The 70,889-nt window shown below is 42.3% G+C and overlaps 24 non-coding genes across 24 annotated transcripts; 13 read left to right on the top strand and 11 right to left on the bottom strand.

The window, feature by feature from the left end:
• The first annotated feature begins 36,852 nt into the window (after nucleotides 1-36,852).
• On the top strand, nucleotides 36,853-36,926 carry trnat-cgu (transfer RNA threonine (anticodon CGU)). Its single transcript has one exon. It is a non-coding gene; the product is annotated as a tRNA-Thr (tRNA).
• Nucleotides 36,927-38,135: 1,209 nt separating this feature from the next.
• trnat-cgu (transfer RNA threonine (anticodon CGU)) lies at nucleotides 38,136-38,209 on the top strand. The gene has a single exon. It is a non-coding gene; the product is annotated as a tRNA-Thr (tRNA).
• A 164-nt stretch (nucleotides 38,210-38,373) lies between these two features.
• On the bottom strand, nucleotides 38,374-38,447 carry trnan-guu (transfer RNA asparagine (anticodon GUU)). The gene has a single exon. It is a non-coding gene; the product is annotated as a tRNA-Asn (tRNA).
• A 775-nt stretch (nucleotides 38,448-39,222) lies between these two features.
• Nucleotides 39,223-39,296, top strand: trnat-cgu (transfer RNA threonine (anticodon CGU)). The gene has a single exon. It is a non-coding gene; the product is annotated as a tRNA-Thr (tRNA).
• A 164-nt stretch (nucleotides 39,297-39,460) lies between these two features.
• On the bottom strand, nucleotides 39,461-39,534 carry trnan-guu (transfer RNA asparagine (anticodon GUU)). Its single transcript has one exon. It is a non-coding gene; the product is annotated as a tRNA-Asn (tRNA).
• A 968-nt stretch (nucleotides 39,535-40,502) lies between these two features.
• trnat-cgu (transfer RNA threonine (anticodon CGU)) lies at nucleotides 40,503-40,576 on the top strand. The gene has a single exon. It is a non-coding gene; the product is annotated as a tRNA-Thr (tRNA).
• A 164-nt stretch (nucleotides 40,577-40,740) lies between these two features.
• On the bottom strand, nucleotides 40,741-40,814 carry trnan-guu (transfer RNA asparagine (anticodon GUU)). The gene has a single exon. It is a non-coding gene; the product is annotated as a tRNA-Asn (tRNA).
• A 1,217-nt stretch (nucleotides 40,815-42,031) lies between these two features.
• On the top strand, nucleotides 42,032-42,105 carry trnat-cgu (transfer RNA threonine (anticodon CGU)). The gene has a single exon. It is a non-coding gene; the product is annotated as a tRNA-Thr (tRNA).
• Nucleotides 42,106-42,269: 164 nt separating this feature from the next.
• trnan-guu (transfer RNA asparagine (anticodon GUU)) lies at nucleotides 42,270-42,343 on the bottom strand. Its single transcript has one exon. It is a non-coding gene; the product is annotated as a tRNA-Asn (tRNA).
• Nucleotides 42,344-43,588: 1,245 nt separating this feature from the next.
• Nucleotides 43,589-43,662, top strand: trnat-cgu (transfer RNA threonine (anticodon CGU)). Its single transcript has one exon. It is a non-coding gene; the product is annotated as a tRNA-Thr (tRNA).
• Nucleotides 43,663-43,826: 164 nt separating this feature from the next.
• trnan-guu (transfer RNA asparagine (anticodon GUU)) lies at nucleotides 43,827-43,900 on the bottom strand. Its single transcript has one exon. It is a non-coding gene; the product is annotated as a tRNA-Asn (tRNA).
• Nucleotides 43,901-45,142: 1,242 nt separating this feature from the next.
• trnat-cgu (transfer RNA threonine (anticodon CGU)) lies at nucleotides 45,143-45,216 on the top strand. Its single transcript has one exon. It is a non-coding gene; the product is annotated as a tRNA-Thr (tRNA).
• A 164-nt stretch (nucleotides 45,217-45,380) lies between these two features.
• Nucleotides 45,381-45,454, bottom strand: trnan-guu (transfer RNA asparagine (anticodon GUU)). Its single transcript has one exon. It is a non-coding gene; the product is annotated as a tRNA-Asn (tRNA).
• Nucleotides 45,455-46,967: 1,513 nt separating this feature from the next.
• On the top strand, nucleotides 46,968-47,041 carry trnat-cgu (transfer RNA threonine (anticodon CGU)). The gene has a single exon. It is a non-coding gene; the product is annotated as a tRNA-Thr (tRNA).
• A 164-nt stretch (nucleotides 47,042-47,205) lies between these two features.
• Nucleotides 47,206-47,279, bottom strand: trnan-guu (transfer RNA asparagine (anticodon GUU)). Its single transcript has one exon. It is a non-coding gene; the product is annotated as a tRNA-Asn (tRNA).
• A 1,252-nt stretch (nucleotides 47,280-48,531) lies between these two features.
• trnat-cgu (transfer RNA threonine (anticodon CGU)) lies at nucleotides 48,532-48,605 on the top strand. The gene has a single exon. It is a non-coding gene; the product is annotated as a tRNA-Thr (tRNA).
• A 164-nt stretch (nucleotides 48,606-48,769) lies between these two features.
• Nucleotides 48,770-48,843, bottom strand: trnan-guu (transfer RNA asparagine (anticodon GUU)). The gene has a single exon. It is a non-coding gene; the product is annotated as a tRNA-Asn (tRNA).
• A 1,255-nt stretch (nucleotides 48,844-50,098) lies between these two features.
• trnat-cgu (transfer RNA threonine (anticodon CGU)) lies at nucleotides 50,099-50,172 on the top strand. Its single transcript has one exon. It is a non-coding gene; the product is annotated as a tRNA-Thr (tRNA).
• A 164-nt stretch (nucleotides 50,173-50,336) lies between these two features.
• Nucleotides 50,337-50,410, bottom strand: trnan-guu (transfer RNA asparagine (anticodon GUU)). The gene has a single exon. It is a non-coding gene; the product is annotated as a tRNA-Asn (tRNA).
• A 1,114-nt stretch (nucleotides 50,411-51,524) lies between these two features.
• On the top strand, nucleotides 51,525-51,598 carry trnat-cgu (transfer RNA threonine (anticodon CGU)). Its single transcript has one exon. It is a non-coding gene; the product is annotated as a tRNA-Thr (tRNA).
• Nucleotides 51,599-51,762: 164 nt separating this feature from the next.
• Nucleotides 51,763-51,836, bottom strand: trnan-guu (transfer RNA asparagine (anticodon GUU)). Its single transcript has one exon. It is a non-coding gene; the product is annotated as a tRNA-Asn (tRNA).
• Nucleotides 51,837-52,960: 1,124 nt separating this feature from the next.
• On the top strand, nucleotides 52,961-53,034 carry trnat-cgu (transfer RNA threonine (anticodon CGU)). Its single transcript has one exon. It is a non-coding gene; the product is annotated as a tRNA-Thr (tRNA).
• A 164-nt stretch (nucleotides 53,035-53,198) lies between these two features.
• Nucleotides 53,199-53,272, bottom strand: trnan-guu (transfer RNA asparagine (anticodon GUU)). Its single transcript has one exon. It is a non-coding gene; the product is annotated as a tRNA-Asn (tRNA).
• Nucleotides 53,273-58,827: 5,555 nt separating this feature from the next.
• On the top strand, nucleotides 58,828-58,901 carry trnat-ugu (transfer RNA threonine (anticodon UGU)). Its single transcript has one exon. It is a non-coding gene; the product is annotated as a tRNA-Thr (tRNA).
• The last annotated feature ends 11,988 nt before the right edge of the window (nucleotides 58,902-70,889 follow it).

Genomic DNA, 70,889 nt, shown 5'->3' with positions numbered 1-70,889 from the left:
TTCAGATCCATCGGAACTTTCTAGACCTTCCGATCACCTTTTAATAAGACATTATCGGTTTGATAGACACAGCATATCGTTATTGTGTCACCTGCTGAAGGATAAATTGAACAATAGATTTGCACGCAACCATCCTCTTACCGTGGAGACAATTATGTGCCGCGTTAGCCTATATGCTACAGGCTCCTTTCAAACTACAGTAGGGGACGTTGTGGGGGCGCCAAGCCACTATCAGCACCGCTATCACAGCTGGCACTGTGGAAAATCAATGATGTAGATTGACATATATACAACTGACATATACACAATTATATTACACTGTCATATTACAATGTGTACTATAAAGAGTATCTATGTATGAATCAGTGGCGTAGCCAGGAAAATGAGGGCGAGGCGTAATGAGGGATTCACGGTGGGGGTCTGGGGGTCCTCCACCAGAAAATGTAGAAAATTAAACACCTGAAATGAGCGATTCTGAGTCATATCGGAGTCGAACAACTTATATCAATATCTCCATGAAATATATATTTGCTTCACAACCACATATCACAATGGGACACATCAAGTGAACAATCACACATCAACCGACATTATACTGGCAAACTAGGGGCCAGATTGAATCAAATCTTTGACCGCTGCTAATACAAAACTACAGAACTGGACTCAGTTGCGGCTTCATTCTTCAGTTGATCATTTATTCTAATAATTAATGTAACCACTATGATGTTCATTTAGTAGTTTTGTATTAGCCAGTGGGTCAGTTTTTATTGAATACACCGCGCTACACATATTATTCTTATTCTTATTCTTATTATTCTTATTATTATTATATGTGTTTATATGTTTATTGGCAATCTTACAAAACAGAGCAATACAAAGTGCACATGACAAGTAAACGCTGATTTAAAGCGTCCCTGAATAAGAGACTTGCATTTTTCTGGTATTCATATATAACCGAAGATACCAGCATTGATCCACGGCTATAGATAACGCCTGGATAAGATTGTCTGCGAAGACATACAAAATTTAAAATACACAGCTGTCATCAAGAGCGGCTTTGTTTTTATTATTGTATTATTTTCTCCTACTCTTTTTTAGCCGCTACACAGTACAGGTTTGTAATTGTGTTTCAGCGGGTAGACTCATGCTTTCAATTTACAGCGTGGAGCTGTACCTTCAGGCGCTATCGTGGGGCTGGATAAAATTAAAACTTTGACCCACCCGCTAATAGCAAACTACACACCTGTACATCACAGCGGTTACATTTATGGTTAGAAGAAAGTGTCATCTTACTGAAAATGAAGCCGCAACTGAGTACAGTTGTGTAGTTTGCTATTAGCGGGCGGGTCACAGTTTTGATTTCTCTGCTTTATCGACGCATCGCTCTCCTCGCAGCACGTCCTGCTCTCGCGCCCTCGCTGTCACTCAGATTTCAGACACTGTGATTGGCTCGCGATTTCTCTCACGCGCCCGCCCACCCCAGAAACCCCGCCAGAAAATCCGGCTCCTCCCGCTCGCAGCTCCGCACATTTCAGATTTAATTCAGCGAGGAGCTGAGCTGCGAGATCCCCTCCTGTGACTCTTCTGGGACTTTTCGCGCTCGCAAACATTTTTGATTTAATCCTGCCCTTAGTCTTTTGCTGTTACAATGTACAAAGACAGAGTAGGTCTGTATTTTCGGGTGTAGCTCGCACAGTACACGTCTTATGTTTACCCTTTCAACTCTACTTTGTAGAGCCAGCGATTCTGCATTGTTCAGTATATAATATGTCACCATAATATACGATCTCACTGAGATAGAAGAGGACAAAATCGTGCCCCCGTGTTGCATCGTTAACATTAAACAGTAGTAATGCACTCGCGGTGGCACTCGATCTCAGATTGAAATGATTTTCAAATTAAAGCAATAACCCACCACTACAGATTCAGCAACGTCATTGCTGTTGTACCATTGTTCATATTCTTGTATTTATTTTAATAACTTGTATTTTCGTGTTTTGTGAATCACTTTTAATTCTATGTTTTAGTTTCACTTTCGGTTTGTCTAGCTTTTCTCAACGGCTTTCTTTCTGAAACGATCCCTCACTATAACAAATCTCAGTTTATACTATTTGTATTTGCTTGCAGAAGTGTCTGTGTGTTTAAACAGATACTTTCCATTGTAGTACTGTTGCAAGTGACTGATAGTTCTTAGTTTTTACGATGTGCATGCCAAAGATGGCGCCTGAATCTTGTTTTCTCAGTGAAAAATATGATATATGCTGCCACAAGTGGAGACAGTGCATCATTACAGTAAAAAAATTGACTTTTTGTCTAAAACATTTGTTCATTGCGCCCATATTTCTTCACGTAGGAACTTTTCTTATAGAATATTTGTAGAGAACAGTCCACAGATGCTGTATACCAAAGCACACATCAGCCAGTCAAATGGTCTATGAGGAGCTGAGGCTCAAGTGTTTTCAGCTTAATTGAAAATTGTGAGCACACCATGTGACTTATCATTTTTTTGATATATCCAAATCAAGTATTTACATAAGCACACTATGTAGAAAAAGTTTCATAACTCAACTCTTTACCATTCCTGATAAAACACTGTTTGAAAACGGTCCAATTTTTTGGACTACATTCAAGATGGCTGCCAAACCATGTGACGTTAGGCCACCATATTGTATTTAAGTGACCATACCATAGCCCCTACACTCATACCATAGTTTGGTGAGTTTTCACCAAGCAGTTCAAAAGTTATAGGCATTTGAAAATATTCTGGCGGAAGAAAAGAAAAATAAATAAATAAATAAATAATAATAATAATAATAATAATAATAATAATAATAATAATAATAATAATAATAATAATAAAAATCCTTACAACAACAATAGGCTTCCAGGCATCCTGGACCTGGAAGCGTAATAATAAATATATCTGCAAGCAGCAATGCAGGGGGCCAAATACACATCTACACAGTACTAACACAGTCTAATACATTCTAATGTACTTCAAACCTGCTATTTATGACACGTTATGCAATTTAAGCATTGCTTTAAGCATCTCGTTTCATCAATCGTATTGCCTTTAACAAATCTGATGGAGGATCTAGCCAAGGGCATGTGTACAGAATTCCACATCAATCGTACCTGCGGTTTCACAGAAGAAGACGTTTGAAAATTGTCCAAAATCTGTCACTTAAACCAATCTGGCAACCAGCCAGTGACAAATGACTTCCATATTACATATGGCAATGCTCTACACAGCTGTGTATCACTGTATGAAGTGTATTGTTTGTATAAGCTTTTGAAAATAACTGCAGAAACATTTTCATAATAATACTAATGAAATATATTCGTTGCAGACAACTATTGAGGCTTCCAGGTGATTCCAGTCAATAAATGTATGGTTTCACACCCCTAATAATATAAATCAGATGAAAGCAAATTTTGACAAAATCGGAAGAGTTTTCATGTTGAAGTTCCCCCTCTTGTGGTCACATATGTTGAAGTACAAGCCAGTATTAATCTCAAAAAGTCAACTACCCTGATTTGATTTCAATATATCATTTTTAATTAAATTAGTTTAATAATATAAATAGCTCTGGTATCATAATAAATGAGTAAACACTTTATTCTACAAGTCTCATTTGTGTACTTGTATAGCATAGAACTGCTGCAGCTTTTCAATTCGCAGTAATCATCCGAACCTCATTTAGTAGCTTAATTTCTGTTTCATTTGGTTGTCACATTGATTACCGATGTGCACGTTATATATAATTATGGCTTGTAAATTCAATGTTTTATACACTGTAAAAAATTAATCATGGGTCTTGTAATTTTCACTAAATGTTTTTACGTAATTATTAAAAATAATGTGTACATTTTATTAATGAAATTGTGGTTTAGTGTTTGATACAAAATATTGAGAAGATTTCACTAATAGAACCAAGAGATACATTTTCCTCTTTTATTTAAGGACATTTCTGCAATTTTAAGGCTTAAGAGAATTAGTTCAATTTTAGTTGTCTCATGTCGATGCCTATTCTGACGAGCTGATGAGTTGAAACAGGTGTCTTAAATTAACGAAATCCAATATTCCACAAAAAGTGTGACAGGTAAAATGTCTTTCTCTCTAGAGATCAGTATGGATTGAAAGGTTTGTTTGATGTTGGCTTGAGAAAGAATAGCCAAAAGAGAGATAGATAGATAGATAGATAGATAGATAGATAGATAGAATTAGATAAGTGCTGATTGGCTCGCAAATAGAACCGTATAGTACGAAGTTTGAGTTCAACTTTGTAGACAGAACCTTTTTGTTTTCTAAATAAAAAGTCCAAAAATGTACACAACTTAAAAAAAAGTCACATAATGTAAATAAGTTGTCACAGAATAAGAATATGTGAATAACTCAATTTTGTCAAAAATGTCAGATAGAACCTTATAATTCCAAGGGGATGAACCTGAACAATACTTTTTTACAATTAAATTGTCTAAAACAACTGTGAAAATATTTAACACAAATAAGACTTTTGTCAGCCACTATATTAAGAAAGGTAACACTTTATTTAGGTGGTCCACTTTAGAAATTCTACTGAGTATAAGTAACTTTGCAACTACGTGTTAACGTAATCTATTAACCCTAACCTAACAGTTTACTTGCAGTCTACTAATACTCTAATGAGAGTAGTTACTTACAGTTAGTAGAATGTCTAAAGTGGACCATCGAAATAGTGTAACCAAAAAAAAAAAATGTAGGTTATATCTTTCAGTCCTCAAACCCAAAAGGCGTGATGTAAGGCAGAGTGTAATTTCATTTATATGTAACAGAGAGCAGCTAGTAAGAGCTGTGTGAGTAAACCTCACTCCACTTGGCCTCAAGAGGTGCCCCAGTGACTGATGCTAGAGGCTATGATCTTTAGCGTCCTTGTTAGTGCACCCACCTCCAATGCCGGTGAAGCTGGTTCGAATTCTGCTTGGAGCGGTGCAAGTAGGACCAGTTACATTTACAGATTGGGATCAACATCAGTGTTAAGGTGCAAAGCTTCAGTTGAAGCAACCCTTCGGATCCCAGTGAATCAGGCACCCCAGTGAGCGCTTCCAGTAACAGTTTAGACTCTCAGCAGGAGACAGGCCCGGGAAATAAAGTCACTGACACAATGTCAGTTTGTTTATCTTTGTTTATTGAAAGTTTCACACAGCCTTTTATACATCTACAAGCAATATTTCATAGGTGGTTCGGGGCAGTCCCGAACCTGAATGAAATTTTCTTTGCATATGTCCCAGGGCAGTTCCGAGACACAGGAAGAAATAATTGATAAGGTATTCTTTATAATTGGGAAAACAACTTTACCCCAACAATCAGAATAAGTAAACTGAAAATTAGAATTAATGTGGGGGCTGTTTTACATTCTGAATGCACTATATTCCTCATGTAAACATGGTTAATTTGCAGTTTTCCCCCCTACACTGGTGTCACCAAATGTATTTTTTTTCTTTACCCTGAATACACCCTCTGTCATTGGTGAAACTATATTTGAGCTTGTTATTTTGACAGTGTGTGCCGTCCACTGAAACATATTTTTTTGTTTTAGTGTTTACAAAGAAATTTAGAATTTTAAGCTGTTATAAGAAAAATGTTTCAAAATGTTTGTTTACAACCGTACACAAATAAACTTTATAATTATGGACAGATATATAATGATAGAGAGACAGACAAGATAAAAATACTTATTTAATGGTTGTTTTACAGTGCGACAATACAGATGTACAGCAAGATCTCCTGCCGCAAATAATGAAAATTGCCATCTGCAAGAGGGATGATCAGGAGGACGTCAGCATCATCTTGGAGGGGGTGCAAGTCATGGCTGGCTTGGAAAATCTGTCTAGAGCCTGTGCTGTTTTTCTTGGACTGACGTATGCACTAAACCTCACCTACTCGAAAGAACTGAGGCACACATTTGAGGCCTTTCAGAAGCTCTTCTTAGAACTGGATGTGTGCAAGTTTTCCCCCAAATTACTAACACTTAAAAACAAACTCATGTCTTAGATTGAGAGACAAAGCATTATTACCAAGTTCTGGTGGAAAAAAAACTGCACTGATTGAGCGTTTGATACTGTTCTACATGATTGTTGTTCATACAATCTTTTAGCTAGTATAAATGGTTTTATACATTTTGCTACAAGTTGTTATTTGTATGCACATGTTTTTGTGTAACAAAATGATGTTTCTCAATGACATGGGAAATGTAAACTTTTTTTTTTCATGTCTTAAAACTGCTGCTTACATTTTATATATATTTGTTATTTATGGTTACAGTCCAAAAAGACAATAAAAGCATGTTTGTCAACAAAAACTGCATTTTGTATTCATTATTATCTTAACCTGAAAAAGGCAGTACATTTTATAATTAAGTCATTTTAATTAATACAAATGAGTAAATTTTACTTGATTAATTTGTGAGAAAACATACAATAAAAAAGATTAAATTAAATTCATTGTGTGCCATAGACTAAATAATTTAGGAAATTTTACTTAATTTATTCGCGTAGATTTCGCAAAAAAACTAAACCTTAAAAAATATGTGTAATAATGTTACCATAATTTTTTAAAGTAGATTGCATGTAACATTTTTTACAGTGTACAATTCCAGCTTGTAAAAGCAATGTTTTTCATAAAGCGGGAAATATGTCCAATTACTAATATCAAGCGCCTCAATGAGCAGGTCCGTTTATTCGATTGTAGCTCGCACAGTAAACGTCTTATGTTCGCCCTTTCAATTATATTGAATAGAGCCAGCGATTCTGCACAGTTCAGTATACATGTCACCATAAGTTACGATTTCACTGAGAGAGAAGAGCACAAAATCGCCCCCTGTGTTGCATCGTTAACTATTTAACCAGGAACTGATGCATGGATCCAGCCAATCTCAGTTTGAAATGATGTTCAGTTGAAAGCAATAATCCACCACTACAGATTCAGCAACATCACCGCTCTTGTACCACTGTTGATTTTCATGTATTTTATGTATTTTACATAATGTGTATTTATGTTTCATGTGAATCACATTTAATCCAATTTTTTAGTTTCACATTTGTTTTCTCTTGCTTCTCTTCAAGGTTTCTCTACAGCTGAAATAATCCCTAATTTAAACACATCTCAATTTACACTATTTGTATTTGCATACAGAAGTGTCTGTGTGTTTAAAATAATAGTTTCCACTCTAATACTGTTGCAAGTGTCTGATAGTGTTTTGTTGTTACGATGTACATGCCCAAGATGGCCGCTTCATTTTTTTAAATCTCAGTGCTGTTTGTGGTATATGCTGCTACCAGTGGTGACAGTGTTTTATTGCAGGCTTAAAATTGAACAAAATGTACAGTAAGTCAAAATATTTTGTTCATTACTGCTATGTTTCTTCATGTAGGAATTGTCTTTTAGGATATGTGTAGAACACAGTCCAAAGATACTGTATACCAAAGCACACATCAGCCAGTATAAGGGTTTATGAGAAATCGAGGCATAATCCAAGATTGTTGCCACACTGTGTGACTTATCAATGTTTGGTAATACACATTTCAAGTACTAACATCAGAGTAGTAATGATGGTACTTTATGTCAAAGTGACAGGTGGCCCCGCCCCTACCCAGAAGCCCCATGGGCTGGGAAACCCGCCTTACCCAGAAGCCTCACGGGCCATGAAGCCCCTCCTTACCCAGAAGCCCAATGGGCCAGGAAGCTCCTCCTTACCCTGTACCCTTTGATCCTCTCCAGTCAGCCATCTTGTAAGAATACAGGTTTTACCCTTTGACCCTCTCCTGTCAGCCATCTTGTTTGGATGACCGTGATCTTGTTAGGATGGCAGCCATCTTGTTTGGATGACCTCCATCTTGTTAGGATGACAGGCATTTTGGAAAGGGCACAGGTCATCTTGACAAGTGTTCGCCGCCATCTCACCCTGATGGTGTATGTGTGTGTGTGTGTGTGTGTGTGTGTATGTAATGTTTAAGAGTTTAAACTTATTATTATTTGTGTTAGGTTATGTTTTATGATTAGGTTTGGTACGATAAGTTGTTACCAAAATAAAATACATTAAAATAAGAAGAGAACAACAACATAAAGTTTTAATAAAAAAGTATTTTAAACTGTGTTTAGTGATGTGCATGTGATGATTTTAGGTTATATATTTTATGATTGTTTTTGGGGTGGTATAAAATAAAATAAATTAAATTAGAAAAAGAGAACAAAATAAAGTTTTGATCAAAAAAGTACTTACCCAGAGTGGAATTCCAACCCACACAGACATACATCTATTAGATCTTAAGTCCAATGCCTTAACCACTCAGCCACCTGGGTGTTACTATTTGGTATAAGTTACTAAGTTGAAGGGTGTATTCATTAATCACGAGAAAATGAACCATGAAGAGAGATTAAAAGAGATCTATTATACGCCTAAAGAAGCCGGTCGTTTTGGAGGACTCGATACACTGCTGAGAAGTGCCAGAGCAAAGGGTGACCGTATAAAAAGAGAACATGTTTCACAATGGTTATCGGATCAATATACATACACAGTGCACAGACCAGCGCGGGTGAGGTTTAAGAGGAACTTGACACTGGTACAAGACATTGACTGGCAATGGCAGGCAGACCTGGTGGAAATGGGTCAGTTTTCAAAGTTCAACAACGGTATGAAATACATTCTAACCTGTATAGATGTGTTGTCCAAATACGCCTGGGCAGTACCATTAAAAAACAAAACGGGTCAGCAAGTGTGTGCCGCCTTTAAAAGAATATTCACCCAAGGGCGCGTTCCAAAGAAACTGCAGACAGATCAGGGGAAAGAATTCCTCAACCATGGTTTTCAAAGTCTTCTCAAGCAATACCAAATTGTACATTTTGTGACAAATAGTAAAGTGAAAGCCAGTGTGGTAGAGAGATTCAATAGGACTATAAAATCGAAAATGTGGAAGTACTTTAGAGCTGTTTCACAGTTACAATCACACATTCCATAGAACTGTTAAGGAACGACCAGTAGATGTCACCCATGACAATGCCCTGAGGGTGTGGAGGACTGTGTATGGGTCATTTGTAAAAAGCAAACCTTCAAAATTTAAGTTTAAAGAAGGTGATCATGTGAGGGTGTCGAGAATAAAAGGGAAATTTGAAAAGGGGTATGAGCAAACATTCACAGATGAAATATTCATAGTTAAAGAATGTGTGCCTGGATTAAGGCCTATTTACAAACTAAAAGATTATGCTGGTGACGACATAAAAGGTCAGTTTTACACCGAAGAGTTACAAAAGATAAACCCAAATGGTGACAGAGTCTATCGAATACAGAAAAATTTAGACTCCAGAGGCCGTGGCCGGGGTAAACAAGTTTTAGTCAAATGGCTGAGTTGGGGAGTTAAATTTAATAGTTGGATCAAAGCTTCAGAGGTGAAAGACATAGCCCCGGGGGTTGTGAGAGGATAAAAAATGAGTGAAAATGGATTTTACCTGACTTTTACCAGTAATGCCTCGGAGACACTATTTCCTAACAACAAGAGCTCCAACTTCACTGACCATCTAGCCAAATCCATCGATCTACCAGGTAAATGGGAGGTAGGGATGGTGGAGATGCACTACCCCATGACCATCAATACGTTTGACAGGAAACAGAGCTTTGAATTGCATTCTGAGACAACCGATACAAACTGGTATTATGAAATATCACAAGGCTACTATAAAAACATTGATGTATTGTTAACAGCCATGAATAATGCTGTCAAGGCCGTCCCCACATTGCCCAAGGTATACTTTCAATACAACTATATTAGAAGCGTGAGGCTTTTCAGGGATTCGACTTTATTGTTTTTTACCACGGGCCAGCTAGCACATGTCTTGGGGTTCATTCCCGAGAAGGGGGGGGGGGAATCGCCCCAGCCTGCGGATATTACAGCGGGTTTTAACCACATGTATGTTTATACCGATATAATTGAACACCAACTAGTGGGTGACATGTATGCCCCGCTTCTGCGCTGTGTACCTAAAAAAGGGGAAGAAGGCAAGTTTGTTACGCTGTTATATGATAAGCCCCACTATGTCCCCCTGAGCATGGATCAATTCGACACCATCAGCACTGAAATAAAGACTGACCAGAACGGACATGTGACATTCGCATACGGCAAGGTGATAGTGAAGTTGCATTTCCAACCTGTTAGATACAACCACTTTTAAATCATGGTGATTGTTAAAAACTATGGAGACCCGCACATGTATAGGAACTACTACAAGTATCAGGCGGGTAACGGCCTCCCCGGTTTCGCCGGGATGCCAGTACAGTACGGTGCGGGGGTAGCTGGTAGCTATGCCTTTTCTGAGACGCGGATTAGAAATTGTCAAACCACACGTCAAATTGGCTGCCAGAAACATAGCTAAAGATGTGGTCGGGCAGGTTACAAGTGCGGTGGCCAGTAGAATTCATGCTCCGAAAGGTCAGGAGAGGCATTAAAAGGAAAAGAACGACACCACTGGGGCTCACAGGACCGCCGGCCCCTGTTAAAAGGACTATACAGAAGAAACACAATCATAAGAGAAACGGGGCTGGTAAGAAGAGGAGCTCCAGGCAACAACATCGCGGGGATATATTTTAAACATGGCTTTCGTTCACTGCAGTTCTGAGGAGTGCACCAAATCTGAACTGGACCTTTTTCAGCTGGTGCCCACACAGACCAGCATTGAGAAGAGTTTCTATGTGGAGGTGCCCCCCCTCACAGCGCTCTCTGACAATGCCCCACTGGAATTCTACATCACTGGAAACGGAGAAGACTATCTAGATCTGAACAACACGATCATCTACCTGACTTGTAAAATTACTAAGCATGATGGCACTGATCTGGCCCAGGATGATCGGGTGGGCCTGGTAAATTACCCCGTGGCCTCCCTTTTCAGCCAGGTCGACATCACAATCGGTGACAGACTTATTAGCCAGAGCAACAACTGTTATCCATACAGGGCTATAATAGAATCCATTCTCAACTACAGTGAAAGCACTTTGAACACACAGTACTCAGCAGGCCTTTTTGTCAAGGACACAGCCGGCCAGCATGAAGTAACCGCACTGAACGGGACAAACCTGGGGTTCAGAAATAGAGCGGCCTATACAGCAGGAAGCCGAAAACTAGAATTGTTGGGTTGTATTCATGCAGACATGTTTTTTCAAGACAAATTAATGCTGAACGGTGTTGATATAAAAATTCAACTCACCCGTAACAGAGAAGCGTTCTGTCTCATGAGCAACGCTGAGGATTTCAAACTGTCGGTTCTCTCAGCAGCTGTGTTTGTGAAGAGGGTCCGGGTGGCCCCCGCTGTCAGGCTGGGTCATGCCGATGTGCTGCAGGTGGCTAATGCAAAATACCCTGTAGATCGGGTTCATATGAAAGTGTTCAGTCTGGCCAGAGGAAGCAGGGTCTGCAACCAGGAAAATGTGTTTCTGGGACAATTGGCTAAAATAATAGCAATTGGTTTTGTGGATAAACCCCTTCTACTTTAAACATTGTGATATTAATTTCCTGGCCCTGTAAGTAGATCGGGAGCAGATCCCTACTAAACCGCTACAACCGGATTTCGCAAATGATAACTTTAACCTGGTGGAAACAGCCGGAAAGCACCTCAAAGACAAGCCTCTGGTAGTGGACTGTAAGGAGTTTGCCAGAGGTTACACACTGTTTGCATTTAACCTCAGCCCGGATCAAGAGTGCACTGGGCACTATTCGCTCATAAAAACAGGGAACCTGAGAGCAGAAATTAGTTTTGCCCAGCCATTACCAACCACCGTGAACATGATAGTGTATGCTGTTTTTGACAACATTGTTGAAATTAACATTAATCATTATTAAGATAAGTCCTTTACGACTACAGTTGAAAAACGATTGCCTTGTGGCTTTCAATACTCTGGTCATGAATACGCAACAGATTGGGGCCATCATGACTAAGGACAGTTACACAACAGACTATTTTCTGGGTGTGTTTCCATCTGACAAGCTCCCCAAATGGTCAGGAGTCCACAGGCCGGCCTGTTTCGTCATCAACACACATCCGCATGACCGACCCGGGGAGCACTGGCTTGCTATCTATCTAGGAGGAGATGGGAAGGCCGAATTCTTTGATTCTTACGGATTCCCCCCCAATGCTCCTTTTTTCCCTAAATCAATCATGCGTTTTTTAAACACAAACTCAGTGTTAACAGTGTTAACTCCAGACAGTTGCAGGATGCTTTATCCACAACATGTGGAAACCACTGTGTGTATTTTTTACAACAGCGTTGTAAGGGGCTAGCTTATAATCAGATATTGGATTTGTATTCTGAAGATTTAATTAGTAATGACAACATGGTAATGCAGTTTGTGAAAAGTTATAACAGGAGAACGAGACCTATGTATCTGTTTAAGCTTCATGTAAATGAGAATTGTCAGATGTGTAACCGAATGCATGATTTTAGGATCTGTCATAATTGCTAAATCAGTCATGAACAGAAATAAACAATGTTAGAACAGTGTATGAATAACACCATAGACACTATAGAATGATAGAATAATGCTTGTGTGTATGTTTGTGTGTGTGCGTTTAAGCTTAATGACGTGGCATTCTCATATATGTAACGCCTGCTAACCTGATAATAAAATATTATATACACATGAATTATGTTTATATGTAGTTAATAAATCCATACATACAAACACCATAGTTTATCACGCGTTACATTTTTTATTCAGCACACACAAAAACCAAATAAACTAAAACAGTGAAACACCACTGATAATGTTCTTTGACATACAAACACAATAATAATAATAATAATAATAATAATAATAATAATAATAATAATAATACATTTTTTATTATCAGAATCACACAAGGATTTAACATTTTACAGATAACATCAATGTATGTATTTCTATAGCCTATATATAAACAAACAACAACCAAAATAATAATACAAAAAATAAAACCATGAGGACCCGCTTTACAGAGACAGCCATGGTAATTTCCCAAACAGCCTATGCTTTTTAGCTGGCTGGTCTCTTTGTGGTGTTTCGGGTGGGGCAGCCGCCCCCTCCATCGAAATATCAAAGTCTGGTTCAGGAGAAATAGGATTTCTCTGTATAGACATAGAACTGTCTCTAGTAGGTGTTGTTTTCAGTTTCTCCAACACCTCCCTGTTTATTCTGTTAGACAGTACCGAACCGGGGATGTTAATCTCCGCCCTCGCCATCATAAAACTGCCCCAGCCTTTGGGGGCTCTTCCTGTGGCCAGCGTGTGCGGCTGTGTGACAGCCCTAACCAGATCAATCACATGAGACCCACGAACAGGGCCCCCCTTGTACACAAATTCCCCATTCTCATTCCAGCTAGCTATAGAATTGTTGGACACCATTTGGGCATTTTTATTTTGCCTTTGTGGGATAGCGTCTAAAATATAATCGAAAACAGGCTCTGTGTGCGGTTTTTCGGCCGGGGTATCGGTGTCAGGCATCTGCAAAGTCAAAGTGGCTTTTTCAGATTCTGCCTGCCGCGTCAGGGCCAAGTACCTCTGCAGCGCTTTGTCATATTCACCCAATTGAGAGCTTTGCAGAATATCTTTCATTTCACCATCCAATTTATATGTGGCTATTTTTCTGATGTCGTGTTCAACTGGAAAGTCCTCTTTAATTTGGCCCATCTGTTTCTGAGGTACTAGATACATTTTCTCAGTGAATTGCATTTTCATCTGGTCAGTAAGCCGGTAATGAGGGGAATGGCAATACTTAGCAAATTACCGATAAACCCCCCAGACTGATTCAATAGATTTCTCTTTCTCTTAACAGACACTGTCTTTTTACTAAGTGTTTTTATAATGTGGCCACTTTTCTTGAGTTTCTGAAATTGTTTAGCGCTCAAGCGGATGTTTCCTTTCAGTGTATTTAGAGCGATTTCTGACACGGCCTGTACCAGGTCGCTTCCAGCGGCGCACAGAATGGCCTTGTTGCGGCTTGGCTTTGGCTCGGCTTGGTTTTCTCTTCATACGCAGTGACATACTGACAGCCAGAGTCACAGACAGCAAATGTGCTCAACGCTGGAAAACCAGCGGCTTTTACTTTCTTTGTTTTTTAAACACATAAACCACCGGGATGTCAGGGGGGAAAAGACCCGTCCTTAAACGGTATTCATCAGGGGTCTTTGACATGACATCGACAAATAAGTATCCGAAATACTTCTTGGTGGCATCTTCAAAAGCTTCCAAAAAATATTGAGATTTGCCTGGATACATCTGTCGAGCTAACGTTGTAATCTGTAATTTATCTCTCGGTCTTTTGCAGTGTTCTCATCTCAAAGTGCCAGTCACGTTTAACACGTACTATCCCCGGTTGCCGCAGTGCAATGTCTTTTATTTCACCATTTGCACCAGCCTACTTATCCGCATAGTCAAGTAACAAATCTTTTAGGCTATCGACATTAATTTTCTCACTATTAGCCACGTTTAATGTGATACCTTTACCTTGATACAGGCTTTCCCTCCTGAGAGCTTATATCCATAGGATTTAGGTCCTGTTGCAACAAACTCTGTAATGTGCTGATCCGGAGGCAGCTCACTTGTCAATTGACCCAGATAATCTCCTAACTTGGGGTCCCACTGTCCTGGCCTGCTTACATAAATGATTGAATCAGTGTCATAATACAAACAACGACCTTGTAATGAATCCAGAAGAGAGTACAGTTCTAACCTAGCATAGGCGGTGGTGAAACTGGCAATACAAATATTTACATTTGAAAGCTGTGTGTAGTGCTCTTTTCCCCGTTTCCAGGTGACACAGGCACATAAAATCATCGTCATCATCAATAAAATCACAAGACGGGACCTCGTGGTATGGGGCAAACACGTATTTAAATAATTCGTTGGGGTCTCTCACAATACTGGTGTTTTGTAAATCTGGTCGTTGTCCAAATTTTCCCCATAAAGAATTCAAAAACAGTTTTGAAATCTGTCTTTTGGCCGGATTCTTAGTAATGTTGTAATGGTCCAAGTGTACCCCCTCTCTGTCATGTTACTCTCTGATGTAGTGTTCACGGTCTGTGTCATTTTTGCACCACTGGGGGTAGCCTGAAGCTTCTTGTTTGCCTTTTAAATGCGTTTTAATATATTCACTAAACAACGTGTTGGTCGAGTGCTTAAAGTGCCAGATCTCGTATAATTCTGCTATTCTGTAATCCTTATCTACAGCAGCCAGCAGCTCTGGCATGCACCAGACACCGGTAAGCGCTATCTGCTCGTCGCTGTTTGTTCAGGGGGAGCCCTGCTGGGTGTCAGCGCACGTCCGACAGAGTGTAAAGAACAGTTTTTTACCAACTCTGGTCGGTAGCACAGGGAAAAACAACCTTCTAGGAGGGTAAACTTTGACTTTTGCGAGCCCAAAGTAATTTTGTAAATCTTCAAAGCCCTCGCATATTATATCCGGGTGACCAACGGGGTACAATTTGGTTTTATTTACAAACGGGTACAGACTGGTGAAATCATAGTAACGGAGTTCCTAGCCAGGTTTTGGTTGATAATACAGGGTCACTGCATTCGTCCACCCACCGAATAGAGACTCCCTGGGGTCTAAAGGCGCTGGTAACTGTGATTCGGAAATAAATGCCCTAACATCCTGGTCTTCATTCAGCATTGTCTTCCATTTGTGTTCGCACATCACTTTAACATCAAACCCTTGTAATTTTAAGAATTCGGTTTTATACATTGTCTTTTGATATAGCCAGCCGAATGTTGTTTTTGTCACACTGTTAATGTCATTTTCGCTATAACAGGTATCGCAACCATGAAAAAAACATCCATGGTACTCAAAAGCAGTGTACACACCGTTTATTACTGCAAAACCATCTAGATAGTACGGGCCAAATTTATGCTCACCACCCAGCTTTAGTGCGTGTTGTATACTGATGTTGTCTGTGTGTTCAGTATACATGAGCCACTGAATAGCGGGGGTCGAGAACCGCTTTTTCTGGTTGTGATAATTGTTGTGCGGGACTAATGCTATGGTCTGCGGTCTGAGAAACATGTACCGGTACATGGTCATACACACAGAGGCTAATGTGATGTACTGAAACGGGTCAAGACTGACTTTAATCAGGTCTGAATCAGGGTCAGACGGACACTTCAGACGTATCTGCTCTGTCATACTTAATATCTCGTTTCTATATGTAGTACAAGCTTGTCTCAGTATGTCCACGTCCTGTCTACAATACCGCTTCAATTCATCGAGTTTGTGCTCATCGTACCATTCCTGAAACTGTGTTTTATCAGCACCCATCATGTAGTCTACCCCGTAAAATTGTTTAGCGGGTAAGGGTCCTACATAATTTTGGTTTGCGACCGTGTTAAAGAAGTGTGGGAAATGGCCTTTCTCACCCTCAAACCCCATTGCTTTTGGCATATTGCTCAGTTTCAGAGGCAAGAAATGTAATGAATCAATGAACATGATGTTCAGAGCGGTCACTGTCATGCACATAATTTTACCTCCTTGTGTGATGAAGTGTGTAGCAACCTTTTCACGTATGAGCTCTCTAATGACCAAGTAGTTATCATAGCCTTTACCATTGTGTGAAATAAAAGTGTAGTTTTTAAAACACGTGTCAATGAAACATTTCACAAAGTCAGATAAGCAAGAATTCCCATAAAACTCCCATGTGCGGTTGTTGTTTATGTGTGAGGCATAAACATAATTTGGGATGTGTGTCCTGTTTCTTGCATGCATTCAAAATCAAAGAAACTGTATTTTTCCGATTGTTTGGGGATGTTTATTACGCTCATGTAGCATACATGATTGTCAGGTGTCTGGATAACACTTTTACAGCGCGGAAAGAGCTTTTCTTCACAAGTGTGCATTATTGGGAGAAAAGTCCGGCACTCTGTACAGTAAAAGTGTTGAACACACTGAATCTCTTTGGTGGCAGCTTTAGCCTTGTGTTTCCTGAGACAGACACCACCTCTACAGAATATTTTACATACATCGCATCTGGTGATGGTCTCTTTAACCTCAAAACAGTGGGGGTCAAAACACGCTCTGCACAAATTCCGACACGTGTGACTATTTTTATGCCCATATACTGCGTGGCAATAATCACAGAAATAGTTAACACCTATAAATGTTCTGATGTTTAAAACCCCGTAGTAATGCTGTTTGTGAAGTAAAACAAACATCTGTGCATTCTTTCCCTTTCCACAGGCGGTACACACTGGCGGCAAAACATAAATTGTTACCTTGGTTTTTGAAATCAGTGAGGCATGCCCTTTTCTTGTCTATTATCTTGCAAAACAAAATACCTTTTATACGTCTCCGTACCCCACCTTGCATATTAGGATTTCGGTGTGACTTTGCAGTAAATTAGCTATGCTCTCTAGGAAATCTGTTTCATCCAGCTCCCCCAAATGTTGCCTCCTCTAACAGAAAGCATTATTTAATGACCCCGAGCTCAGTCTAAGCTGTACAAAATCATTAGGACCCACATTGTGTGATATTTCATTTAACAGCCCTTGCACAGCACCAGTACAATTCTACCAGATCCAGATTCACAAACCTGAATTCTTCATAAAACTCCATTCCCCGGAACCTGTTAAGTTCCCGGTCATAGTGACGAATACGCTCCAAAAACACCCGAGGCGGGTCCCCGCCATCACCACCCTCAACCATTTGTTCAGCATTTTCATTATTCACCTCTAACATTGCTACATCACCACCCCCAATCTGATTATCATTATTATTCGCTTCTAATGCTTACCCATCAGACACGTGCAAATCTATATATTCCTGAATTTCCAAGTCTGGTTGGTTATTATTATCAGCTTCTAATGCTAATTCATCAGACACAATCAAATCAATATATTCCTGAATTTCCAAGTTTGCTGGGTGGTCATCAACCGCCACTGTGCTGTAATGGTGTCTGTGATCCTGCTAATTGTGACACATCCATTCTAGATTTAAGCCTACGCAGCATTCTTTTGGCTACATTAATATTCTTTATCAGTACTGCCGTGATACGTGCAGACCGAGTGTCTTTGTGTCTTACTTGTTTCATTATTTGTTAATTGCGGTTTTCACTCACAGTGTGACGATTCAGCAAACTCGATGTTATACCCTTTTTGTTTTAACACATTTGTCAAAACATGTATTTTTCTATGAGCTGTGTGTAAATCTTCTACCAGTTGCCAACAAATGTGACATATTTTACTAAACAACAGGGCCCTAGAATCATCAGAGGTCTGAATGCCTGTACAGGGTATTTGTTCACCTGAGCTGTCTATCTCTTTATGCACACTCGGAGTGGGGTTAACTGTGCTATTTGTCTGCTTACCTCATTTTACAGTAGCGGGCTGTCTTACTGCGTGCTTTTCTCTGAAACATGCACTCTACCTTCAAAATGGTTTAGTGACTTGTTAGAAAGTGTGGATGAGAAAGTAATGCAAATAGTTGAGAAGGTTATAAAAAACAAGGCTTATCAAGTGTTTTACAAACATAAATAAAATACTGTTTGTGTCTGCTCTGCTTTTCTGTGCAATAAGACATTATATTAATTCCTATATTTTTTCAGAGAAAGAAACCCCCGGGGCCCCTGGAATTATGTTTACGTATGTTTGAGGAATCTATGTTTGAAGATGTCATCCTCACTCTAATAGCTCACAAGTTTGGTGATTTGTATGATACTGGTAATTCTGATGTGAAATCGCTAGTTGCTGATGTTGAAAAAACAGTGGCGTCCCTCCCCAATGTGCTCAAGAGAATGCTGTATAAAGAGACACATCCTGGTGAATCTGCTTTTACATCTGTCCAAAAAGTTCTGCACAGTTCTTTTGGAAATACTATCCCTATCATGACCAAACCCAATTTCTACACTGTGCTAGACAGAATAGTGTCACTGCCCTGGCCAATAAACAAGTAGAGGGAGTAGCTAGTGCAGTACAGTTCAGTTGTTTCTTCCTGGCTGCTGTAGGTGTTGGGGAAGCGGGATCATTGGTCACCCGAGTCAGTATCTAATCTCACTGTCTACATCTGACTTGATGCCTTGTTGTCATTTTTAGAGCTGTCACAATAAAATATTGACATTGAAATATATTTTACTGAGTCTCATATTTTGAATGTCTATACCTTTTCTTTCTCTTTTATTTTTCCAACACTGTACCACCCCAAAAATAATCATAAAATATATAACCTAAAATCATCACACGCACATCACTAAACACAGTTTAAAATACTTTTTTATTAAAACTTTATGTTGTTGTTCTCTTTTAATTTTAATGTATTTTATTTTGCTAACAACTTATCATAACAAACCTATTCATAAAACATAACCTAACACAAATAATAATAAGTTTAAACTATTAAACATTACACACACACACACACACACACATACACCATCAGGGTGAGATGGCAGTAAACACTTGTCAAGATGACCTGTGCCCTTTCCAAAATGCCTGTCATCCTAACAAGATGGAGGTCATCCAAACAAGATGGCTGTCATCCTAACAAGATTACGGTCATCCAAACAAGATGGCTGACAGGAGAGGGTCAAAGGGTAAAACCTGTATCCTAACAAGTTGGCTGACTGGAGAGGATCAAAGGGTACAGGGTAAGGAGGGGCTTCCTGGCCCGTGGGGCTTCTGGGTAAGGAGGGGCTTCCTGGCCCGTGGGGCTTCTGGGTAAGGCGGGGCTTCCCAGCCCATGGGGCTTCTGGGTAGGGGTGGGGCCACCTGACACTTTGACATAAAGTGCCATCATTACTACTCATAAGCGCAATATGTACAATATCTTTCCCGTTCCTGAGAAAACTATGTTTGAAAACTGTAATTTTTTGCCTGGACTACAATCAAGATGGCTACCAAACCATGTGACATTATGCCGCCATTTTGCGATCTAGTGACCATGCCATAGACCCCTACATCCATTCAAAGTCTGGTGACTTTTTAGACTGCGGTTCAAAAGTTATAGGCATTTGAACATATTCTGGTGGAAGAGAAGAAAAAATAAGTATAATAATAATAATAATGACCAGTGACCACCACATTGCTTATGGGATCAATTCTGTCATGTAACAATCAGTCCAATACATTCTAACATAGTTCCATACTGCACCATATGCATTTATTTGCAACTTGACCATCTCTGAAATTTGATTGGCTCATGGCGGCCATTTTGTTTTCTCAATCAACTTGCCTTGAAAAAATCTGATAGAGGATCTAGCCAAGGTCACGTGTACAAAATTTCATATCAATCAGACCAACCATTTCAGAGATGAAGATCTTTGAAGATTCTTGGCCAATCCAATATGGCTGCCAAACCATATTACTTATTGACTTGTTTTGAACAAATCTGAATTTAGGCCATAACATAACATCACACACCAAGTTTCACATCTGTCCCGTCTGCGGTTTCGGAGAAGAAGATTTTTGTATATTTTCCAAAATGTGTCACTTAAGCCACTATGGCCACCAGACCATGTGACATATGGCCTCCATATTGAATATGGCATAGTACTACATAGCCATCTATCACTGTATGAAGTTTCATGAGTTTTCATCAAGCGTTGGTTTTTATAGGCTTTTGAAAAGATACTGCGGAAAAATAATAATCCTAACAATAACAATAGGGTTCCAGCAACTTCGTTGCTTGGCCCCCAACTTTTGAGGCTTCCAGGTGCTTGGAGTCAAGAAATGTATGGCTTCAGACTCATAAAAATATGAATCAGATGAAGACACATGTTGACAACAATTGTTGCTTAAAGGTTTTGGTAAGTAGAGTATTCAAGGTCAAGTTCCCCCTCTTGTGGTCTAATATTTTAAGGAACAAGCCATTTCAATCTCAATAAACCAACTACACTTATTTGATTGAAATGTATCAATTTAATTACATTAGTAGTACCATCAATACTTCTAATATCATAATATAGTAGTAAACAGTTTATTCTCTAAGTTTCATTTTGTGTACTTTAAAACACAATCTAACCATTTAAGTAGCTTTAGATTGCTGCTGCTCTCCATTTTTCCATTTACCTTCTCAAGCTTATTTAGTTGCATACCTGGTGTTTCATATAGTTATCACGTTGATTTCTGATGTATGCGTTATATATATTTACAGCTGGAAAAGCAAAGTATATCACTAAGGAGCAAATAGCTCCAATTAGTTTTTACTATTGCGCCTGACCGAGTATGTCCGTATGTCCGTATGTTGTCTTATGTTCAACTCTATAGATCCAGTGATTAAATTATCCATTACAGAAATAATCCATTAGGACAAGGCACATCAGGAGGTCTGTGCAATAGGAACAGTCTGGACACCATTTTAAGTTCCGAACGGAATTAACGTCTTTACTATCTACATATTTATTTATTTATTTATACATTGTTTTTTTTTTTTGTTTTTACATTTTGGCACAAATTATCCTCCATACTATCCATGACAAAATTAAAAATAAATACATGGAGAAAATAATAAATACATGAATTAATGTGGAAATAAATAGATGGATAAATAAACAGATTTTGAATTAAATACAATAATAAATAAATCTCCATGTATTTATTAGAACATGTATTTATTTATTTCAACATTTATTTATTATTTTCACTGCGAATTTGTTTTAAATTTTAATTAAAAATAAATACAGTGAAAATAATCAATACATTAATACATAAATACTTGTTCAAATGGACATTTATTTATGTCAACACTACTACATTTATTCATTTATTTATGTAATGTGAAGCGATTCAAGTAATGAATAAACAATGTATTTGCTAAAATAAGTTTTGCTTAAACTTTAAGGGGAACTGCACCACAATTTTATCTTAATTCTGTTATTTGTATAAATTGTTTTAAATATAGCAATGTCACAAATGTCTGAAGTGAAGATATATTTATTAATATGATTTTCTTAAGGAATAGGTGACCATTTTCTCTCCACCAGACCCTCGGTAACAGTCTGTACTAGTATGTGTAAGACCTGTAGGCAATACAAAGTAAAAGCATAATAATAATGATGATATTATTTATAACTAGAATGCTAAAGTTCCATGAGAAACATTGTGGAAGTACAGTAAGCAGTATGTTTCAGTGTACATGTAATATATTAAGTACTATAGTACATCACAAGGTACTACAGTAAACTATAGTATACAACAGGGTAGTTCAATATTTGTCTAAGTACCGTAGGAGGCACTATAGTACATTACAAGATACTATAGTATATCATGTAACAAGAGTATACTATAGTATAACAGTGTACTATCGTATGTCACACATTATTCAGTATACCATAGTATAAAAGTTTAGTGTGGTATACAACAGTGTCCTACAGTATTTGTTGTACTACTTAATTGTAGTTTTAATATTTAATTAACTATATTTTCTTGTAAAGAGCTTTGCGATACACTATGAAATTTCCATGGAATCCGAATGTGTTCAATTTCGTTGGATTTCATGAAATCCGAATGCATGAAATTGCATGATTTAATCAGGTGAATACAGATTAAATCGTGATGCAATTGCATGCTATATAAAGGTTGTTTGGGAGCAAGACTACATGATGAAGTTTTGAGTTTTGAAAGAGAAAAGCAAGATCAAGAGTGTAAATATGTATAGGAATATTTAGTTATGGCAGCTTCTGCCATGCTGTACATTGGCAAAAAGAAGATGGCTTCACTCACATCTATGCAAGTGTACACTCAGTATTTGTTGCAGAAATTAATGAAAGCAATACTAGTTTCAGTACTGTACTTCGCAAAAACATATTTGCATATTTGTTCAAAACTTGTACTTTAATATTTTTGCGATATCTAACACTGATAGTCCTAGATTGTTTCATGTGTGCATGTATTTAAACAAAACAAAAACAAACAAAAAACAACATTGTTCTCTTTTCTTTGCTAAAACTATTTTTGTTACATTGAATCAGGGGTATGCATACATCTGGAAGGCACACTATATGTAATGGTAAGTTACAACAACATAAATGACAGTATATATATATATATATATATAATCATCACAGTATAGTTCTTAAAAGATCATTTATCAAGCAGATTTAAACAAATTAAAAATGTCTATTATAATGACTGGCTATTATACAGTACACACTAGAAGCACCGACATTTCAAACTACCTACAAGAGCCAAAACTATAGTATAATAATGATCAAATAAAAAACTTTATTTGCGTTTATGCAGCTAAAATGCTGTAGGCATATTTAATACATATATTTAGGAAAAGTGAGGAATTGGTATCCATAGTGTATTCAGGAACACATAGTAATTCAAATTAAATCAGTCAAACTGACCAGCCGTGCACTTCTAGAGTTAAATTATAAAGGCAAATCATGCAAAAGATCACATCACGTGTACAGTATCAGCACACAAACTACAGGGTCACAAGCCGCAAATGGGAAACTAAACTTTGGATTCAAACTCGATTTGTAAGGAAATATTGAAGACAAGGAAAGGTTTTCTGTTTCATTTGCATGCAATGCTTTTCTTACAAGAGCAGTGTAGTTTACAGTATAATTTGTGAGCACCCATTTGCTGTAGCAATTATAATTTAGTTTGCTTATTATAATGATTTGGTGTTTTTTAAATATATATTCCTATATATATATATATTTTACCATTAATGTTACAGCGTTGTTTTTATTTTAATAAGTGCCCGATTAATCAGCAATTGCCCATTGATTAACCGATCAAATATTTGAATGGACTGACAGCCTTAATATATATGTGTGTGTGTTATTGTAATGAAATGTATGGTTTGTATTATTATTAGCAACTGTACGCTATCCAAAACAGAGGTATGGAATATTTTGCTTTTGACAGCTTAAAAAGAAAAATATGTGAACAAAGACCAATCAAGGCTAACTTACCAGTATACAAAATAACATTTATAAATATAAATGTAAAACTTTTTGAAGAGCCGGTATTAATGTTTTGTATAAACTGTATAATGTTTTATATTAATGATTGAAAAACATGTCAACAGAGCCAATTGTATTAATTGTCAAGCAAGCAAATTTTAGCAAGGCTGTTCTGACACTCCCAGCATCTCCTTCAAGATTTCTGTGGCTAATCTGTGGCTGGAGAGGTCACCTCATCATTATTGATCAACAGTTGCTTTGAGAACTATGAGACCAGACCTCTGCCAGTAGATCAAAGGAAGCCCTCTTGATATGTTTATTCATTTATTTACAGTAGTTTACAATTAAGATTAAACATAAATTAGTACATTTTGTGCACCCCCAAATCCTAATATGAGGGGCAAAGCTAACGAACTGAGCTTCCGTCCCTCAGTCCCAACAGCTTTCATATGATATTATTTTAATATAGTGATACAACATTTTGTGACATTCCTGTTTTGGATGCCCTATTTTTCAAGTTTGATTGTAATACATGAGTGTTATTAAAGTTTTAACTTAGAGTTACAGACTACATTTGCTGGGCACATCTAAAGACTAGCAAAAATTTATATTTGGATTTCGTTTTGTGAAAATTACTTCACGCTGGGGAATGATTTATTGCAGGATTTACATGTGGTAAGAACAGTATAATTATTAATACTATGTATGTGTAACAACGGAGATAAAGTGCTCAGTTTAATTTATTTAAAAATGTGTTATGCTAATTTAGGTAAGGTAGCTGGGGTTTATTAGGGTGTGTGCAGGGGTTTTAGAGTTGGTGACCACGTGTGCGGAGCAACACCTGGAACTGTGTGAACTTCTACTGGGCAAGAGGCGCGTAGTTTTTTTCTTCAATAAATCTAGCAGCAAGTAAGCAAGCGATTTGTGGGCTACTTGCTTTCCCCCGCTGAAAATACTACATTGGCATCAGAAATGAGGATGGACACTTACGGCTCCTGGCCAGCAGACAGGGGAGGAGGGGGCGCAGGCCAGAGACTCCAGCTCTTCAGGCAGTGCCTCGCAGCCAAGCGTGAGCGGCAGATAAACCGGCAGTGTGTACAGTGTCGGTCTGCTGTGTATCGCTGTTTCAATAATTAAATTATTATTATTATTTATCTCTTGGCAGACACCCTTATCCTTACAATACAAAATAATAAATAATAATTCATAATAACCAATAAAATGCCCCCCCAATGCTACAGTATGTAAGTTACTATAAGTACATGTAAGTTATTTTTAACAGTAGTAAGCTACTAGTAGTAGTTTTTGAAAATAATCGAAACGTTAAACGATTTGAAAAAGGTGTTTAAGGAAAATAAGCTAAGGCTATTAGATAAGGATAATATAGGGAATTAATTGCCTGGTATGTATACTATGTTTCTACCAAAGTTGTAACAGGAGTTGGAATTTTGGGGGTAGAAGGAAAGCTGTAAAAATCCTCAGATTAAACTTAATGGATAATTATTTACTGAATATTGGCATATATCATTTGTTTGTACATTTTCTTATCTTGACAATTATCAAAAAGGAATATAACAAACATTAGAATTAGAGTTACCCTGTGTTAGACTTGTGTCCTTAATTAGAGATAATTAGAGTTGCCTTGTGATAGACTGGTGTTGCTGCAGGGTTGGGCTTCGGAACACTTTAATTTTGTTAAAAAGTAAACAAAATTGGAAACATATATATACACACACATTTAATTGCATGTAATTAACTTAGTTAAAAAAAAGTAAATTAAAAACTAAAACAGTAAAATATGCGTATACAAAAAAACAAATCAGTCTGTTACTATTTTTATATTATACATACTTATTTAAAATAACACATCATCCAATAGGCTTCTGGTTTGGAGCCAAACAATAGCACTAAATGCTACTCCTCATTGCTAATTGCAATAGATTGATTGCATTTTTTTTTTACTTTGGATAGTTATGTCTGCTACTACAGGGAGAAGCTGTTCGATCTCCTCCACAGTCTTCAATCCCATCTGCCGTAGAAGGTCCTCCACTGGGGCAAGCAATTGCTCCCCTTTCTCTGTGAACAGTAGGAAACCTTCTTCGGTGTCACAGAACCTCAGGATGGTTTTCTGTTTCTTTTCTGTTTTTTATGTTGACTCCTGAATGAGAATTAATTAGATGCTTTTCTGGTTTTACCCAATTTATCCTGATTTCTAAAGGAATTAACGGAATGTAAAAAAGATTTGGAGAGGTTGAGCTTGAGGTGGTGTGAGTGCATCCAGGCAGAGATAGCAGACAAGCAGGAAGAGATGCAAGAGGGGATGAGAATGTCGGAGGAGGGAAAAGACAGGAAGATCTGGGCATCATCGGTGTAAAAATGGTAAGAGAAACCATGGGATGCAATGAGGGGGCCCAGGGAGTGAGTGTAGAGAGAGGACAAGAGGGGACCCAGAATGGAGCCTTGGGTTACACCTGTGAGGAGAGGTTGGGGGGTGGATGAGGAACCTCGCCATGTCACTTGGTAGGTCCCGTCGCTGAGGTAGGAGTAGAACCAGGTGAGAGCAGTTCAGAGATTCCAAGGTCAGCGAGGCAGGAGAGGAGGATGGAGTGATCGACAGTGTCAAATTCTGCAGAGAGATTGAGGAGGATGAGGACTGAGGAGAAGAAGGCCACCCAAGCACAGCTGAGGGAGTCAGTGACTGTAATTACATAAAATCCATTACCAGTAAAAACATGGAATATGCATACCTTACAAGTCCTTACAAAGGTTACAGATTTTTTTTTATCATTCTTGCCTCACAGAATTACAGACCAGTTGCAGCAGTGAAGTTGAAACTCAAGAACCTTCTTGTTTGTTTAGATTTGCACTCTTCTCACAGAACTGGTAACTGAAGTGCCCATAGGAAACCCACACAGACAGAGGTAGATCATGTGAACTCCACACAGACAAGCCCCCAAGCCAGGACTCAAACCCCAGACCCCTGTACCGGTGAGGCAGCAGTGCTAACCACCATGCCACCATGCTGCCCTACTAGGTCCTCATTATTTTATACAGCTCTGGAAAGAATTAAGAGACCACTGCACATTTTTCTTAAATCAGCATCTCGACATGTATGGCAGTCATTCCATGCCAGTGTCTGTTGAATTCCAACACAGACACACCTCATTCTACTCAATGAGGTACTAATTAGGTGATCACCTGAACCAAATCATATTTAAGGAGGAAAAGTATATCACTATCCTCTTGCATTAGCACCAGCTGGATGGGAAAAACAGTGCTAGTAGAACCTCAAAAGTAATTGGAATCAGAAAATAACTATTGACCATGCCAAAAGAGTTGAAAAGGAAAGTTTTGAGAAAATTAGGTTTCAATTCTGGCTTTACTGGCAGAGGGATACAGTGAGCGTTGCTTCCATTCTTAAAATGTCAAAGATGGCGGTTCATAAGAACAAGGTCAAGCAGCAGACATTGGGGACAACAAAGCTACAAAGCTACCAGCAGAAGACAAAAACGACTCTCCACTGACCGGGATGACCGCCAACTCATTGGAATGTCACTCAACAACCGTAGGATGACATCAAGTGACCTACAAAAAGAATGGCAAACGACAGCTGGGGTGAAGTGCACTGCGAGGATGGTTCGAAACAGGCTCCTAGGGGCAGGGCTGAAGTCTTGCAAAGCTAGAAAAAAGCGAGAAGCAAAGAAGAGCCAGGCTGAGGTTTGCAAAAGACCATAAGGTTTGGACCGTAGAGGACTGGAGTAAGGTCATCTTCTCTGATGAGTCAAATTTTCATCTTTGCCCAACACCTGGTCATCTAATGGTTAGACGGAGACCTGGAGAGGCCTACAAGCCACAGTGTCTCGCACCCACTGTGGAATTTGGTGAAGGATCAGTGATAATCTGGGGGTGCTTCAGCAAGGCTGGAATCGGGCAGATTTGTCTTTGTGAAGGACGCATGAATCAAGCCATGTACAAGGTTGTCCTGAATGAAAACTTGCTTCCTTCTGCTCTGATCCTTCTGCTGTGTTCCCCAAATCTGAGGATTGTTTTTTCCAGCAGGACAATGCTCCATGCCACACTGCCAGGTCAATCAAGGTGTGGATGGAGGACCACCAGATCAAGACCCTGTTATGGCCAGCCCAATCTCCAGACCTGAACCCCATTGAAAACCTCTGGAATGTGATGGATGGAAGATGGATGGTCACAAGCCATCAATCAAAGCCGAGTTGCTTGAATTTGTGCGCCAGGAGTGGCATAAAGTCACCCAACAGCGATGTGAAAGACTGGTGGAGAGCATGCCAAGACGCATGAATGCTGTGATTGAAAATCACCAAATATTAATTTCTGAACTCTTTGTAAGTTAAAACATTAGTATTATGTTGTTTAAAAATTAATATGAACTTATTTTCTTTGCATTATTTGAGGTCTGACAACACTGCATATTTTTTGTAATTTTGTCCAGTTGTAAATTTCTGCAAATAAATGCTCTAAATGACAATATTTTTATTTGGAATTTGGGAAAAATGTTTTCAGCAGTTTATAGAATAAAACAAAAATGTTAATTTTACCAAAACATATACCTATAAATAGTAAAACCAGAGAAACTGATAATTGTGCACTGGTCTCTTAATTTTTTCCAGAGCTGTATACACCTTTATATGCGCTGCCATATCAAACATTTAACACTAAAGCATGTTGTGAATAAATGTTATGCTTTGGAATTTTAATATTGACATGAATAGACAATCCATGCAAGTAAACTCAAACACACAATAACAAGTGGTATTGTCACTGTTGTATCCCACACATCCCGCAATTCACAAGCTCCCCTGCAGAGGTCAGAATCACCGGAATTCTAAACCCTCACATTCCCCAGCAATCAGCCACTTAACATTCCTCGGCACCATGTGCACTTGTTCTATCATCCTCGAACTCCCATTGGACCAGCACTCTCCTTCACCGTCCTCTGCTCCTCTCTGCTACACATATAAACCTTTCTGTGACTTTAATTCACTGCTAAGTCTTGTATCCTTTTGTTATTGATTGTTTACAACCTCCACGTGTTCCTCCACCAATTCCCGTATTCTCCCTACCAGCCTGTTTGCCTGATCATTGACCCCCTGCTTGTCTTTTCGACCAGGACTTGTGGATTTCTCTGGACATTACGGTTTGCCAGCATTGACCACAGCCTGTTTCTGACCACCTCTCACTCCGCACCTGGGTTCCCCGCCATGGCAGTCCTTCGTTACAGGTATACAGTCCGGTCCATAAATATTTGGACAGACCCAATTGTCAATTTGGCTCTGTACACCATCACAATGGATTGGAAAGGAAACAATCAAGATGTGCTTTAAGTGTAGACTTTCATCTTTAATTGGAGGGTAGTTACATCCAAATCGGGTGAATGGTGTAGGAATTAAACCAATTTTTATGTGGTCCCCCCAATTTTAGGGGCTCAAAAGCATTTGGACAAACTAATATAATCATTAATTAAATTGTGAGTTTCAATACTTGGTTGTGATGCGGGACAGTGGCCTGTCCGAATGCCAAATATATTTGCACCATTGTTGCAGTAAGATTGTGTAGCCCATGTATGAATTTAAGCTTTGTGTATTGCTCCGCAGAGGACAGGTGCAGTAGTTCTGTGTAGCTGATTTTTAGAAAAACATTTTCATCCAAGGCTATAGAGAAAACAGAAGACAAAGGAGAAGTCTGTGATCAAGTTTGGGGTACATCATTGACGTCATCCAGTTTCCCAGCAACCAAAGGGAGTCATCTTGTATATGATAGCATGTTCTTTAGAAAAACCTTAGATGTGTCTTGCTGACTGACCATCTCCAGAGCACTTAGTTGTAGCTGAATAAACTATTTTGGTATTATTTCAGTTAAATCGGGTCCTGAGTATTCCTTGTCCGCCTGTTTATTGAGGGAGTAAAATTTCTCCCTATCAGTTGCAAATCCTTTGCAGTCAATGACTGCCTGAAGTCTGGAACCCATAGACATCACCAGATGCTGGGTTTCTTCCCTGGTGATGCTATGCCAGGCCTGCACTACAGCTGTCTTTAGATCCTGCTTGTTCTTGGGGTGTTCTGCCTTAGATATCGAAACAAACCAATCAGAGAGCAAAAACATTAGGTGGGGCCAAATCCACTAATAAGAACGTACTGGTGAGCGGAGGAACACCACAAGGCCATGAACACCACGGAAAACAACTGTGGTGGATGACAGAATTTTTTCCCTGGTGAGGAAAACCCCTTCACAACAGTTGGCCAAATCAAGAATACCCTCCAGGAGGTAGGTGTATCTGTGTCAATGTCAACAATCAAGAGAACACTTCACCAGAGTACATCTTGTGGTAAACCCTCTGTATTTAAACAGGAAATGGGAAGACCATATTAGAGTTTGGCAAAAAACATCTAAAGAACCCTGTACAGTTCTGGAACAACATCTTATGTACAGATGAGACAAAGATCAACTTGTACCAGAATGATGGGAAGAGAAGAGTATGGAGAAGGGAAGGAACTGCTCATGATCTGAAGCATACCACCTCATCTGTGAAACATGGTGAAGGTAGTGTTATGGTAAGGGCATGTATGGCTGTCAAGAGAACTGGTTGACTTTTGACAAAAGCAGCAGGATGAATTCTGAAATGTTTAGGGCTATGTTATCTGCTCAGATTCAGCCAAATGATTCAAAACTCATTTAACAGCACTTCACAGTGCAGATGAACAATAATGTGAAAGCAGGTAGAGGAAAGCAACCCCAAGAAGACTACCGTCACCAGCCACGAAACCAGACGGCTTCATGCCCTAGGGCTCGTTCAGGAGTTGAACACAGGACCTCTCGCACACTAAGTGAGAATCATACTCCTAGACCAACGGGCCAACTGAACAAGTGGCTTCACAAAGTTCTCCTCCTCAACAACACACTACATGTCCTCCTCCTCCTCCTCCTCAACAACCACAACAAACTTGCATAATACACATTTTTTTTATAGAAAAACACACAGATGACAGTCTGATTTCCCTTCAGCTGCACAGGCAACAGCATCTGAGGTCAAAAGCCCTCTTGTGCAGAGGAGCCCAAAAGCTGGCTTTTGACAGAGAGCACACTGTTCAGTAACCACTTAATAAGTAGGCCTAATCATTTCTTATTTTTTACAGAATAGGACACAGAAATAACTTATGATTACTTATTTGTTATCTACATTTTACTTTTCATAGTATTTCCAAACGTTTTTTATCGATGTATGAACAAACACAACCATTGAGACACACACTATTAGAGATTTTTCGTTTTATTTTCTTTATGAATGTAATTCAAAACAATATAGAGTAACAGTGACAAAAAGTGCCAGGGGTTTATGACAATACAGAAAGCACATTATAGAAAAGACCTGAAAAACACACAAGCACTACATCAGAGATACCACGCATTAAGTCCCTTCCCTGCGCTGTAGGCTCCATAGCGCTGCATCACTGCTGCCTCTCGCTAATCTCAAGATGGAGCTGGGGGTAGGTGTTCCATGGCCAGGCTGTCGTTCCCTCTGCCAAGTGTGTACAGGCCAAGATACCTCCATTACTTCAATCACTACATCTTCCGCTGACTTCTATAGGGGGCTGCGTGAACTACTGAAGTAATGCTGTAGAGATAAGTGTCCTTAAACTGGGAAATGGAAATAAAGATTAAGTAAGCATCACTCATTGAAGAAATGCATCACAGTGTCTCTGTCAGCCTGTACAGCAGCGCATGTTTGCCGTAGCCAACATTTATTCAGTGCCAAATTTCCTTGCACAAAGCCATAGCAGATTCTCAAGCCCTCCCATGTTGTTGATTATCTTGTATCCATGTATTAAGAATAATGGTAATGCTTTATTTTAAGTGTCCATTATAAACAATCTATTAACATGTTATGTTATTATTATATGATTAATTTTACAAATTATAAATATATTAGACATTTTTAAACTTTTTTGCTATAATATGTTTTAAGGTATTTAATAACATATTTAATAAAGGGTATAATAACATGACATTTGCACACCGATATCAATCTATTATCATTAACTGCCATGCCAGTTAATTGCTGCTATTATCCATCCATTTTTGAAACCAGTTATCCTGGCGAAGGTCGCCGAGCACTGATCCCGGCAGGCAAAGGGCACAAGGCAGGAATACACCCAGGACGGGACCCCAGTCCATCGCTGGGCAACACACACACACACACACGCAGACACACCCACATACAGGGCAATTTAGAGAAGCCAATTAACCTAACCCACATGTCTTTGGACGGTGGGAGGAAACCCACGTGGACACGGGGAGAACATGCAAACTACATAGTATAGCAAAAATGTTTAAATAAAAATGTCTAATATATTTATAATTTGTAATAATCATATAACAATAACATAATCAATAATTTGTTAATAGATTGTTTATAATGGACACTTGTTAGCATAATAACTAATGTATGTTATCTATCTGTATGTAATGCTGTTGTCCTATAAGTCCTTACATTTGTAAACAGGGATTTTTGAAATAACCATTACTTATTTTGTGAAAAAACAGGGAAACAGAAATAAGGAATAAGTAACTATTACTTATTTCTTCATACTGCTAGAATCAGAATTCACAGAAAAAGTAATAAACAATAAAGATAAAAATAAATAACCATTACTTATTTAAAAAAAAAAAAAACAGGAACCAGAAATAAATAAGTAAACTTTACTTATTTTGCAGAAAAAAATAAAACAGTTTATTATTAATATATTGAGGAAACAGTGAAAAAAATAACCATTACTTATTTTTTGAAAAATAAGGAATCTACTTCATAGAGGTTCTGAAATCAGCATACTTCTCATGGCAGGAAAGGAAACTGGAAGCCTTTTGACACATTTCTTGACTTTGATTGAAGATTTTCCAGTATTTTAATCAGACCTCCTGCCAGAATATATTCTGCAGTGGGTTTCAGAATGGGCTGCCAAAACTGCGTAATCTCCTCCACCAACCTTTCCTGGTTTTCCTTTGTTTGGTAAAACTGCATTTATGGAAGATACCCTTACAAAAATAAAATATTTAAAAATATATAATATTCTGAAATATGAAATGTATTTTAATGTATTAATATGTTTTATAAATGTGCATACCATTTTATAATATATGGTGAAAATATACTTTTAAATATCAATTGCAGTTTTAGTATGTTACTTGATACAGAAATATGGTCAAATACACTATATTATACATACAAATATTGCTTAATATAACTTAAGTATATTCAGAATTATATGTAAACTTGTTTTTAATATATCTATAATTATATGCAAATATACTGTAACATCTACACATGTATTTTATACTAAATATATAAAAATGCATACATATATGTCCCCTTATAATATACATTTAGTATACTGCTAAATACACAACAATCTCATATTGCATGTATTGTATACTGTGAATATATTAGACTGCAAAAATGTTGCATTCTAAATATACTGGTAGAATATATTTGGATAAACTTCCAAACACATGTATACATGAAGTGTAACTTAAAACATTGGGATACTTCAATACTTTAATAGATTTCACTTGGTACTCACTTGGTGTTTGACCCCCTTTTGCCTTCAGAACTCCCTTAATTCTACGTGGCATTGATTCAACAAGGTGCTGAAAGCATTCTTTAGAAATGTTGGCCCATATTGATAGGATAGCATCTTGCAATTGATGGAGATTTGTGGGATGCACATCCAGGGCACGAAGCTCCCTTTCCACCACATCCCAAAGATGCTCTATTGGGTTGAGATCTGGTGACTGTGGGGGCCAGTTTAGTACAGTGAACTCATTGTCATGTTCAAGAAACCAATTTGAAATGATTCGACCTTTGTGACATGGTGCATTATCCTGCTGGAAGTAGCCATCAGAGGATGGGTACATGGTGGTCATAAAGGGATGGACATGGTCAGAAACAATGCTCAGGTAGGCCGTGGCATTTAAACGATGCCCAATTGGCACTAAGGGGCATAAAGTGTGCCAAGAAAACATCCCCCACACCATTACACCACCACCACCAGCCTGCACAGTGGTAACAAGGCATGATGGATCCATGTTCTCATTCTGTTTACGCCAAATTCTGACTCTACCATCTGAATGTCTCAACAGAAATCGAGACTCATCAGACCAGGCTTGTGCAAATTGTAGCCTCTTTTTCCTATTTGTAGTGGAGATGAGTGGTACCCGGTGGGGTCTTCTGCTGTTGTAGCCCATCCGCCTCAAGGTTGTACGTGTTGTGGCTTCACAAATGCTTTGCTGCATACCTCGGTTGTAACGAGTGGTTATTTCAGGCAAAGTTGCTCTTCTATCAGCTTGAATCAGTCGGCCCATTCTCCTCTGACCTCTAGCATCAACAAGGCATTTTCGCCCACAGGACTGCCGCATACTGGATGTTTCTCCCTTTTCACACCATTCTTTGTAAACCCTAGAAATGGTTGTGCGTGAAAATCCCAGTAACTGAGCAGATTGTGAAATACTCAGACCGGCCCGTCTGGCACCAACAACCATGCCACGCTCAAAATGGCTTAAATCACCTTTCTTTCCCATTCAGACATTCAGTTTGGAGTTCAGGAGATTGTCTTGACCAGGACCACACCCCTAAATGCATTGAAGCAACTGCCATGTGATTGGTTGGTTAGATAATTGCATTAATGAGAAATTGAACAGGTGTTCCTAATAATCCTTTAGGTGAGTGTATAGGGCATGTATTACAGATTCATTCAAAAAGGTCTCACTTTAGATTTGAGGAAACACTATTTACTTGTATCAGCGGTCATTCATTTGTCATTAATAGTTCTTCCAATTTCCGACCTTTTAGTTCCAGAGACCAATGTTTTGGTACCAGCTAAAAAAAACAAAAACAAATGTACATTAATTGGACAAATATGAAATATATAGTTACATGTAAAATATGGCCCAATATACAACGCTACAATTATTACAATTTACTTGCACTGTAATTACACGGTAACAAGAGTGAATTGACCAAGTAGTTTGTGTATAGTTAATTAAATTATTAAATACTAGTATGGATGATGTATGATTACAGAACGAGCTTACATACACTAAACAAGTAGTATGGCTTATTTACATGTAGTGTGTGTTTTTTACTTTACATATTCATGTAAAATGCTGCCAACCTTTGTGATGTTACCGATGACCTTAAACTCACCCCTTCTTAAAGTGTAACCACATGTGGTGATCAGGTGAGAGTCTGCCTCAAGCAGTTACGTGCTTCCCAGGAGAACATGCAATACTGCCTATTAGCTTGGCTCGTTCGTCTAGGGGTATGATTCTTGCTGAGGGTGTGAGAGGCCCTGGGTTCAACTCCAGGACGAGCCCACATGGCCCTGCTTTGCAGTCACTGAAGTGTTTGTTCATTTGCTCTTGAAGGCTGGCTTCTGGGCTCCTCTGCACAAAGGAGGGCTATTGACCTCAGATACTGTTGCCTGTATAGCTGATGGGAAATCAGACTGTCACCTGTGTGTTTTGTTTTCTTTAAAGAAAATGTGTATTTTACAAGTTTGTTGTTGTTGTTGAGGAGGAGGAGGACATGTAGTGTGTTGTTGAGGAGGAGGAGGACGAAATGTGGTTTGCCGGCTTATTATGGAGACCTTTGCTGAACGTGTACACCTGAGCTGCACCCAAGGAGAGGCATTCTTTTCAGTTGTTTGCGGGCCTGCTGAACCATGCTCTCAGTGCTGTCTCACTGGGGATGGGGTTACCGTTCTGGAAAGACACGTCAGCGCTACAGTCCATGCTATCAGTCAGTGAGCGTAGGTCTCCTGGTCTGCCCCAAGCAGTTACGTGCTTGCCCAGCAGAAACTGCGACACCGTCCGTTAACTTGGCTCGTTGGTCTAGGGTATGATTCTCGCTTCGGGTGCGAGAGGCCCTGGCTTCAACTCCCGGACGAGCCCGCTTGGCCCCGCTTCGCAGTCACTGAAGCGTTCGTTTTTTGGCTCACGTGCTGAAAGGACCAGGGAGGGCGCCATCCTTGACCCGTTTCAAACGGGGCAAAAAGGAGCACACACTGTTGTCAGAAGTGAGATTCGAACCCACACCTCCAGGGGAGACTGCGACCTGAACGCAGCGCCTTAGACCGCTCGGCCATCCTGACTGCCCGGCGGGGCCCTAGCGCAACGGGTCGCGGTCCAGGACTGCTTTCCGGAGCCTGAGCTGACCGAAGGACACTAACAAGGTGGAATAAAGCAGGCAGGGGAGGCAGCGATGCTGCCCTCGCCTTGCCCTGAGACATTCAGAATCGGAAAGGGGCGTGGCGAAAGATGTGGGGGCGGAGAAGGTGGGAGGTGGCAAGCCCGGCTCCTCGTTAGTATAGTGGTGAGTATCCCCGCCTGTCATGCGGGAATGCCTGTCATTGGGGGAGCGATAGCAAGCAAGAGAGTTAGATATCGAGAGTCATAGATAGATGGATGTATGGACGGCAAGGCAAGCATCTGATTGACAGTGGTCCGTGATCTGCTGTTATGCTACTATGCTACTGACCATTGGGGGAGCGATAGCAAGCAAGAGAGTTAGATATCGAGAGTCATAGATAGATAGATAGATAGATAGATAGATGGATGGATGGACGGAAAGGCAAGCATCTGATTGACAGTGGTCCGTGATCTGCTGTTATGCTACTATGCTACTTACCTAACGTCCAATTCCCATTGCCGCCCCTGGACAGTCGCAACAGGGAGCTTGTTGCTCCCGTCAACCTTACGTTTTCACCTCTGTGTGCTTCCTTTGTTGCAGCCTGCATCCAGATTTTGTTTTGTTTTGTTTTGTTTTGTTTTGTTTTGTTTTGTTTTGTTTTGTTTTGTTTTGTTTTGTTTTGTTTTGTTTTGTTTTGTTTTGTTTCTTACGCCTGAGTGTAGGCATTGGGGAATGGGAGAGTCCTGGCACCGTGGCTTAGTTGGTCAAAGCGCCTGTCTCGTAAACAGGAAACCCTGGGTTCGACTCCTAGCAGTGCCTTGGTTTATGTTGGCCTAGGCAATGGAAAGGAAGTTTCTAAACGCTCAATACATTTTTCCAAGATGGCCGTCCGCAGCAAGCAGCTTAAGGTTACTGTAGCCGCAGTCTGGCAAGGTGACCGCCAGAAGTAGAAACAATAACAAGGGGCGGGGGGAAAAGTGGGCCGTCCCTGGGTGGATTCAAACCACCATTCTTTCGGTTAACAGCCGAACACGCTGACCGATTGCGCCACAGACACAGACGGAGGTGTTGTGCTTGCTGCAGTCGTGCAGTTCCTTCACAGTTGCCAGAAATCATTGCCAGCACACGATTTTCTTTGTCGTTGAATGCAACATACGTGACCATTGGGGGAGCGATAGCAAGCAAGAGAGTTAGATATTGAGAGTCATAGATTGATAGCTAGCTAAATAGCTAGATAGATAGCTAGATAGATAGATAGATAGATGGATGGATGGCAAGGCAAGCATCTGATTGACAGTGGTCCGTGATCTGCTGTTATGCTACTATGCTACTGACCATTGGGGGAGCGATAGCAAGCAAGAGAGTTAGATATGGAGAGTCATAGATAGATAGATAGATAGATGGATGGATGGATGGACGGCAAGGCAAGCATCTGATTGACAGTGGTCCGTGATCTGCTGTTATGCTACTATGCTACTGACCATTGGGGGAGCGATAGCAAGCAAGAGAGTTAGATATCGAGAGTCATAGATGGATGGATGGATGGACGGCAAGGCAAGCATCTGATTGACAGTGGTCCGTGATCTGCTGTTATGCTACTATGCTACTGACCATTGGGGGAGCGATAGCAAGCAAGAGAGTTAGATATCGAGAGTCATAGATAGATAGATAGATAGATAGATAGATGGATGGATGGACGGAAAGGCAAGCATCTGATTGACAGTGGTCCGTGATCTGCTGTTATGCTACTATGCTACTTACCTAACGTCCAATTCCCATTGCCGCCCCTGGACAGTCGCAACAGGGAGCTTGTTGCTCCCGTCAACCTTACGTTTTCACCTCTGTGTGCTTCCTTTGTTGCAGCCTGCATCCAGATTTTGTTTTGTTTTGTTTTGTTTTGTTTTGTTTTGTTTTGTTTTGTTTTGTTTTGTTTTGTTTTGTTTTGTTTTGTTTTGTTTTGTTTTGTTTTGTTTTGTTTTGTTTTGTTTCTTACGCCTGAGTGTAGGCACTGGGGAATGGGAGAGTCCTGGCACCGTGGCTTAGTTGGTCAAAGCGCCTGTCTCGTAAACAGGAAACCCTGGGTTCGACTCCTAGCTGTGCCTTGGTTTATGTTGGCCTAGGCAATGGAAAGGAAGTTTCTAAACGCTCAATACATTTTTCCAAGATGGCCGTCCGCAGCAAGCAGCTTAAGGTTACTGTAGCCGCAGTCTGGCAAGGTGACCGCCAGAAGTAGAAACAATAACAAGGGGCGGGGGGAAAAGTGGGCCGTCCCTGGGTGGATTCAAACCACCATCCTTTCGGTTAACAGCCGAACACGCTGACCGATTGCGCCACAGACACAGACAGAGGTGTTGTGCTTGCTGCAGTCGTGCAGTTCCTTCACAGTTGCCAGAAATCATTGCCAGCACACGATTTTCTTTGTCGTTGAATGCAACATACGTGACCATTGGGGGAGCGATAGCAAGCAAGAGAGTTAGATATTGAGAGTCATAGATTGATAGCTAGCTAAATAGCTAGATAGATAGCTAGATAGATAGATAGATAGATAGATGGATGGATGGACGGCAAGGCAAGCATTTGATTGACAGTGGTCCGTGATCTGCTGTTATGCTACTATGCTACTGACCATTGGGGGAGCGATAGCAAGCAAGAGAGTTAGATATCGAGAGTCATAGATGGATGGATGGATGGACGGCAAGGCAAGCATCTGATTGACAGTGGTCCGTGATCTGCTGTTATGCTACTATGCTACTGACCATTGGGGGAGCGATAGCAAGCAAGAGAGTTAGATATCGAGAGTCATAGATAGATAGATAGATAGATGGATGGATGGACGGAAAGGCAAGCATCTGATTGACAGTGGTCCGTGATCTGCTGTTATGCTACTATGCTACTTACCTAACGTCCAATTCCCATTGCCGCCCCTGTACAGTCGCAACAGGGAGCTTGTTGCTCCCGTCAACCTTACGTTTTCACCTCTGTGTGCTTCCTTTGTTGCAGCCTGCATCCAGATTTTGTTTTGTTTTGTTTTGTTTTGTTTTGTTTTGTTTTGTTTTGTTTTGTTTTGTTTTGTTTCTTACGCCTGAGTGTAGGCACTGGGGAATGGGAGAGTCCTGGCACCGTGGCTTAGTTGGTCAAAGCGCCTGTCTCGTAAACAGGAAACCCTGGGTTCGACTCCTAGCAGTGCCTTGGTTTATGTTGGCCTAGGCAATGGAAAGGAAGTTTCTAAACGCTCAATACATTTTTCCAAGATGGCCGTCCGCAGCAAGCAGCTTAAGGTTACTGTAGCCGCAGTCTGGCAAGGTGACCGCCAGAAGTAGAAACAATAACAAGGGGCGGGGGGAAAAGTGGGCCGTCCCTGGGTGGATTCAAACCACCATCCTTTCGGTTAACAGCCGAACACGCTGACCGATTGCGCCACAGACACAGACGGAGGTGTTGTGCTTGCTGCAGTCGTGCAGTTCCTTCACAGTTGCCAGAAATCATTGCCAGCACACGATTTTCTTTGTCGTTGAATGCAACATACGTGACCATTGGGGGAGCGATAGCAAGCAAGAGAGTTAGATATTGAGAGTCATAGATTGATAGCTAGCTAAATAGCTAGATAGATAGCTAGATAGATAGATAGATAGATGGATGGATGGACGGCAAGGCAAGCATCTGATTGACAGTGGTCCGTGATCTGCTGTTATGCTACTATGCTACTGACCATTGGGGGAGCGATAGCAAGCAAGAGAGTTAGATATGTAGAGTCATAGATAGATAGATAGATAGATGGATGGATGGATGGACGGCAAGGCAAGCATCTGATTGACAGTGGTCCGTGATCTGCTGTTATGCTACTATGCTACTGACCATTGGGGGAGCGATAGCAAGCAAGAGAGTTAGATATCGAGAGTCATAGATGGATGGATGGATGGACGGCAAGGCAAGAATCTGATTGACAGTGGTCCGTGATCTGCTGTTATGCTACTATGCTACTGACCATTGGGGGAGCGATAGCAAGCAAGAGAGTTAGATATCGAGAGTCATAGATAGATAGATAGATAGATAGATAGATGGACGGAAAGGCAAGCATCTGATTGACAGTGGTCCGTGATCTGCTGTTATGCTACTATGCTACTTACCTAACGTCCAATTCCCATTGCCGCCCCTGGACAGTCGCAACAGGGAGCTTGTTGCTCCCGTCAACCTTACGTTTTCACCTCTGTGTGCTTCCTTTGTTGCAGCCTGCATCCAGATTTTGTTTTTGTTTTGTTTTGTTTTGTTTTGTTTTGTTTTGTTTTGTTTTGTTTTGTTTTGTTTTGTTTTGTTTTGTTTTGTTTTGTTTTGTTTTGTTTTGTTTTGTTTTGTTTCTTACGCCTGAGTGTAGGCACTGGGGAATGGGAGAGTCCTGGCACCGTGGCTTAGTTGGTCAAAGTGCCTGTCTCGTAAACAGGAAACCCTGGGTTCGACTCCTAGCTGTGCCTTGGTTTATGTTGGCCTAGGCAATGGAAAGGAAGTTTCTAAACGCTCAATACATTTTTCCAAGATGGCCGTCCGCAGCAAGCAGCTTAAGGTTACTGTAGCCGCAGTCTGGCAAGGTGACCGCCAGAAGTAGAAACAATAACAAGGGGCGGGGGGAAAAGTGGGCCGTCCCTGGGTGGATTCAAACCACCATCCTTTCGGTTAACAGCCGAACACGCTGACCGATTGCGCCACAGACACAGACAGAGGTGTTGTGCTTGCTGCAGTCGTGCAGTTCCTTCACAGTTGCCAGAAATCATTGCCAGCACACGATTTTCTTTGTCGTTGAATGCAACATACGTGACCATTGGGGGAGCGATAGCAAGCAAGAGAGTTAGATATTGAGAGTCATAGATTGATAGCTAGCTAAATAGCTAGATAGATAGCTAGATAGATAGATAGATAGATAGATGGATGGATGGACGGCAAGGCAAGCATTTGATTGACAGTGGTCCGTGATCTGCTGTTATGCTACTATGCTACTGACCATTGGGGGAGCGATAGCAAGCAAGAGAGTTAGATATGGAGAGTCATAGATAGATAGATAGATAGATGGATGGATGGATGGACGGCAAGGCAAGCATCTGATTGACAGTGGTCCGTGATCTGCTGTTATGCTACTATGCTACTGACCATTGGGGGAGCGATAGCAAGCAAGAGAGTTAGATATCGAGAGTCATAGATGGATGGATGGATGGACGGCAAGGCAAGCATCTGATTGACAGTGGTCCGTGATCTGCTGTTATGCTACTATGCTACTGACCATTGGGGGAGCGATAGCAAGCAAGAGAGTTAGATATGGAGAGTCATAGATAGATAGATAGATAGATGGATGGATGGATGGACGGCAAGGCAAGCATCTGATTGACAGTGGTCCGTGATCTGCTGTTATGCTACTATGCTACTGACCATTGGGGGAGCGATAGCAAGCAAGAGAGTTAGATATCGAGAGTCATAGATGGATGGATGGATGGACGGCAAGGCAAGCATCTGATTGACAGTGGTCCGTGATCTGCTGTTATGCTACTATGCTACTGACCATTGGGGGAGCGATAGCAAGCAAGAGAGTTAGATATCGAGAGTCATAGATAGATAGATAGATAGATAGATAGATGGACGGAAAGGCAAGCATCTGATTGACAGTGGTCCGTGATCTGCTGTTATGCTACTATGCTACTTACCTAACGTCCAATTCCCATTGCCGCCCCTGGACAGTCGCAACAGGGAGCTTGTTGCTCCCGTCAACCTTACGTTTTCACCTCTGTGTGCTTCCTTTGTTGCAGCCTGCATCCAGATTTTGTTTTGTTTTGTTTTGTTTTGTTTTGTTTTGTTTTGTTTTGTTTTGTTTTGTTTTGTTTTGTTTTGTTTTGTTTTGTTTCTTACGCCTGAGTGTAGGCACTGGGGAATGGGAGAGTCCTGGCACCGTGGCTTAGTTGGTCAAAGTGCCTGTCTCGTAAACAGGAAACCCTGGGTTCGACTCCTAGCTGTGCCTTGGTTTATGTTGGCCTAGGCAATGGAAAGGAAGTTTCTAAACGCTCAATACATTTTTCCAAGATGGCCGTCCGCAGCAAGCAGCTTAAGGTTACTGTAGCCGCAGTCTGGCAAGGTGACCGCCAGAAGTAGAAACAATAACAAGGGGCGGGGGGAAAAGTGGGCCGTCCCTGGGTGGATTCAAACCACCATCCTTTCGGTTAACAGCCGAACACGCTGACCGATTGCGCCACAGACACAGACGGAGGTGTTGTGCTTGCTGCAGTCGTGCAGTTCCTTCACAGTTGCCAGAAATCATTGCCAGCACACGATTTTCTTTGTCGTTGAATGCAACATACGTGACCATTGGGGAAGCGATAGCAAGCAAGAGAGTTAGATATTGAGAGTCATAGATTGATAGCTAGCTAAATAGCTAGATAGATAGCTAGATAGATAGATAGATAGATGGATGGATGGACGGCAAGGCAAGCATCTGATTGACAGTGGTCCGTGATCTGCTGTTATGCTACTATGCTACTGACCATTGGGGGAGCGATAGCAAGCAAGAGAGTTAGATATGGAGAGTCATAGATAGATAGATAGATAGATAGATGGATGGATGGATGGACGGCAAGGCAAGCATCTGATTGACAGTGGTCCGTGATCTGCTGTTATGCTACTATGCTACTGACCATTGGGGGAGCGATAGCAAGCAAGAGAGTTAGATATCGAGAGTCATAGATGGATGGATGGATGGACGGCAAGGCAAGCATCTGATTGACAGTGGTCCGTGATCTGCTGATATGCTACTATGCTACTGACCATTGGGGGAGCAATAGCAAGCAAGAGAGTTAGATATGGAGAGTCATAGATAGATAGATAGATAGATGGATGGATGGATGGACGGCAAGGCAAGCATCTGATTGACAGTGGTCCGTGATCTGCTGTTATGCTACTATGCTACTGACCATTGGGGGAGCGATAGCAAGCAAGAGAGTTAGATATCGAGAGTCATAGATGGATGGATGGATGGACGGCAAGGCAAGCATCTGATTGACAGTGGTCCGTGACCTGCTGTTATGCTACTATGCTACTGACCATTGGGGGAGCGATAGCAAGCAAGAGAGTTAGATATCGAGAGTCATAGATAGATAGATAGATAGATAGATAGATGGACGGAAAGGCAAGCATCTGATTGACAGTGGTCCGTGATCTGCTGTTATGCTACTATGCTACTTACCTAACGTCCAATTCCCATTGCCGCCCCTGGACAGTCGCAACAGGGAGCTTGTTGCTCCCGTCAACCTTACGTTTTCACCTCTGTGTGCTTCCTTTGTTGCAGCCTGCATCCAGATTTTGTTTTGTTTTGTTTTGTTTTGTTTTGTTTTGTTTTGTTTTGTTTTGTTTTGTTTTGTTTTGTTTTGTTTTGTTTTGTTTTTTTGTTTTGTTTTGTTTTGTTTTGTTTCTTACGCCTGAGTGTAGGCACTGGGGAATGGGAGAGTCCTGGCACCGTGGCTTAGTTGGTCAAAGCGCCTGTCTCGTAAACAGGAAACCCTGGGTTCGACTCCTAGCTGTGCCTTGGTTTATGTTGGCCTAGGCAATGGAAAGGAAGTTTCTAAACGCTCAATACATTTTTCCAAGATGGCCGTCCGCAGCAAGCAGCTTAAGGTTACTGTAGCCGCAGTCTGGCAAGGTGACCGCCAGAAGTAGAAACAATAACAAGGGGCGGGAGGAAAAGTGGGCCGTCCCTGGGTGGATTCAAACCACCATCCTTTCGGTTAACAGCCGAACACGCTGACCGATTGCGCCACAGACACAGACGGAGGTGTTGTGCTTGCTGCAGTCGTGCAGTTCCTTCACAGTTGCCAGAAATCATTGCCAGCACACGATTTTCTTTGTCGTTGAATGCAACATACGTGACCATTGGGGGACGATAGCAAGCAAGAGAGTTAGATATTGAGAGTCATAGATTGATAGCTAGCTAAATAGCTAGATAGATAGCTAGATAGATAGATAGATAGATGGATGGATGGACGGCAAGGCAAGCATCTGATTGACAGTGGTCCGTGATCTGCTGTTATGCTACTATGCTACTGACCATTGGGGGAGCGATAGCAAGCAAGAGAGTTAGATATGGAGAGTCATAGATAGATAGATAGATAGATGGATGGATGGATGGACGGCAAGGCAAGCATCTGATTGACAGTGGTCCGTGATCTGCTGTTATGCTACTATGCTACTGACCATTGGGGGAGCGATAGCAAGCAAGAGAGTTAGATATCGAGAGTCATAGATGGATGGATGGATGGACGGCAAGGCAAGCATCTGATTGACAGTGGTCCGTGATCTGCTGATATGCTACTATGCTACTGACCATTGGGGGAGCGATAGCAAGCAAGAGAGTTAGATATGGAGAGTCATAGATAGATAGATAGATAGATGGATGGATGGATGGACGGCAAGGCAAGCATCTGATTGACAGTGGTCCGTGATCTGCTGTTATGCTACTATGCTACTGACCATTGGGGGAGCGATAGCAAGCAAGAGAGTTAGATATCGAGAGTCATAGATGGATGGATGGATGGACGGCAAGGCAAGCATCTGATTGACAGTGGTCCGTGATCTGCTGTTATGCTACTATGCTACTGACCATTGGGGGAGCGATAGCAAGCAAGAGAGTTAGATATCGAGAGTCATAGATAGATAGATAGATAGATAGATAGATGGACGGAAAGGCAAGCATCTGATTGACAGTGGTCCGTGATCTGCTGTTATGCTACTATGCTACTTACCTAACGTCCAATTCCCATTGCCGCCCCTGGACAGTCACAACAGGGAGCTTGTTGCTCCCGTCAACCTTACGTTTTCACCTCTGTGTGCTTCCTTTGTTGCAGCCTGCATCCAGATTTTGTTTTGTTTTGTTTTGTTTTGTTTTGTTTTGTTTTGTTTTGTTTTGTTTTGTTTTGTTTTGTTTTGTTTTGTTTTGTTTTGTTTTGTTTTGTTTTGTTTTGTTTTGTTTCTTACGCCTGAGTGTAGGCACTGGGGAATGGGAGAGTCCTGGCACCGTGGCTTAGTTGGTCAAAGCGCCTGTCTCGTAAACAGGAAACCCTGGGTTCGACTCCTAGCAGTGCCTTGGTTTATGTTGGCCTAGGCAATGGAAAGGAAGTTTCTAAACGCTCAATACATTTTTCCAAGATGGCCGTCCGCAGCAAGCAGCTTAAGGTTACTGTAGCCGCAGTCTGGCAAGGTGACCGCCAGAAGTAGAAACAATAACAAGGGGCGGGGGGAAAAGTGGGCCGTCCCTGGGTGGATTCAAACCACCATCCTTTCGGTTAACAGCCGAACACGCTGACCGATTGCGCCACAGACACAGACAGAGGTGTTGTGCTTGCTGCAGTCGTGCAGTTCCTTCACAGTTGCCAGAAATCATTGCCAGCACACGATTTTCTTTGTCGTTGAATGCAACATACGTGACCATTGGGGGAGCGATAGCAAGCAAGAGAGTTAGATATTGAGAGTCATAGATTGATAGCTAGCTAAATAGCTAGATAGATAGCTAGATAGATAGATAGAAAGATGGATGGATGGACGGCAAGGCAAGCATCTGATTGACAGTGGTCCGTGATCTGCTGTTATGCTACTATGCTACTGACCATTGGGGGAGCGATAGCAAGCAAGAGAGTTAGATATCGAGAGTCATAGATAGATAGATAGATAGATGGATGGATAAATGGACGGCAAGGCAAGCATCTGATTGACAGTGGTCCGTGATCTGCTGTTATGCTACTATGCTACTGACCATTGGGGGAGCGATAGCAAGCAAGAGAGTTAGATATCGAGAGTCATAGATAGATAGATAGATAGATGGATGGATAAATGGACGGCAAGGCAAGCATCTGATTGACAGTGGTCCGTGATCTGCTGTTATGCTACTATGCTACTGACCATTGGGGGAGCGATAGCAAGCAAGAGAGTTAGATATCGAGAGTCATAGATAGATAGATAGATAGATGGATGGATAAATGGACGGCAAGGCAAGCATCTGATTGACAGTGGTCCGTGATCTGCTGTTATGCTACTATGCTACTGACCATTGGGGGAGCGATAGCAAGCAAGAGAGTTAGATATCGAGAGTCATAGATGGATGGATGGATGGACGGCAAGGCAAGCATCTGATTGACAGTGGTCCGTGATCTGCTGATATGCTACTATGCTACTGACCATTGGGGGAGCAATAGCAAGCAAGAGAGTTAGATATGGAGAGTCATAGATAGATAGATAGATAGATGGATGGATGGATGGACGGCAAGGCAAGCATCTGATTGACAGTGGTCCGTGATCTGCTGTTATGCTACTATGCTACTGACCATTGGGGGAGCGATAGCAAGCAAGAGAGTTAGATATCGAGAGTCATAGATGGATGGATGGATGGACGGCAAGGCAAGCATCTGATTGACAGTGGTCCGTGACCTGCTGTTATGCTACTATGCTACTGACCATTGGGGGAGCGATAGCAAGCAAGAGAGTTAGATATCGAGAGTCATAGATAGATAGATAGATAGATAGATAGATGGACGGAAAGGCAAGCATCTGATTGACAGTGGTCCGTGATCTGCTGTTATGCTACTATGCTACTTACCTAACGTCCAATTCCCATTGCCGCCCCTGGACAGTCGCAACAGGGAGCTTGTTGCTCCCGTCAACCTTACGTTTTCACCTCTGTGTGCTTCCTTTGTTGCAGCCTGCATCCAGATTTTGTTTTGTTTTGTTTTGTTTTGTTTTGTTTTGTTTTGTTTTGTTTTGTTTTGTTTTGTTTTTTTGTTTTGTTTTGTTTTGTTTTGTTTCTTACGCCTGAGTGTAGGCACTGGGGAATGGGAGAGTCCTGGCACCGTGGCTTAGTTGGTCAAAGCGCCTGTCTCGTAAACAGGAAACCCTGGGTTCGACTCCTAGCTGTGCCTTGGTTTATGTTGGCCTAGGCAATGGAAAGGAAGTTTCTAAACGCTCAATACATTTTTCCAAGATGGCCGTCCGCAGCAAGCAGCTTAAGGTTACTGTAGCCGCAGTCTGGCAAGGTGACCGCCAGAAGTAGAAACAATAACAAGGGGCGGGAGGAAAAGTGGGCCGTCCCTGGGTGGATTCAAACCACCATCCTTTCGGTTAACAGCCGAACACGCTGACCGATTGCGCCACAGACACAGACGGAGGTGTTGTGCTTGCTGCAGTCGTGCAGTTCCTTCACAGTTGCCAGAAATCATTGCCAGCACACGATTTTCTTTGTCGTTGAATGCAACATACGTGACCATTGGGGGACGATAGCAAGCAAGAGAGTTAGATATTGAGAGTCATAGATTGATAGCTAGCTAAATAGCTAGATAGATAGCTAGATAGATAGATAGATAGATGGATGGATGGACGGCAAGGCAAGCATCTGATTGACAGTGGTCCGTGATCTGCTGTTATGCTACTATGCTACTGACCATTGGGGGAGCGATAGCAAGCAAGAGAGTTAGATATGGAGAGTCATAGATAGATAGATAGATAGATGGATGGATGGATGGACGGCAAGGCAAGCATCTGATTGACAGTGGTCCGTGATCTGCTGTTATGCTACTATGCTACTGACCATTGGGGGAGCGATAGCAAGCAAGAGAGTTAGATATCGAGAGTCATAGATGGATGGATGGATGGACGGCAAGGCAAGCATCTGATTGACAGTGGTCCGTGATCTGCTGATATGCTACTATGCTACTGACCATTGGGGGAGCGATAGCAAGCAAGAGAGTTAGATATGGAGAGTCATAGATAGATAGATAGATAGATGGATGGATGGATGGACGGCAAGGCAAGCATCTGATTGACAGTGGTCCGTGATCTGCTGTTATGCTACTATGCTACTGACCATTGGGGGAGCGATAGCAAGCAAGAGAGTTAGATATCGAGAGTCATAGATGGATGGATGGATGGACGGCAAGGCAAGCATCTGATTGACAGTGGTCCGTGATCTGCTGTTATGCTACTATGCTACTGACCATTGGGGGAGCGATAGCAAGCAAGAGAGTTAGATATCGAGAGTCATAGATAGATAGATAGATAGATAGATAGATGGACGGAAAGGCAAGCATCTGATTGACAGTGGTCCGTGATCTGCTGTTATGCTACTATGCTACTTACCTAACGTCCAATTCCCATTGCCGCCCCTGGACAGTCGCAACAGGGAGCTTGTTGCTCCCGTCAACCTTACGTTTTCACCTCTGTGTGCTTCCTTTGTTGCAGCCTGCATCCAGATTTTGTTTTGTTTTGTTTTGTTTTGTTTTGTTTTGTTTTGTTTTGTTTTGTTTTGTTTTGTTTTGTTTTGTTTTGTTTTGTTTTGTTTTGTTTTGTTTTGTTTTGTTTTGTTTTGTTTTGTTTCTTACGCCTGAGTGTAGGCACTGGGGAATGGGAGAGTCCTGGCACCGTGGCTTAGTTGGTCAAAGCGCCTGTCTCGTAAACAGGAAACCCTGGGTTCGACTCCTAGCAGTGCCTTGGTTTATGTTGGCCTAGGCAATGGAAAGGAAGTTTCTAAACGCTCAATACATTTTTCCAAGATGGCCGTCCGCAGCAAGCAGCTTAAGGTTACTGTAGCCGCAGTCTGGCAAGGTGACCGCCAGAAGTAGAAACAATAACAAGGGGCGGGGGGAAAAGTGGGCCGTCCCTGGGTGGATTCAAACCACCATCCTTTCGGTTAACAGCCGAACACGCTGACCGATTGCGCCACAGACACAGACAGAGGTGTTGTGCTTGCTGCAGTCGTGCAGTTCCTTCACAGTTGCCAGAAATCATTGCCAGCACACGATTTTCTTTGTCGTTGAATGCAACATACGTGACCATTGGGGGAGCGATAGCAAGCAAGAGAGTTAGATATTGAGAGTCATAGATTGATAGCTAGCTAAATAGCTAGATAGATAGCTAGATAGATAGATAGAAAGATGGATGGATGGACGGCAAGGCAAGCATCTGATTGACAGTGGTCCGTGATCTGCTGTTATGCTACTATGCTACTGACCATTGGGGGAGCGATAGCAAGCAAGAGAGTTAGATATCGAGAGTCATAGATAGATAGATAGATAGATGGATGGATAAATGGACGGCAAGGCAAGCATCTGATTGACAGTGGTCCGTGATCTGCTGTTATGCTACTATGCTACTGACCATTGGGGGAGCGATAGCAAGCAAGAGAGTTAGATATCGAGAGTCATAGATAGATAGATAGATAGATGGATGGATAAATGGACGGCAAGGCAAGCATCTGATTGACAGTGGTCCGTGATCTGCTGTTATGCTACTATGCTACTGACCATTGGGGGAGCGATAGCAAGCAAGAGAGTTAGATATCGAGAGTCATAGATAGATAGATAGATAGATGGATGGATAAATGGACGGCAAGGCAAGCATCTGATTGACAGTGGTCCGTGATCTGCTGTTATGCTACTATGCTACTGACCATTGGGGGAGCGATAGCAAGCAAGAGAGTTAGATATCGAGAGTCATAGATAGATAGATAGATAGATGGATGGATAAATGGACGGCAAGGCAAGCATCTGATTGACAGTGGTCCGTGATCTGCTGTTATGCTACTATGCTACTGACCATTGGGGGAGCGATAGCAAGCAAGAGAGTTAGATATCGAGAGTCATAGATAGATAGATAGATAGATGGATGGATGGACGGAAAGGCAAGCATCTGATTGACAGTGGTCCGTGATCTGCTGTTATGCTACTATGCTACTTACCTAACGTCCAATTCCCATTGCCGCCCCTGGACAGTCGCAACAGGGAGCTTGTTGCTCCCGTCAACCTTACGTTTTCACCTCTGTGTGCTTCCTTTGTTGCAGCCTGCATCCAGATTTTGTTTTGTTTTGTTTTGTTTTGTTTTGTTTTGTTTTGTTTTGTTTTGTTTTGTTTTGTTTTGTTTTGTTTTGTTTTGTTTTGTTTTGTTTCTTACGCCTGAGTGTAGGCACTGGGGAATGGGAGAGTCCTGGCACCGTGGCTTAGTTGGTCAAAGCGCCTGTCTCGTAAACAGGAAACCCTGGGTTCGACTCCTAGCAGTGCCTTGGTTTATGTTGGCCTAGGCAATGGAAAGGAAGTTTCTAAACGCTCAATACATTTTTCCAAGATGGCCGTCCGCAGCAAGCAGCTTAAGGTTACTGTAGCCGCAGTCTGGCAAGGTGACCGCCAGAAGTAGAAACAATAACAAGGGGCGGGGGGAAAAGTGGGCCGTCCCTGGGTGGATTCAAACCACCATCCTTTCGGTTAACAGCCGAACACGCTGACCGATTGCGCCACAGACACAGACAGAGGTGTTGTGCTTGCTGCAGTCGTGCAGTTCCTTCACAGTTGCCAGAAATCATTGCCAGCACACGATTTTCTTTGTCGTTGAATGCAACATACGTGACCATTGGGGGAGCGATAGCAAGCAAGAGAGTTAGATATTGAGAGTCATAGATTGATAGCTAGCTAAATAGCTAGATAGATAGCTAGATAGATAGATAGATAGATGGATGGATGGACGGCAAGGCAAGCATCTGATTGACAGTGGTCCGTGATCTGCTGTTATGCTACTATGCTACTGACCATTGGGGGAGCGATAGCAAGCAAGAGAGTTAGATATGGAGAGTCATAGATAGATAGATAGATAGATGGATGGATGGATGGACGGCGAGGCAAGCATCTGATTGACAGTGGTCCGTGATCTGCTGTTATGCTACTATGCTACTGACCATTGGGGGAGCGATAGCAAGCAAGAGAGTTAGATATCGAGAGTCATAGATGGATGGATGGATGGACGGCAAGGCAAGCATCTGATTGACAGTGGTCCGTGATCTGCTGTTATGCTACTATGCTACTGACCATTGGGGGAGCGATAGCAAGCAAGAGAGTTAGATATCGAGAGTCATAGATAGATAGATAGATAGATAGATAGATGGACGGAAAGGCAAGCATCTGATTGACAGTGGTCCGTGATCTGCTGTTATGCTACTATGCTACTGACCATTGGGGGAGCGATAGCAAGCAAGAGAGTTAGATATCGAGAGTCATAGATAGATAGATAGATAGATGGATGGATGGACGGAAAGGCAAGCATCTGATTGACAGTGGTCCGTGATCTGCTGTTATGCTACTATGCTACTTACCTAACGTCCAATTCCTATTGCCGCCCCTGGACAGTCGCAACAGGGAGCTTGTTGCTCCCGTCAACCTTACGTTTTCACCTCTGTGTGCTTCCTTTGTTGCAGCCTGCATCCAGATTTTGTTTTGTTTTGTTTTGTTTTGTTTTGTTTTGTTTTGTTTTGTTTTGTTTTGTTTTGTTTTGTTTTGTTTTGTTTTGTTTTGTTTTGTTTTGTTTTGTTTTGTTTTGTTTTGTTTCTTACGCCTGAGTGTAGGCACTGGGGAATGGGAGAGTCCTGGCACCGTGGCTTAGTTGGTCAAAGCGCCTGTCTCGTAAACAGGAAACCCTGGGTTCGACTCCTAGCAGTGCCTTGGTTTATGTTGGCCTAGGCAATGGAAAGGAAGTTTCTAAACGCTCAATACATTTTTCCAAGATGGCCGTCCGCAGCAAGCAGCTTAAGGTTACTGTAGCCGCAGTCTGGCAAGGTGACTGCCAGAAGTAGAAACAATAACAAGGGGCGGGGGGAAAAGTGGGCCGTCCCTGGGTGGATTCAAACCACCATCCTTTCGGTTAACAGCCGAACACGCTGACCGATTGCGCCACAGACACAGACGGAGGTGTTGTGCTTGCTGCAGTCGTGCAGTTCCTTCACAGTTGCCAGAAATCATTTCCAGCACACGATTTTCTTTGTCGTTGAATGCAACATACGTGACCATTGGGGGAGCGATAGCAAGCAAGAGAGTTAGATATTGAGAGTCATAGATTGATAGCTAGCTAAATAGCTAGATAGATAGCTAGATAGATAGATAGATAGATGGATGGATGGACGGCAAGGCAAGCATCTGATTGACAGTGGTCCGTGATCTGCTGTTATGCTACTATGCTACTGACCATTGGGGGAGCGATAGCAAGCAAGAGAGTTAGATATGGAGAGTCATAGATAGATAGATAGATAGATGGATGGATGGATGGACGGCGAGGCAAGCATCTGATTGACAGTGGTCCGTGATCTGCTGTTATGCTACTATGCTACTGACCATTGGGGGAGCGATAGCAAGCAAGAGAGTTAGATATCGAGAGTCATAGATGGATGGATGGATGGACGGCAAGGCAAGCATCTGATTGACAGTGGTCCGTGATCTGCTGTTATGCTACTATGCTACTGACCATTGGGGGAGCGATAGCAAGCAAGAGAGTTAGATATCGAGAGTCATAGATAGATAGATAGATAGATAGATAGATGGACGGAAAGGCAAGCATCTGATTGACAGTGGTCCGTGATCTGCTGTTATGCTACTATGCTACTGACCATTGGGGGAGCGATAGCAAGCAAGAGAGTTAGATATCGAGAGTCATAGATAGATAGATAGATAGATGGATGGATGGACGGAAAGGCAAGCATCTGATTGACAGTGGTCCGTGATCTGCTGTTATGCTACTATGCTACTTACCTAACGTCCAATTCCTATTGCCGCCCCTGGACAGTCGCAACAGGGAGCTTGTTGCTCCCGTCAACCTTACGTTTTCACCTCTGTGTGCTTCCTTTGTTGCAGCCTGCATCCAGATTTTGTTTTGTTTTGTTTTGTTTTGTTTTGTTTTGTTTTGTTTTGTTTTGTTTTGTTTTGTTTTGTTTTGTTTTGTTTTGTTTTGTTTTGTTTTGTTTTGTTTTGTTTTGTTTTGTTTTGTTTTGTTTCTTACGCCTGAGTGTAGGCACTGGGGAATGGGAGAGTCCTGGCACCGTGGCTTAGTTGGTCAAAGCGCCTGTCTCGTAAACAGGAAACCCTGGGTTCGACTCCTAGCAGTGCCTTGGTTTATGTTGGCCTAGGCAATGGAAAGGAAGTTTCTAAACGCTCAATACATTTTTCCAAGATGGCCGTCCGCAGCAAGCAGCTTAAGGTTACTGTAGCCGCAGTCTGGCAAGGTGACCGCCAGAAGTAGAAACAATAACAAGGGGCGGGGGGAAAAGTGGGCCGTCCCTGGGTGGATTCAAACCACCATCCTTTCGGTTAACAGCCGAACACGCTGACCGATTGCGCCACAGACACAGACGGAGGTGTTGTGCTTGCTGCAGTCGTGCAGTTCCTTCACAGTTGCCAGAAATCATTTCCAGCACACGATTTTCTTTGTCGTTGAATGCAACATACGTGACCATTGGGGGAGCGATAGCAAGCAAGAGAGTTAGATATTGAGAGTCATAGATTGATAGCTAGCTAAATAGCTAGCTAAATAGCTAGATAGATAGATAGATGGATGGATGGATGGACGGCAAGGCAAGCATCTGATTGACAGTGGTCCGTGATCTGCTGTTATGCTACTATTCTACTGACCATTGGGGGAGCGATAGCAAGCAAGAGAGTTAGATATTGAGAGTCATAGATTGATAGCTATCTAGATAGCTAGATAGATAGATAGATAGATAGATAGATGGATGGATGGAAGACAAGGCAAGCATCTGATTGACAGTGGTCCATGATCTGCTGATATGCTACTATTCTACTGACCATTGGGGGAGCGATAGCAAGCAAGAGAGTTAGATATCGAGAGTCATAGATAGATAGATAGATAGATAGATGGATGGACGGCAAGGCAAGCATCTGATTGACAGTGTTCCGTGATCTGCTGTTATGCTACTGACCATTGGGGGAGCGATAGCAAGCAAGAGAGTTAGATATCGAGAGACATAGATACATAGAAAGATAGATGGATGGATGGATGGACGGCAAGGCAAGCATCTGATTGACAGTGGTCTGTGATCTGCTGTTATGCAACTATGCTACTGACCATTGGGGGAGCGATAGCAAGCAAGAGAGTTAGATATCGAGAGTCATAGATAGATGGATGGATGGATGGACGGCAAGGCAAGCATCTGATTGACAGTGGTCCGTGATCTGCTGTCATGCTACTATGCTACTGACCATTGGGGGAGCGATAGCAAGCAAGAGAGTTAGATATCAAGAGTCATAGATAGATAGATAGATAGATGGATGGACGGCAAGGCAAGCATCTGATTGACAGTGGTCCGTGATCTGCTGTTATGCTACAATGCTACTGACCATTGGGGGAGCGATAGCAAGCAAGAGAGTTAGATATTGAGAGTCATAGATAGATAGATAGATAGATGGATGGATGGATGGACGGCAAGGCAAGCACCTGATTGACAGTGGTCCGTGATCTGCTGTTATGCTACTATGCTACTGACCATTGGGGGAGCGATAGCAAGCAAGAGAGTTAGATATCGAGAGTCATAGATGGATGGATGGATGGACGGCAAGGCAAGCATCTGATTGACAGTGGTCCGTGATCTGCTGTTATGCTACTATGCTACTGACCATTGGGGGAGCGATAGCAAGCAAGAGAGTTAGATATCAAGAGTCATAGATGGATAGATAGATAGATGGATGGACGGCAAGGCAAGCATCTGATTGACAGTGGTCCGTGATCTGCTGTTATGCTACTATGCTACTGACCATTGGGGGAGCGATAGCAAGCAAGAGAGTTAGATATCGAGAGACATAGATACATAGAAAGATAGATGGATGGATGGATGGACGGCAAGGCAAGCATCTGATTGACAGTGGTCTGTGATCTGCTGTTATGCAACTATGCTACTGACCATTGGGGGAGCGATAGCAAGCAAGAGAGTTAGATATCGAGAGTCATAGATAGATGGATGGATGGATGGACGGCAAGGCAAGCATCTGATTGACAGTGGTCCATGATCTGCTGTTATGCTACAATGCTACTGACCATTGGGGGAGCGATAGCAAGCAAGAGAGTTAGATATCAAGAGTTATAGATAGATAGATAGATAGATGGATGGACTGCAAGGCAAGCATCTGATTGACAGTGGTCCGTGATCTGCTGTTATGCTACTATGCTACTGACCATTGGGGGAGCGATAGCAAGCAAGAGAGTTAGATATTGAGAGTCATAGATAGATAGATAGATAGATAGATGGATGGATGGATGGACGGCAAGGCAAGCACCTGATTGACAGTGGTCCGTGATTTGCTACTATGCTACTGACCATTGGGGGAGCGATAGCAAGCAAGAGAGTTAGATATCAAGAGTCATAGATAGATAAATAGATAGATGGATGGATGGACGGCAAGGCAAGCATCTGATTGACAGTTGTCCGTGATCTGCTGTTATGCTACTATGCTACTGACCATTGGGGGAGCGTTAGCAAGCAAGAGAGTTAGATATCGAGAGACATAGATACATAGAAAGATAGATGGATGGATGGATGGACGGCAAGGCAAGCATCTGATTGACAGTGGTCTTTGATCTGCTGTTATGCAACTATGCTACTGACCATTGGGGGAGCGATAGCAAGCAAGAGAGTTAGATATCGAGAGTCATAGATAGATAGATAGATGGATGGATGGATGGATGGACGGCAAGGCAAGCATCTGATTGCAAGATAGGCTTATCGTAAAGCCATCAGAGGACGTAATGAACCGGAAAGCCAACTGGACAGAAGCCGGTTTGTAAAGAAGAACCAGAACCCAAAGGACACGCGCTACGCGCACCTAACGGCCAACGTCCAATTCCCATTGCAGCCCCTGGACAGTCGCAACAGGGAGCTTGTTGCTCCCGTCAACCTTACGTTTTCACCTCTGCGTGCTTCCTTTGTTGCAGCCTGCATCCAGATTTTGTTTTGTTTTGTTTTGTTTTGTTTTGTTTTGTTTTGTTTTGTTTTGTTTTGTTTTGTTTTGTTTTGTTTTGTTTTGTTTTGTTTTGTTTTGTTTTGTTTTGTTCCTTACGCCTGAGTGTAGGCACTGGGGAATGGGAGAGTCCTGGCACCGTGGCTTAGTTGGTCAAAGCACCTGTCTTGTAAACAAGAAACCCTGGGTTCGACTCCCAGCAGTGCATTGGTTTATGTTGGCCTAGGCAATGGAAAGGAAGTATCTAAACGCTCAATACATTTTTGCAACATGGCCGTCCGCAGCAAGCAGCTTAAGGTTACTGTAGCCGCAGTCTGGCAAGGTGACCGCCAGAAGTAGAAACAATAACAAGGGGCGGGGGGAAAAGTTGGCCGTCCCTTGGTGGATTCAAACCACCATCCTTTCGGTTAACAGCCAAACGCGCTGAGCGATTGCACCACAGAGACAGACAGAGGTGTTGTGGTTGCTGCAGTCGTGCAGCTCCTTCACAGTTGCCAGAAATCATTTCCAGCACACGATTTTCTTTGTCGTTGAATGCAACATACGTGACCATTGGGGGAGCGATAGCAAGCAAGAGAGTTAGATATCGAGAGTCATAGATAGATAGCTAGCTAGCTAGATAGCTAGCTAGCTAGATAGATAGATGGATGGATGGACGGCAAGGCAAGCATCTGATTGACAGTTGTCCGTGATCTGCTGTTATGCTACTATGCTACTGACCATTGGGGGAGCGTTAGCAAGCAAGAGAGTTAGATATCGAGAGACATAGATACATAGAAAGATAGATGGATGGATGGATGGACGGCAAGGCAAGCATCTGATTGACAGTGGTCTGTGATCTGCTGTTATGCAACTATGCTACTGACCATTGGGGGAGCGATAGCAAGCAAGAGAGTTAGATATCGAGAGTCATAGATAGATGAATGGATGGATGGACGGCAAGGCAAGCATCTGATTGACAGTGGTTCTTGATCTGCTGTTATGCTACTATGCTACTGACCATTGGGGTAGCGATAGCAAGCAAGAGAGATTGATATCGAGAGTCATAGATAGATAGATAGATGGATGGATGGCAAGGCTAGCATCTGATTGACAGTGGTCCGTGATCTGCTGTTATGCTACTATGCTACTGACCATTGGGGGAGCGATAGCCAGCAAAGAGAGTTAGATATCGAGAGTCATAGATAGATAGATAGATAGATAGATAGACGGCAAGGCAAGCATCTGATTGACAGTGGTCCGTGATCTGCTATTATGCTACTATCGGCAGCAGCAGCTGCAGTCTTGGTGCCGTCAACCTTACGTTTACACCTCTGTGTGCTTCCTTTGTTGCAGCCTGCATCCAGATTTTGTTTTGTTTTGTTTTGTTTTGTTTTGTTCCTTACGCCTGAGTGTAGAGTCATAGCTAGCTAACTAGCAAGCGAGAGTTAGATATCGAGAGTCATAGATAGATAGATAGATAGATAGATAGATAGATAGATAGATAGATAGATGGATGGACGGCAAGGCAAGCATCTGATTGACAGTGGTCCGTGATCTGCTGTTCTGCTACTATTGGCAGCATCTTGGCTTAGTTGGTTAAGGTGCCTGTTTAGCAAACAGGAGATCCTGGGTTTGAATCCCAGCAGTGCCTTAGGTGGGCTTTATGTGCACCTTGTGAAGCTTGTGCTTTATATTTGTTGTGTTATGAGTGTGTATTGTGGTGACCACTATCCCCTGCTGGTGCTGTTGTGCATACATGGTTCCAGGTGAGGATGTGGTGGACTACAGATGACCTAATTTATGGAATGGATATAAAAGGAGAAAGGGAAGAGGAACAGGAGAAATGAGACGCCATGGTGGGGGAATACTTCAACCGCGGATTCATTGCACAAAAGACTGTTAAATTAATCTTTCGCCCACTTTGGAAGTCTTGACCATAATGGACATGTTATAATCAACACTTCCATGATTTCCACGGCACCTCAGCGTCGGTTGTGATATGAACTGGTAAAGGACTGGGGGAACTTCATTGTGGACTTTGTATCGCCACCATTTGTAATAGTGTCTGATTTGTTATGACTTTTGTTGTCCTTCCTTTTTCATGATCTTTTTGCTCATCTTAAATGTGCTGTAATTTATTCCAAATACATTTCATTGTGCTAGGATACACACATTTGTATCAGTTGTTTGAGTTGTTTGCTGTCACATTATTCGTTGTGTGCAGGTTGGGAGGGGCTGTTAAATATCCCACCCGAACTGTTACATCAACCCTTAGTTTTAGCAAGATAGGCTAATAGTAAAGCCATTGGAGGACGTTATGAAGCGGAAAGCCAACAGGACAGATGACAGTTTTTAAAGAAGAACCAAAACCCAAAGGACATCCCTGCGTGGGCTACGCGCACCTAACGGCCGATGTCGAATTCCCATTGCCACCCGCGGGACAAGCTCACCAGGAAGCTTGTTGCTCCCATCAACCTTACGTGTACACCTCTGTGTGCTTCCTTTGTTGCAGCCTGGATCCACACTTTGTTTTGTTTTGTTTCTTTATTTTGTCTAATGCATTTTCAGTTATTTTCAATGTATTTGACTTTTTTGTTGGTGTGCAGTTTTTGCTTTTATCACGTTTTGTTTATTTGATTTGAGCACATTTATTTTAAAAGTTAATTGTTTTAGTTTTGTTAAAATCACAAAGATTTTAAAATTTTTAAGTGATTTTAAGGATTGATATGTCAATGTTTTTAATCATAAGTATTAAAAATTGAATTGTTTTTATTGATGAAAAGAAAATACTAAATCCAATAAAATAGTATTTGTTTTGTTTTGTTTTGTTTTGTTTTGTTTTGTTTTGTTTTGTTTTGTTTTGTTTTGTTTTGTTTTGTTTTGTTTTGTTTTGTTTTGTTTTGTTTTGCTCCTTACCCCTGAGTGTAGGCACTGGGGAACAGGGGATTACTGGCGCTGTGGCTTAGTTGGTCAAAGCACCTATCTTGTAAACAGGAAACTCTGGGTTTGAATCCCAGCAGTGCCTTGGTTTATGTTGATCTAGGCAATGTAAAGGAAGCTTCTAAAACCTCCTTAGACTTTAGCAAGATGGCCGTCCACAGCAAGCAGCATAAGGTTACTGTGGCTGAAGGAAAGCCGCAGTCTGGCAAGCTGACCGCCCGAAGTAGAAATAATAACAGGGGGTGGGGGGAAAAGGGGGCCCTCCCTGGGTGGATTCTAAAGGTCAACAGCTAATCGATTACACCACAGAGACAGACAAAGGTGTTCCTGCTGACACGTTTGAAGAAGGGCAAAAGGAACACTGGATATGTCAGAAGTGGGACTTGAACTCCAGAGGAGACTGCAACATGAACGCAGCCTCTTAGACTGCTCGGACATCCTGACCACTCGGCAGGGTACTAGGAATGCGAGTAGTGGTCCAGGATTGCCTTCCGCAGCCTGAGCTGACCGAAGGACACTCACAAGGTGGAATAAAGTAGGCAGGTGAGGCAGGGATGCTGCCCTCACCTTGCTCTGACAAATTTAGAACCGTAAAAGGACGTGGCGGAAGATGTGGGGGCAGCAGGGGCACCAGGGGCAGCTCCTCATTAGTATAGTGGTGAGTATGTCTACCTGTCTTGCGGGAGACCGGGGATTGATTCCGGGGAGTGGTGGGGGAAGCCTACACAAAGGACTTGAGAACAAGAAAGAGAAAGGTGTGCAAACTGATGTCACACTGTGCAACGTTAATTAGCAACAGGAAGTACTTGATGGCAATGATAACGTGGAGCACTCTCCACTGCAGATACCAAGCTCTCTTTTCAGCAGTGGCTGATACACACTGTGCCATACTGGCTCCCCCTTCCCCTCCTCCCCCCCAGCCTGTCCCTCCAGGGCATGTCAGTTAGCGGCAAGAGCTGCGTTTGGTGCCGGGCCTTCACACAGGCCCCATCCAGGGACAACTCCTGCGGACCCCTCCTCAACAGGGTCCCTGAGAGGCCTCCATCATACCTCAGGGAAGGGGGAAACCAGCAAATTGGGGAACTTGAACTGGGGCTCTGGGGTCTGGAGCTGGAGGAAACACTCCCTCAGCAGCAGTTTCCCTTCAGAAGGCAGGGTGGCACCGGCCTCGGCCGAGCAGAATACCTGTCCAGCGCAGGGAGCGCACACCCATTTTCCCTTCCAGGCTGTCCACAATCCTCCAGCCAGCAGATCATGCAGCTGGAACACCCCGGTCCAGATGATGGGCATCTGGAGCAGCCAGTGCAGGATGAGGGAGCTGTACACATGTCAGGCTGTGAGCAGCTGCCAGGCCCTCAACACACTGCGGTAGAACCCAGGAAGGTTGCCTGCTGCCAGCCTGCTAATGTCCATCAGGGACATTGCACTGTCCACCTGCAGCGTCCCCACATGACGGAGCAAGGTCCACGTAAGCGGCCTCCAGGACAGGAGGCTCGGCCCGTAGACCAGCTTCTGCAGGAACTGCAGATGGAAAGCAGCCATCCTGCACTCCACGTCCACCAGCCCTTGCCCCCCCTCCTCACGGGGCAGGTATAGTAGCCCCTTTCACAGCCAGTGCAGACCAGTCCAGAAGAAGAACGCTGAGGGAGCAGCCAGTGCCATCGCCCGAGCCTCCCCCGCAGCCCCTCCGGCATCCCCTCCCAGTTCCTCTGCTCCATGGCCTGATCCCCCAGGTGCACCCCCAAGTACTTGAGACCACCTCTGCACCACTGTAATCCTCCAGGGAGTTGCAGGCCTCCCTGCCCCCCCAACTCCCCCAGCAGCAACCCCGTGCTCTTGGACCAGTTCACTTTGGTTTAAGTCCCAGAGCGAGGTGCTGATTCTGTCCACATCCCCCTCGCACCCCACCAGCACCACCACATCATCAGCGTAGGCAGAGAAGCGGAAGGGTGTCGGGCAGCGAGGGACATAAAGCCCCCCCACCACTCTGTGCAGCTCCTGCAGCAATGGCTCAATGGCCATGGAGTGGAGCATCCCAACATGGGGCAGCCCTGCCAGATTCCCCTGTACACCCTGAAGGGGGCGCTCAAGCCAACATTGATTTTCAATATGTTTTGAGTGTCACCATAGAGCACCCTGGTCATGGCTATGAAAACAGGGCTGAACCCAAAAGCCTCCATCATCCGCCACAGGTACTGGTGCTCAACCCGGTCAAAAGCCTTTTCCTGGTCCAGCGCAATGAGACCAGTCTTTAACCCCAACAGCCTGGAGACCTCCATGATGTGCCTAATGAACAGGATGTTGTCCTGTATGGACCTACCAGGCACACAGTAGGACTGGTCAGGGTGGATCAGATGGATCAGGCCATCACTCTGGAGAGGAGCTTCAGTTCTAGCACAGGTCATCTTTCTTGGGCAACAGTGCCACGAGGGCACGCCTGCAGCTCACTTGCAGCGCCCCTTGCTGGATGCTCTCCTGCATCACTGCCAGCAGGTCAGTCCCCAGCAGACCCCAGAAGGTGCTATAAAACTCAACTGGCAGGCCATCAATGCCCTGGGCCTTCCTTGTACTCAACCCATGAAGAGCAGCAGTAAGCTCCTGCAGGGTGAGCTCCCCCTCCAGCCCAGCCTGCTTCTCCTCCGGCACCTGCGGCAGGTCTCCAAGGAGATGCTGCATGTTGGTCTGAGGCTCATCCACCTCACTGGAGTACAGTGTAAATCTGATCAAGCCTGGATAGGGAGAGAGTGTCCTCCCGCACCTCCGACCAGCTATACTGCCTTTCTGCCCCATACAAACTCCTCCACACATCCTGCAGGTCATGCCTCTCCTGCAGCTCCCTCATCTCCCTGGCAGACTGGGAGTGCGGCTCAGTGTGGTTCCTGTCAAGTTTGTCATGCAGGGTGCAATTAAAATCAATAATTGTCATTGTCAAGCTGTTTTAACCCCCCCACTCTCTCCCTGCCATTTGTTGGTGCATATACATTTATAAAAACAAACAATCGTCTCTCAACTACTGCCTTGACAACAAGCAGGCGTCCTTCCACCACCTCAGTCATTAAAACAGAAACTAATCTAAAATGCCCTGAAAATAAAACTGTAACTCCTGCACTCTGTCTTGACCCATGACTAAAACAAATCTCGCCTTTCCAATTCCTGACCCACTCCCCCTCTAGCATGCTCTGTGTGCATCTGCATCTAAAAAGATCACGGACAGGCATTTCTGCTTGACATACTAAAACACAGCCGCTCTCTTTAACGCATCCATTCATACTTTAATTGTGTCCATTATAGAAGTAGAGTGAGTAACACACACAAAGAAAACAGACAGCAGAAAAAAATAAGTCAAGCACCCCCGTCCATCATTTTAAGTAGGTTTAGCAGACGCTTTTAATCCTATATCCTTCTTGATCTGTAAAGCGATCTGCTCCCTGTCCCTTCCTCATCGGGATACACCTGCTTCTCCACATCCCCCGCTATGGACTAGTTATCCATTGAAGTCTCCCCGTGCAGGTTTGAATCCTGCTGACTATGACGCCAAAGAATAGTGCCAGCCCCCCTATGGCTTGTTGGCCCCCATTCGTAAAATCTGTTTCTCTCACACATTTTTTTGCAATCTCTCTCTCTCGCTCTATGACTTTATAATATATAAATCTACATATAGAGATTGGAATCTATTGGAATTATTGTGTTGCTCTTGCTCTTCCTCCTTTCTCTGGTCATTGGGGTGACATTTCTTTCTTGTTCCCAAGTCCTTTGTGTAGGCTTCCCCCCCTAGGTGGGGGAAGCAAAACCAGAGAAGGAGCCTGCTATTGGGAAATCAAACCCCAGTCTCCCGCATGACAGGCAGGGATACTCAACGCTATTCTAATGAGGAGCTGCCCTTGCAGCCCCCATATCTTCCGCCACGTCTTTTTCCAGTTCTAAAAGTTGAGGGCAGCCTATAAGCCTATAAGAACTGGCACATACAAGATCTGGGGGAGCTCAGGATCCCATGATGGGACCCACCTCCGGGGACGGTCAGTTCCCCCTGCTGGAGCCCGAGTCCAAGATCTTTTAATTAATTTATGGATGATTGTTTTTAAAACGATTTTAAAAATGAATCTTAATTGTTTTTAAAGATTTAGTTGTTTTTAAACCACTAATTGTTTTAGGGGTTTTTTGGTTTAGTTTTGTTATATTCTTTTGTCAAATACATTGACTGTTTTGGATTTAATTTTAAATGCATTGGACCTTTTTTGTTTGTTTTTTATTTTTACCTTTTTAATTGTTTTTTTTATTTTGTCCAATGCATTTTCAGTTATTTTCAATGTATTTGACTTTTATGTTGGTGAGCAGTTTTGCTTTAATCACGTTTGTTTTGTTGTTTTGTGCACGTTTATTTTAAGTTAATTGTTTTGTTTTTCGTTAAAATCACAAAGATTTTAAATTTTTTTAAGTGATTTTAAGAATTGATTTTTAAAGATTTTAATCATAAGTATTAAAAAATTGAATTGTTTTTATGTAAATGTAAAATACTAAATACAATAAAATAGTATTCTAATGAGGAGCTGCCCTTGCAGCCCCCATATCTTCCGCCACGTCTTTTTCCAGTTCTAAAAGTTGAGGGCAGCATCGCTGCCTCCCCTGCCTGCTTTATTCCACATTGTGAGTGTCCTTCAGTCAGCTCAAGCTCCGGAAGGCAGTCCTTGACTGCTACTCATTTTGCTAGCACCCTCCCGGGTGGTCAGGATGGCCAAGTGGTCGAAGGTGCTGTGGTTAGGTTGTAGTTTCCCCTAGAGGCATGGGTTTGATTCCTGCTTTTGACATAGCCAGTGCTCCTTTATCTTGGAATTGGGTTTCTCTTCACCACCTGAAGGAGGACATGGAGTAGACTTTGCAGAGATTGGCATTTGTCTTTTTTTTTTCAGCAGAGGCAGTGTGGCGGCGACCCAGAATCCTTTGGAGTTCCTGATCCAGCGGTGTTCCTGTTCCGGTGCGAGGGAGGCCCAGCTGAGGATGAACCATCTGAAGGTCCTGCCTGGACCAGTGGGACCGAAGAGCAGGCTTCATGAAGGCAGCACCCCACGGGATACCAGGACCAGGTCTCAGCGGGAAGCAGCGCAGCCCACTGGAGCAGTGACTCCAGTCAGACCTTTTCACTGACATCAATCCACTGGAACCTCCACCACCAGCAGGAGACCTACCTCTAGTTTTCTGTTCCTTTGTTTAGTTTAGGAGACAAGCGGATGTCAAGACTCCAGTTCAGCAGGGAGGTCCTGCAAAAAGGTATGGGCTTTGCTGGTGAAGCTGCCGCATAAAGACAAAGACTTCTTCGAGGTAAGCTTTGTCAACCATGATTTGCTAGAGGAGTGCTACAGCGTGTATAGAAGGGAGAAATACAGGGAGCTGGCGGGTTTTGCGATGATAATCCTGTCGGATATTTGCTATAGAATAGTGACTGTGCAATTTTTCTGTGAGATGGTCTCAGGCAAGGACGTGAAGATCTGGCTTGCGAGGTTCAGTGAGCTCTCCACTCGAATAGTTGGATGTTGGATGTGGACGGTGTGTGGGGGGAATGTGGCAGTGCCGGATTCGATTGAGGCGGAGCGTGGAGAATCCAGAGAAGGTCTGCCACCTCCCCAATACTATACAGATCAGAGAAGCTAGGGGGCTGGTCTACTATGACGGGATGCCAAAACTCTGCAGGCGGTGTCAGGGCCGAGACCCCGTTGTTGCCCAGTGCACGTGTAAGTGTAGAGGAGGTCACCAGACACACGCCTGCAGAGAAAAGTTACTCTACTACCTCTGCAGCTGTGGGGGCCATATCTATAAGAACTGCCTCCAGTCGTACACAAATAGAGTTGGGTCTCCCTTCTCACAATTCCATTCTGGACCCTGAGCCGGAACATGAGGGAGGCCCGGCGTGGGAGGAGGAGGGAGAGGGAGAAGAAGAACAGATATATGACCTGGCTCCAGAACCTCCCCCTACCCCAAAGGAACCACTTAAGAGAAAGGGGTAACAGTCAGAAGGGGGGGGTTGGGTGAAGGTGAGCAATAAAAGGAGAAAAGTGGTGGACAGAGAGGAGAAATCTGCCAAGAACCCGAATAATGTCTCCTCTCTGGAGGCAGCCCAAGATAGTCGAGCTCCCCCCGGCCCACCCCTCGCTGGAGCCGAGGCAGAAGTTCCACTCCCTCCTCCAGCAAAAACGGAACATCGGGCCCTGCCTTGGTGGACCAGCCCCCTGAAAACCGCTGAAAAGAAAACCAGACCCACCGCTCCTCCATGTGTGAGAGTGGAGAGCAGAGCCTCGGGAACCGGGTCGAAAGATAGTGTAGGTGAGACCGTCTTGCAGAAGAGAGCCAGCCCTCCCTCCAGCTGCGACAGGCAGGTGAGAAAGAAAGCCCTGGAACCGTTGTAGCTGGAGGGTGAATTAGATCAGGTGCTGGCTCGTATAGAAAGAAAGGCAAAGGACAGGAATATCGGCGCCACACAGGTGTCGAAACCGCCAGCACAGAAGGGTGCCTCCTCTAGCCACCTCGGAGAAGGGGGATAGAGGAGCGGCAGGGCCACGGTCTCACCCAGGGGTCCCTGCTTTTTATTATTATTATTATTATTATTTATATTATTATTATTATTATTATTATTATTATTATTATTATTATTATTATTATTGTCATTTAGCTGACAATCTTATCCAGGGCGACTTACATTTGTACCCATTTATACAGCTGGGCATTTTACTGGAGCAATCTAAGTGAAGTACCTTGCTCAAGTGTACAACTGCACTGCCCCACCCAGGATTCGATGTTAGGGGCCAAAGCCTCCATGACAGAGGAGGAGTTGGCCAGACGGCCAAAGGAGAGGAAGAGAGAGGGGAAGAGATACCCCAACTACCCCATCCCTCTTGTTAAGAAGATCAAAGGTGGTGAGGGGGGCGGTAAAAGGCACTCCTCCTCCTAATAAGTCTGGTCCAGGGGTCCTTGGGCCCCCACCTCAGGGCTGCTCCTCAGGAGCAGAGTCCGACTTGACACGCTGGTCTCAGGAGTACAGACGTGAGTGAAGCTTCCCATGTGCACCCAGACTGGTTCTCTGTCTCTCTCTCTCTCTGCAGGTCTGTGAGGAGCCGAGGCGCCGGCGCCTAGGCACCATCCACACAGATTGAGGGTGCCGGCGAGGCAACCATGGCCTGCGGAGAGGAGTTAGCACAGCAGAGACAGGAACCGGTCCGGAGTGGAGCATCAGCACTGGGAAGCATAGAAAGAACATCTCTATCAGGACTGTGAGGGCCTCCTCTGCAGGATTGTTGATTTTAATTTTATAAAGACTGATTATGGTCTTTGTTTTAAATGGTTTTAAATCACAGGGTTTTGAGGTTTTTTTTTATGTTTATGGTTTGTCTGATGTGCTGACTGTTTTTAAAATTAGAAAAAGATGTATTAGACTGTTTTGTATTGCTTTAGAAACATGTTTTGTTCTTTATTTTGTCTAATGCATCTACCGTTTTAAAACAACACATCAGATGTTTTTTTTTTCATTATAGTTATTTTGGCAGTTTGCCATATTTAATACAAATTGTTTTGATATTTAACACACTTTTGAATTCACTTGTTCTGTTTAAAACTTTTAAGGATTTTAAAAGTTTCAGAAATGATTTTAGAATTGTTTTTTAAAAACAGTTTTTAATCATGAGTATTAAAACTTTGTATGTTTAATTTTCGTAATGTAAAATACTCAAACAATAAAAACAGTGCTCCTTTTGCCCTTTTTGAAATGAGTCATGGTTGGCGCCTCCCTGGTCTGTTCCGCACGTGATCCAAAAAGGTCTCAAAGACCAACTGCGCCGACTTTGGCTGATATTAGGGGAAATCATTCAGATGGCTTCTGGAAAATGATGTCGGTTACACCATGTACCTGATCACAAATGTACAGGAGGAAACAGCTAAAGGTTTCCTTCTTCACAAGGACACAGTAAGGACAGTTTAATGTCATTCATTGATTATGCACTGAGCCACAACAAAATTGAGGATCTTCTGAAATTTGAAACGCACAAGAAAGATGTGCCAATGGGACCTGAGAAATCTGAAGATGACAATCTTGTTGGATTTGGGGTGCGCGCTGAAGACACCTGGAGAGAGATTTCGATAAAGCGAAGCCGATGGTTATGCTGCATTTATTCTCAGCAGAAAATGTGTACCGGGGACAAAAATGCATAAGCTACAAAGTTACTTGCAGAGGAAAAGGGATCTTTTTTCTAGAGCTACCTCAACAGTGTCTGTGCTACTTGGGGCTGTTTCTGTTCCCTCGATGGTGTCTGTGCCCCCTCGGGCTGTTTCTGTTCCCTCAACAGTGTCTGTGCCTCCCCCACAAGAACCAGGCATGTAATTACTTCACTACTTCAAGTAGTAACGAATGTCATGAAGTTAAAAACAAAAATTAAATACTTAAATATTTTCTATTTACTAGATATACACCAATCAGCCATAACATTATGACCACCTGCCTAATATTGTGTAGGTCCCCCTTTTTCCGCCAAAACAGCCCTGACCTGTCGAGGCATGGACTCCTGTAAGTCCAGTAAGTTGCGAGGTGGGGCCTCCATGGATCAGATTTGTTTGTCCAGCACATACCACAGATGCTCGATTTGATTGAGATCTGGGGAATTTGGAGGCCAAGTCAACACCCTGAACTCGTGATTCATCAGACCAGGCCACCTTTTTCCATTGCTCCGTGGTCCAGTTCTGATGCTCACGTGCCCATTGTAGGCACTTTCGGCAGTAGACAGGGGTCAGCATGGGCACCCTGACTAGTCTGCGGCTACGCAGCTCCATACGCAACAAACTGTGATGCACTGTGTGTTCCGACACCTTTCTATCAGAACCAGCATTAACTTTTTCTGTTGGATCGGACCACACGGGCCAGCCTTCGCTCCCCACGTGCATCAATGAGCCTTGGCCGACCCATGACCCTGTCGCCGGTTCACTGCTTTTCCTTCCTAGGACCACTTTTGATAGATACTGACCACTGCAAACCGGGAACACCCGAGCTGCAGTTTTGGAGATGCTCTGACCCAGTCGTATAGCCATCACAATTTGGCCCATGTCAAAGTCACTCAGATCCTTACGCTTGCCCATTTTTCCTGCTTCTAACACATCAACTTTGAGGACAAAATGTTCACTTGCTGCCTAATATATCCCACCCACTGACAGGTGCCATGATAACGAGATTATCAGTGTTATTCACTTCACCTGTCAGTGGTCATGAATACCTGGAAAAGGTAATGATAGATATATCACCATCTAAATTTACTGCACAAGCTTGTAAGTAAACGTTTATTATGTTATTTTGATTTTGAAACTAGTCAAAAGTGAAACAAGTTATCTATGTTCATTTCACATAGAAATGATCTTATTAGTGAATAAGGTGGCACAACCAAAGATAAAAACTTTAAACATGGAATATTGTTATTGCCATACTAATACTAACACTAACAATTAATCTGCTTCACAGTAAGAATATGAATAAACTTTTTTTAATACATTCCGAACGATCTAATTCTACAGTATCAAGACCACCTGGAGGTGACACTACCAACAAGGATGTATGCCAGTCAGATTGTAAATATGTATTACTTGCATAATCTTAATAAACATAACTTTCATTTGAAACATTTCTTTGTTTTTAAAACATAAGTCCACCTGTAAAGCCTACATCACCACTGTTATCAATGGTGTCAGAAGTGGCTCCATCTGGTCAAGCACAAGGTATGCTATTTACATTTCATTGATAAGTGTACTGAAATCATCATTATGTGCACATGCATACAAATACACAATTCATTGCTTTTGTTGTTTCACAAACCTAAGTTTTTGTCTGTACTGTCACTATATACATGTTTTTCTTAATCTTTTACACTAAATAATTACCAGTTTAGAAAAAATTAAACACTATAAAAAGATACTGATATTTTATATTTTATGCAGGTACAGAGTCTGTGACTGTGAGTGCCATTGCCAGCGCACCATTACAGAAAATAGTTGTGTACTGTGCAAGCTTTGTGGTCTGGACTAAAAATTATTCATATATTTTGCCTAAAGGTACACCCCTACCACCTACTTCCATACAAGTGTCATCATTTGCTTCTCCTCACACAATTAGTTTTGATAAAGGAATCAAGGGTTGGAGATGTTCTCAAGAGTGGAAGGTGTGGATGAAGACAGAATTAGAAGCCTTGGGACTGTGGCCTGGATCGCATCCTGTATGTCTCCCAATGAACAGTGTTTCGCTGTTTTGACCAAAGTATTTTCAGCTCCACCTATTCTTTATTTGGAAACCTGAGGATAGTACCATTATGAGCAGGTTGAAAAACAATTTCACACTTCGCTGCTTACATGGATGTTCTCAGCCACTGATAGTCTCATCTGGGGTGGGAAGACCCAGAGTGATTGTTGGCATCAGTGGTCAATATTATATATTTACATCCAGACTGTGCTGTAAAGCATGAAAAAAGCACTGGTTTGCTGACAATCCACAATGGCTGGAAAAACTTTCTCTGAGGTATACCAACATTTTACTGATTGTCTGATACAGAAGCATCAATGTCAAGAGTCAGTCATCAACAAGTTTACACAGGGCACATTTGGGCAAGTAATGAGATCTGACCACACCAGGAAAGTTGCCAGAAAAATTAAGTTGACATCTGACACCATGTCATCCTACGCTGTTATGAATGAGAATTGGATGATCCTTTCCTGGGTGATGGTGCAGTTGGAATGCAGATTAGCGAACAGATATGAAGGTGCTGGTGTAGAAAAGGCCCAATACCAGTGGGTAGATAGGTGAGTTTCTTTTAAACAATGGTATATATATATCTGTGTATATATTCTTAAACTATTACTTTTTTCAATTGTCTTATTAAATTTGTGAGAGATAGAAACATTATCCCCATTACTCAGGTCATACCAGGCAGGTCACCTTTATAAAAAAAGTTAAAATAACGAATTCATATCTGACTAACGGCCGGATTAAATCAAAACTTTGACCCACCCGCTAATAGCAAACTACAAACCTGTACATCATAGTGGTTACATTTATGATTAGAAGAAAATGGCATCTTACTAAAAATGAAGCTGCAACTGAGTACAGTTCTGTAGTTTTCTATTAGCGGGTGGGTCAAAGTTTAGATTTAATCCCAGCCTAATTGTGCTGTACATAAATAGTAATGCATCTTAAAGCAAGGGTGAAAAACACCTCTTTATCACATACAGTGAGGGAAAAAAGTATTTGATCCCCTGCTGATTTTGTACGTTTGCCCACTGACAAAGAAATGATCAGTCTATAATTTTAATGGTAGGTGTATTTTAACAGTGAGAGACAGAATAACAACAAAAAATCCAGAAAAACGCATTTCAAAAAAGTTATAAATTGATTTGCATGTTAATGAGGGAAATAAGTATTTGATCCCCTATCAATCAGCAAGATTTCTGGCTCCCAGGTGTCTTTTATACAGGTAACGAGCTGAGATTAGGAGCACTCTCTTAAAGGGAGTGCTCCTAATCTCAGTTTGTTACCTGTATAAAAGACACCTGTCCACAGACTCAATCAATCAATCAGATTCCAAACGCTCCACCATGGCCAAGACCAAAGAGCTGTCCAAGGATGTCAGGGACAAGATTGTAGACCTACACAAGGCTGGAATGGGCTACAAGACCATCGCCAAGCAGCTTGGTGAGAAGGTGACAACAGTTGGTGTGATTATTCGCAAATGGAAGAAACACAAAATAACTGTCAGTCTCCCTCAGTCTGGGGCTCCATGCCAGATCTCACCTCGTGGAGTTTCAATGATCATGAGAACGGTGAGGAATCAGCCCAGAACTACATGGGAGGATCTTGTTAATGATCTCAAGGCAGCTGGGACCATAGTCACCAAGAAAACAATTGGTAACGCACTACACCGTGAAATCCTGCAGCGCCCGCAAGGTCCCCCTGCTCAAGAAAGCACATGTACAGGCCCGTCTGAAGTTTGCCAATGAACATCTGAATGATTCAGAGGAGAACTGTGTGAAAGTGTTGTGGTCAGATGAGACCAAAATTGAG

Source organism: Amia ocellicauda, unplaced genomic scaffold (assembly GCF_036373705.1).
Source record: "Amia ocellicauda isolate fAmiCal2 unplaced genomic scaffold, fAmiCal2.hap1 HAP1_SCAFFOLD_122, whole genome shotgun sequence".
Taxonomy (NCBI): Eukaryota; Metazoa; Chordata; class Actinopteri; order Amiiformes; family Amiidae; genus Amia; species Amia ocellicauda.
This window is presented reverse-complemented; position numbering and strand designations above follow the sequence as displayed.